At 41.3% G+C, this 72,089-nt stretch overlaps 1 protein-coding gene and 1 non-coding gene across 2 annotated transcripts; one reads left to right on the top strand and one right to left on the bottom strand.

Annotated features, from left to right (window-relative positions):
- The first annotated feature begins 19,025 nt into the window (after positions 1-19,025).
- On the top strand, positions 19,026-53,301 carry TNFSF11 (TNF superfamily member 11). Its single transcript, XM_030882117.2, has 5 exons — positions 19,026-19,259; positions 26,191-26,358; positions 47,232-47,277; positions 47,358-47,456; positions 52,880-53,301. The coding sequence occupies exons 1-5, from the start codon at positions 19,026-19,028 to the stop codon at positions 53,299-53,301; spliced, it is 969 nt and encodes a 322-aa protein (XP_030737977.1).
- Positions 53,302-62,820: 9,519 nt separating this feature from the next.
- LOC115866843 (U6 spliceosomal RNA) lies at positions 62,821-62,927 on the bottom strand. Its single transcript, XR_004044872.1, has one exon. It is a non-coding gene; the product is annotated as a U6 spliceosomal RNA (small nuclear RNA).
- Between the last annotated feature and the right edge of the window lie 9,162 nt (positions 62,928-72,089).

Below are 72,089 nucleotides of genomic sequence, written 5' to 3'. Positions count from 1 at the left end.
CTATCTGATACACAAATAATTTAAAATCAAAAGCTTAACGAGGGCTTCCCTGGTGGCACAGTGGTTGAGAGTCTGCCTCCCGATTCAAGGGACGCGGGTTCGTAACCCCGGTCCGGGAAGACCCCACATGCCGCGGAGCAGCTGGGCCCGAGAGCCATGGCCGCTGAGCCTGCGCGTCCGGAGCCTGTGCTCCACAACGGGAGAGGCCACAACAATGAGAGGCTCGCGTATCGCAAAAACAAACAAACAAAAAAAAGCTTAACGATTTGTTTTTAGTGTCACCAGATAACTGTAGATGTTAAACATGACAACCAAAAAAAAGGGTCATACCTTTACTTATTGAGGGTGATATTTATAAAGTGTATTTATTCATGAAGAGGAATACTTATAACAATATCAAGAAAAAAATCAGGACACACATGTGCATGTACAATGCAATTTAAATAATATAAACATATTTATATGAATATATAGGATAGTCACATGCTAAATTATTTACATGGATTTCACCAGTGAGAGATGATGAGTGATTACTTTCTTCTCAATATTTTAATGTATTTTTTCATATAGGTGCATATTGCTTTTTCAATTAAAATTTTATAATAAAAATATTAAAGTGACGGTGTATTGGATTGGGTTAACGACAAAGGAGAACATATTGATGGAAAATGTTTTTAAATACTTGAAATGAGATCCTCCAGGAAAATGTGTGGCTACTTTCTCCTTGAGAGTTATGGAGAAAGGATGACCACTCTTCTTCCGGAAGGGTTAGCGAATCTGAGGGGTGGGCAATCTAGACCACGGATACCTCTTGCGTTCTAAATATCTGTTAAATTATGGAGGCAAAGCAAGGATAGTTTAGTGCTGCAGCATGAAATGAGCATGTTTTTTCTCTTGACCATGGTCTTCTGGCAAGTGCTTTACCAGTGAGATGGCCCAAATATTTGTTCCAAGGGCCCAGTGCTGTTAATAAGTTCCTTATTGTTCACATTCAAGTCCCCTTTCAGTATAAGCCCCTATTATAGATGGTGGAACCCTTGAGGGCTGGAGTTCTTCTACTTCTCCCAAGGCCTCCTATACATTGTGCAGTATTAGGTGCTGGATTAGGTGATGGATTAGATGACAGCTTTAGATGACAAAGCCGGAGCACCCTAAGCTGAAATTTTCTCACCCCGAATTGCCATAACTTATTCGCTACATTTTGGATAAAGGTATCCAGGGGAGGAAAAATAGCTCCCATCTGGGGAGAAGAGTGCCTTGGTGTTTCTTCTGGCTGTGTGTTCAAGATAGTAAAGGAAGATAGAAGGTAACGAGATCATATCCGTACTAAGAAGTTTATGGCCCTACATAGAGCTGGAAGAGGTCCGTATTTATTTTCTGGGGCTGCCATAACAAGGTACCATAGACTAGGTGGCTTAAACAACAGAAATCCATTTTCTCACAGTTCCGGAGGCTAGAAGTCTGAGAGCAAGGTGTCAGTAGGGTTGCTTCCTTCTGAGGGCTGTGAGGGAAGGATCTGTTCCAGGCCTCTCTCCTTGGCTTATAGATGGCCATCTTCTCCCTGTGTCTTCACACCATCTTCCCTTTGTATGTATTTGTATCCAAACTTCCTCTTCCTATAAGGACCCCAGTCATATCAGATTAGGGCCCACCCTAACGATTTCATTTTAACTTAATTACCTCTTTAAAGACCTTATCTCCAAATGTGATCATATTTTGAGATACTGGGGGTTAGGACTTCAAAAAAATATGACTTTTGTGGGGTATACGATTCAACCATAACAAAGCCTGTTCGTTTCTGGCTATGGTAGCCTCTGGCATAGGAGTATTTCTCAATCTTTAGTGTCTATAGGTCTGGGGTCCTCCACTCTTTATACCAGTGGGAGAGGGGTGGAGAAAACCAACGAGGAAACACACTGCATGCAAGGCTCCCGTCTTACAGCAGGTACTGCATGAACCTCCCACTCAATCCTGGCCTAGATTGGACCTGCTCTCCTTCTAAATGGAGCAGATGCGGAAAAAGCAAAGTTGTATGGTGAATTCAAAATAGTCTGAAACTCTGAAGCTGGGCAGTTTGGCTGTGTGGTGGAGCCATTAATTATAGTGTGTCCTGATCCTGTTTATTTGTCTAAACTCTTCTCGGTGCTGCAGAACTGCCCGCTTGGACATTAAACAGCAAGAAATTGAGAGCCCATGTAGCGAGTGATAATCACCCGCCCTGTGGCTGCAGGTCTGTGGTGGGGAGGTGCAGGAAGGCACACTGCATCTCACTGGGCTGGGGCTCTGCACGACGTGAGTTCACCTGGGTCCCATGGAGAGAGAGGTTCCAGAGCACAGCTGTGGGATACCTGGCATGGCCTCCAGGACCAGCTGCCATCTTGTTTATCATCAGCCAAAGGCTTTGCAAGTTAGAGTGGTGGGTTGTGAGCAAGGGGGTTGGGTGACGAGGTGAAAGAAATACAAATCCTTTCCTAAATGCCTTTTGTCCCTGTCCCAGACTGTGGTAAAAGAGAGCAAGGACCAGCTGGCCAGCCTTGTTTGTTTAAGCTGTTGACTAATCTCTGAGTTCATGTGCTGAGCTGGCTCATGAAGTTCTTGAACTTTTATTGTCTTTGGACTTTTGGCACAGTAAAAATGAAATAAGAAACTGGTGCTTTCTTTTTGAAGCCTATGGGATGGGGTGAATTTAATGTTTGAATTAAGAGATTCAAGGAATTAAAAGAAAATGTGCATAATATTTTTGACAGATACTCTGTGCCAGGCACTGTGCTGGGATGTGGAATTGGAGTCAAGTTGAATTTTCTTCTCAGTCCCATCAAGAAGTCTACTCACTTGGGCTGGCTCTAGAATCATGGGGTCCTAGTGAACCTGAGTTTCTGTGAAATGATGTTTTAAATGCTAAATACTAATAAGCATTTGTAAATCAGAGATAAAGAAAAGTGAATATAGATCTGTGCTTTCCAATATGGTAGCCACCTGTCTCAGTGGCTGGTGAGGGGCTGAAGAAACTCATTTCCTCAGTTGCACTAGCTGCGTTTCAAATGCTCCATAGCTACACACGCCTAATGGCTACGGTACTGGACAGCACAAACCTAGAACATTCTCACTGTGGCAGAAGACTCTATTGGGCAGCACTGATGTAGATAATGAACAATGAAATATGGGTTCATATGGAATATTTTTCATTTCAACACATTCTACAAACTGCAGCCTATGACATCTGGAAGGGCCAGTTAAGATTTTGAATTTATATCTCAGGATTGGAAATAACCTTAAAGATTACCTAGATTAACTACCCATCTGATGACTAATCCACTCTATAACATCTCTACCAATTCTCTGTCTATTTTGGGCTCGAAAATTCTGAGAAATAGACATTCACTTTTTAAGGCAGTGGATTTTGCCAGTGAATTCCCCCTAGTCCAAAATGATTGGTGTAATTCAGTACAAGGCTCTTAGAATGCTAATTTTTTCTTCGAAAACCTTATGGAAGTCCATATTGTTATCAATCCCTTTACAGATGAGTCACAATTTCATTACAAATGTGTATAGGAAGAATAAATGTCAAATATGCAAATGTCAAAAATAAAATGAGGTTATGCAGTTGTCTGCCCTGTGTCTTGTGGTATGCTAATAATAATTTAAAAATTAGGTTTGGATGTATTAACACAGCCAAACAGATGACTTACTACTAATAGTGATCTTACACATTTCTAATGACCTTCTTTCTCAAATACATTTCACCATTGAAAAATGAGTGAATTTTCCAGATAAAAAATTAAGTTTGGGCTTCCCTGGTGGTGCAGTGGTTGAGAGTCTGCCTGCCGATGCAGGGGACATGGGTTCGTTCCCCGGTCCGGGAAGATCCCACATGCCACGGAGCGGCTGGGCCCGTGAGCCATGGCCGCTGAGCCTGTGCGTCCGGAGCCTGTGCCCCGCAACGGGAGAGGCCACAACAGTGAGAGGCCCGCGTACCGCAAAAAAAAAAACAAAACAAAGTTTACCTTTTACAATACCCACATCATGAGAATGAAAAAAATCAAGCATGATGGAAATATTTCCATAGAATGTCTCTGATTGAGTTAACAGGGCATATTGACACACCCAAATTTTTCTGAAGGTCTTGTACTCAGCCCTGGAGCACTGAGGCTGGTCACCGCACCACCAAGGCTCACTGGCTGTTGAACTCTGCAGTCACTCTGCTGTGCGTTCCTTACTTGTGAGTAATTCTTCCAAATCTTCCACTGCTCTCACCAATCATTTCTAACTGTGGTTGGCTATCCTTTACTATAGGGGAGGTCTTATTGCTTCAATTCTTCTGTTTCTTTTCATGCACACTGGATTTATGTTTAAAGATAAGAACTTGAAACAACTATTCTTCTAAGATTGCTAATTACTGCCACTAAATAAAGTGCATAGTACTTGGGACAGCTCTTTTTCTCAGTGCCCTTCCTCTCACTTCCAGTCCTGACTGATGATGACAGAAAATCTCACTGGCTGATAAATGATGCTGTGTAGCAGTCATAGTAATAATAACAAAAAGAAGAAGAAGAGGAGGAGGAGGGGGAGGGGGAAGAGGGGGGAGGGGAAAGAGGAGGAGAAGAAGAAGAATGTATACATAGAGCTGATTCACTTCACTGTACAGCAGAAACTAACACAACATTGTAAAGCAACTATACTCCAATTAAAAAATGAAAAAACAAAGAAAAACAGTAACCTGCATGTATTAAGCTCTCTTCTGAGGACTTTGGATAAGTTGACTCATATTGTATTCATAACAACTCCATAATGTAAATTTCGCATTCTATATTTTTCAAATAAGTTGACCAAGGCATAGAAACATAGGCTACCCTCCAGTAAGAGTCAGAGCCTGGATTTCATCACTGGACATATGGCCCCGGTGTTCCTGTTTTCAACCATTTAGTTTTAAGATAGATTTTTAAAGTTTTCACTCTGTAATAAAGTATGAATATATGTATATTAAGCAATCAGTTACTTTCATCCTCTTTTTTGAATTTTATTTTATTTTATTTTTATACAGCAGGTTCTTATTAGTTATCTATTTTATACATTAGTGTATATATGTCAATCCCAATCTCCCAATTCATCACACCACCACCCCGCCACTTTCCCCACTTAGTGTCCATACGTTTGTTCTCTACATCTGTGTCTCTGTTTCTGCTCTGCAAATCGGTTCATCTGTACCATTTTTCTAGTTTCCACATATATGCGTTAATATATGATATATGTTTTTCTCCTTCTGACTTACTTCACTCTGTATGACAGTCTCTAGATCCAACCATGTCTCTACAAATGACCCAGTTTCATTCCTTTTTATGGCTGAGTAATATTCCATCTTCTTTATCCATTCATCTGTCAATGGGCATTTAGGTTGCTTTTATGACCTGGCTATTGTAAATAGTGCTGCAGTGAACATTGGGGTGCATGTGTCTTTTTGAATTATGGTTTTCTCAGGGTATATGCCCAGTAGTGGGATTGCTGGGTCATATGGTAGTTCTATTTTTAGTTCTTTAAGGAACCTCCATACTGTTCTCCATAGTGGCTGTATCAATTTACATTCCCACCAACAGTGCAAGAGGGTCCCCTATTCTCCACACCCTCTCCAGGATTTGTTGTTTGTAGATTTTCGGATGATGCCCATTCTAACTGGTGTGAGGTGATACCTCATTGTAGTTTTGATTTGCATTTCTCTAATAATTAGTGATGTTGAGCAGCTTTTCAGGTGCTTCTTGGCCACCTGTATGTCTTCTTTGGAGAAATGTCTATTTAGGTCTTCTGCCCATTTTTGGATTGGGCTGTTTGTTTTTTAATATTGAGCTGTGTGAACTGTTTATATATTATGGAGATAAATCCTTTGTCCATTGATTCATTTGCAAATATTTTCTCCCATTCTGAGGGTTGTCTTTTCGTCTTGTTTGAGTTTCCTTTGCTTTGCAAAAGCTTTTAAGTTCATTAGGCCCCATTTGTTTACTTTTGCTTTCATTTCCATGACTCTAGGAGGTGGATCAAAAAAGATCTTGCTGTGATTTATGTCAAAGAGTGTTCTTCCTATGTTTTCCTCTAAGAGTTTTATAGTGTCCGGTCTTACATTTAGGTCTCTAATCCATTTTGAGTTTATTTTTGTATATGGTGTTAGGGAGTGTTCTAAAATCATTCTTTTACATGTAGCTGTCCAGTTTTCCCAGCACCACTTATTGAAGAGACTGTCTTTTCTCCATATTATATCCTTGCCTCCTTTGTCGTAACTAATTCATCCTCTATTTTGCATGAGGACCTTTGGTAAAACCCGTGTACTGTTTTACGAGAGGCAGCTTGGTATAAAAGAAAGAACATAAGATGTATAGTCCAACAGAAATGAGAGGACATTTGTTCAGGCATTCAGTACACAGTAGTTTGAACAAAGTCTCTTCAGTTTTTAGTCTTTTCTTCTACCTTTCCTAGAAGACTAACAGTGCCTTCTTTGTATATGAGTGTGTAATACATGTTTGTTGTGGTGGTTATGATATCTGCCATACTGGTCATTTCTGAAGCGTATTTGCTCAGAAACATCTTATCATACATAGTTTTGCATATGCATTTCTGTTTCAATATTTTAAGATTCAGGAGGACTCACTTTATTCAACAACCTGCTGTGTGCCGTGCATTTTGCTGGGTGATGAGGCTAAATAATGAATAATACAGATTCCGTGTCCTCAAGGTTCCTATAGTCTATGGGGGAAGTCACTCATATGGAGAAAGTCACTGTAATGAAGAAAGTGATAGGATAAGTGTGAGTAAGGGACAAGAGAGGAAGGGCTCTTAGAAAAATCTAGTGTTTAAATTAGGTGGAAAAGCCTAGGAGGAGTTATCACCTGCTCTGAGACTTAAAGGTTGAAGAGTCAACCAAATAAACAGAATTGGCAGGAAACGTCACAGGTGCACCTCAGCCCTTTAAGTGTAAGGTGGAGTGCATCCAACCCGGCCTTCTGCCAGGGTTCCTTCAGTGGATGGCAACACTCACTTGCAGAAGACAGAAACCTGTGGGTATCTTTGACTTAATCGTCTTCCTCTCCATCCACAGCCAGTCAGTCACCAAACCCAAGGCATTCCACTTCCTAAACGGCTCTGGAACCCATCACTTCTCTCTACCACTTTTGCCACCACCGTGGTCATTTCTTGCCTGTAGTTGGCAATGGTCTGGTAACAAGCTCCCAGCCGCCAGGCTTGCCCTATCTATCTTTTTCTACTACCCTCCCTCAAACTCATTCTCCACACTGTAGTCAAAGCACATTCTAAATATTATTCTAAATATTTCCTTGAGGGGAAAATAAAAATCGTTCGATTATTCTCCACTGTTCTTGGAATGAAATTCAAATTTTTATCATGACTGACAAAGGCTTGATGATTCAATGTTGCTTATTTTTCTAGTCTCTTTGTTTTATGGTATTATATCATATACATATGCAACTTACTTTTTTCTTTAACATTACCTTTTTAAAAATATTTTAAATTTATTTTTGGCTGTGTTGGGTCTTCATTGCTGCGCGCGGGCTTTCTCTAGTTGCGGTGAGCGGTGGCTGCTCTTCATTGAGGCGCGTGGGCTTCTCATTGTGGTGGCTTCTCTTGTTGCAGAGCAGGGGCTCTAGGGCGCGCAGGCTTTAGTAGTTGTGGCACGCGGGCTCAGTAGTTGTGGTGCGCGGGCTCAGTAGCTGCAGCACGCGGGCTCAGTCGTTGTATCACCTTTGCCTAACTCTTTCTCACACTCTGATCAAGCTATACTGAACTTCTTAAGTTCTTTGAATACATCTTATTTCGCTTCTAGGCCTCTACATGTGTGTTTTCCCTATAGTTTGGGATAACAATTACTCATCCCAAAAGTCTCATTTTAAATATGGCTTCCTCCAAAAAGTGTTTTCTGAACTCCCAGATCTAGGTGAGGAACTACTTATGTTCTCCCAGAACACATTTTACTAATTACACTATATGATAAGTGGTTATTTCCTTGTGTAACAGAATGATAAGGTGGGAATAAGATACTAGGTGGCAAAAATTCCCATATTTTAAAAAAAGTTACTTGCAGAAAAGGAATCTGGAAACCAGGTTAAGGATGTAAATGACTGAAGTTGAAGTAATCAAGAGGTACAATCTTCCAGTTACAAAATTAATAAGTCATGGGGGGACTTCCCTGGTGGCAAAGTGGTTAAGAATCCACCTGCCAATGCAGGGGACATGGGTTCGATCCCTGATCCAGGAAGATCCCACATGGAATGGAGCAACTAAGCCCATGCGCCACAACTACTGAGCCTGAGCTCTAGAGCCCATGAGCCACAACTACTGAGCCCGCAGGCCACAACTACTGAAGCCCGTGCGCCTAGAGCCCGTGCTCCACAACAAGAGAAGCCACCGCAATGAGAAGCCCGTGCACCACAATGAAGAGTAGCCCCTGCTCGCCACAACTAGGGAAAGCCCGTGGGCAGCAACAAAGACCCAACGCAGCCATAAATAAATAAATAAATAAATAAATTTATAAAAGAAAATAAGTCATGGAAGTGAAATATACAGTATGGTGACTATCGTTGACAATACTGTATTACACATTTAAAACTTGCTAAGACAGTAGATCTTAACAGTTCTCATCACAAGAAAAACTTTTTTGTAACTACATTTGGTGATAGATTTCAACTAGACTTATCGTGGTGATCATTTTGCAATATCTACAAATATTGAATCATTGTGTTGTACACCTGAAACTAATATCAGGTTATATGTCAAATATACTTCAATTAAAAATTAAAATAAATAAATTAAGGAGATAGTTTGTTTAGAGAAACTACAAGAAGGGCTTTGAAAGAACCAGTTAGGATGCTTGCTATTTGTTCTGAAGCTTGAGATGACAAAGAGACCAGGATTTGGCCTATGTCTAAGAAGACCAAAGGGAAGTGGTATGTCTAAAGCTGCCTGTCTGGTGGCAGGGCTAAGATGAAGCTGCACTGGGAGCAAAATATGCTTTCACGGACAAAAGGGCAGAACTGTGTACCCAGGGACATGATGTGGGCAACCAAGGGGGAGACAATCTGAGGATAATATTTAACGGGACTCCAACCAAAAGGGCTTCTAGCCAGAGACAGGTTACAGAAACCGAGGCGGGAATTATAAATAATTAGCCAGAGGACAGGGCAATTCAGTCAGAAGTTTTTGGTGGGAAAGTCTTCATGGGAACATGAAAATGCCCCAGGAAAAGATTAGCTCTGACCATTGACCCACCAAGCACAAAGAGCACCAATCCAGGCTATAACTGTGCCCCTTCCTTGGCCACTCTTTACTCCACCCAACCCACAGCTGCACCCTTGCTGTAAATTTTCCAGACTCATTTTTCTAAACTGTGGGCGGAAAGAGAATTTAACTTTAAATGAATCAACGTTGTTATTATTAAACTGAATTCCTCCTTTTAATGACTAAACCAAGGGTATTCTCATGACTAAAAGCGTCCAGAAGACATTTTATTATTTAAGTGTGAACAAAAAAATTCTGAGACTTGCCTGAGATTTCCAACTAAAAGGAAAAGAAAAAATATGAGTTATTGTTTCTACGAATATAGATGTTAGCAGTGTGATTATGGTGTGTCTAGGTGTGAATTTCTTTGTATCTGCCTGTTTGGGGGTTCCTGGCTTTCTGAATCCATGGGTTGATGTTTTTAATCAGTTTGGAAAATTCTCACAATAATCTCATTATATGTTGCTCCTTCCCTATCCTTTCCTTTCTTTCTGGAACTCTAATTACACATGTTAGATCATTTGATAATGTTCCACATATTTCTAATGATATATTCTGTTATTTTCTAATTAGTTTCCTCTGTGTGCCTCAGTTTGGAACTTTTCTGTTGAACTGCCTTTGAATTCACTGATCCCATTTTGTATTCAGTCTGCTATTACAAAAATCTAATGAATTCTTAATTCCAGGTGTCTTATTTTTATTTTATCTTCTAGAATATCCATTTGATTATTTTTAAACCATTCCATTTCTCTGCTGAAATAGTCTATCTTTTCATTTATTTTCCTTATCTTTTCTTCTATGTTCCTTATTATACTTATAATAGTTTTCTGTTTTTTTTTTTTTCCGTAGGCGGGCCTCTCACTGCTGCGGCCTCTCCCGTTGCGGAGCACAGGCTCCGGACGCGCAGGCTCAGCAGCCATGGCCCACGGGCCCAGCCGCTCCGCGGCATGTGGGATCTTCCCGGACCGGGGCACGAACCCGTGTCTCCTGCATCGGCAGGCGGACTCTCAACCACTGCGCCACCAGGGAAGCCCTATAATAGTTATTTTTTAATCCTTGCCTACTATTTCTAATATTTGGGTCATCTGCTGATCTGCCTCTATTGGATGTATTTTTTCCTCATGATTATGAACCAGACATTTAACTTCCTATCATATCATGTAATTTTAAAATCTGCACACCAGACACTGTGTACTAAAGAACTGACGTAGATATCATTTTGCAGCTAAGGTGAGGAAGACTTCAATCCAATCAGAAATTGAGCTAGGCTGTAGCTTTAATTAGTTTCAGCACAACTCTTGTTTCAAATATCTTGGAGGCTATATTTGCTTAGTGCTTATTGTAAACCTTTCTCTCCAGTAATATTCTCTCACATACACTGTGAGACTTTTGGGAGGTCCCTCTCTACCGTCTCAATCTAGTCCCCCAGGCTTGTAAGCTGCCCAGTACTCAGAAAAAGTCCTGTGAAGGAGAAAACAAGTAGCTGGAGAAAACTACCTAGGCATTCGGAGTTCCTCCAGATTTTAATGTGTCATGTCTTTTCCGGTAGAATCTCTCTGCCTGTAGCAAACTTGACCCTACACTTGCATGTGTTTGCTTGGAAAATGTTCTCGGGGAGGAAAGTGGCTAGTGATATTTTCTCCCCTAGGAAAGATTTTTCATATAGAATTCAGTCCCTTTAAGTTTCCCTGCATCATTTTCATCTCTGCAGCTTGTTGATATCTTTTTTAAAGATAATTTTTATAAAGTTTATCTGGCTTTGTCTAGTTGGTTATGGTTATGATGCCAGCAATGGCCTGAGATCTTCTACCTAATAAATAAATAAAAGCAGAGTTTACTGAATGGTTTTAAAGTCCCATTGCAGGGACAGGAAATAGTGCACATCGTTTTCTTTTTGCATTTATTAGGTTTTTGTTCTTTCAGTGTAAGTGCAACATTCATCTTAGAGTGTAAGCTCTGTGGTGACAACCTATGTACCTTACTCAGCATCATACCTCCTATGCTCATCACGGTGCCAGACTCGTGGTTGGTGTTCAGTAAATGTTTGTTGCATGAATAATTGTCAACATGAACAAAGACATAGGGGTTTGAAATAAATAGCACAGAGTATAGGGAAATTATAAATTATTCTTTATGTTCTAAAACTAGAACTTTAAGTACAAGGAGCGAGTGATGGAAGATGAGGCTAAAGATACAGATGGGAAAAAATTAAGAAGGGGTTTGCAGCTCGGATTTTATTTTAAGTAATCACAGGCCACTGATCAGTTTCAAATGGGAAAATGATACAGCCAGCTGCACATGATACATAGATTCTTCTAGAAACAGGTTTAAGTAGGAGGAGGTTGGTGGCAAAAAGGACAAGAGGGAAGCTGTTTCAGTACTATAGGCAAGAAATGATGAAAGGCTGATTTAGAGGCAAAGAGGAGGGAACAAGCATTTTGGGAAGCTGGCATCAAATACCTTTGTCACCCTCTCGCTCCCATCTCAAAGAATAAAGTATGTAGTATGTGGGGATGGGAGGTTTACCTGAGGCTTCACGTCCTGAGGATTCAGTAGAGAAATAGAAAAGCACAGGCTAATTTCTGGACAAAATTACTGATAGCAGCGAGTAGACCTAAGCATTAACAGACTCTGGAAAATCTGAAAAAACAATCCCATAGCTTCCTGAGAGGCTCTGGACAGGTGATCCGCATGCATCCTGAGAGACACTGGGAATTACTTGAAATTCCCAGGCCTGGGAGAATCCCACTGGCCCTCCTTAAGCCAGCCACCTGGTAAGGTGAGGAAACACCTTCCTTATCGGTCACTTCCTGTGTGTCCACCATTGCCGAAGACACCTCCAGTAACCTGATATACACAGGTCAAAAGGTCAAATGTCACTGAAAGGATCTCAGAAGCTTGAAAGAGGAACCTAGCCCAAGTAAACAAATCAGCTGCCTGTCAGAGGAGGTTGAGTAAAGGAGTAGAGGTGAATTTAAAAATGATGGTAAGGAGAATTCTTAAGGAGACACCAGAAAGTATTGCAAAAGATCAATCAGAGAGGAAAAACACAGATTTCTTAAAATAAAATTTAATTCTGCATTTAAAAATCCAACAGATGGGGCTTCCCTGGTGGCGCAGTGGTTGAGAGTCCGCCTGCCAATGCGGGGGATGCGGGTTCATGCCCCTGTCCGGGAAGATCCCACATGCTGCGGAGCGGCTGGGCCCGTGAACCATGGCCGCTGAGCCTGCGCGTCCGGAGCCTGTGCTCCGTAGCGGGAGAGGCCACAACAGTGAGAGGCCCACGTATCGCAAAAAAAAAAAAAAAAATCCAACAGATGACCTGAAGAATGGAATTGAAACTGCTGAGAAAGGAAATAAAGATCTAGAATATCAAATAAAAGAATATATTCGTGATGAAAAGCAAAAATAAAATAGATGGAAATTACAAGTTAAACTAGGGATCATGAGAGACACATCGGAGAGACCCAATATAATGAAAACAGGAATTTCAAAGCAGGGGAAAGAAGAAGAAAGAAGAAATAATAATTATTTCCTGAGCAAAACTGAAGAGGAAAAAGATTCAGAAAACATTTAGGAGATAAAGACAGTAAGGCTCTTTAATATCATGAATCCCATTTGATTATGTTTTTAGAAACAACTACAATCTCTCTGATTAATTTCTGTATTTCCCAAAAGTTTATTTAAAAGGTCTAATACTTCAGATGATTTCATTTTAAGAATAACTCTGAGATAATGTTAATGAATTAAAAAAACCTATCAAACACAAACAACAAGGTCCTACTGTATAGCACAGGGAACTATATTCAATATTTTGTGACAAACTATAATGGAAAAGAATATGAAAAAGAATATATATATATAAAAAACTCAGTCACTTTGATGTACAGAAGAAATTAGCACATTATAAAGCAACTATACTTCAATTAAAAAAAGAACCTATCAAACACAGTTGCTTCCTAGAAAGCTGGAGGTTAAAATTACTTTAGATAGTTCCAGCATTGCGCACAGAAGAGACATACAGCTGTGCTTCCTTCAAACATGATCAAGATTTTTTTTCACCTCCACCTCCCATTCAGGATTCCCTGGAGTCTCAGGGAATAGAGACTCCTTTAGGGATAAGGCAGTATATTTCATGATGACTGCAAACGTAAAGCCTTAATTCAACTGTCTATTGACACAGGTCAATGTTAAGTTGATTAGTTAATTTGTTAGCACAAGGGAATGTGATGAGAACAGGTTGCTTATAAAAGGTAATGGAAATGGTGGGTTAGACTTTTAGGGAGCTCAGACCCAGATGGGAGATTTCAATGGGTCCTCAGTGAACATAAACAGCTTGGACCTGAGATCAGAAGAGGCAGGGACACCCAGGGTAGGAAGAGCATGTCCAAAATAAAACTCATTGTTCTTTGCCCCCAATCTACCTACACCTGATTTCTCTCTTGTGTTCTCTCTCTATAAGATCCACAGTGACTTGGGAGTTCCCTGGTTGCCTAGTGGTTAGGATTCTGGGCTTTCACCACCATGGCCCAGGTTTAATTCCTGGTCCATGCGGCACAGCAAACAACAACAACAAAAAGATTCACAATGACTGCATCCTCTGTAGCATCACTAAAACTTTGTGTATTCTTTATCTAGATTCACAACACCATCATCTACCCTGTCAACCAAGCCAGTACTCCCGCGAGCCACCTCTCATGTCCAGTCATCAAGGTCTATCTGTTTTATCTCTTAACCTATTTAAAAATGTCTCCAAGACCTTTTGACCAAGTGTTTGCCACATCTAACAGAACTAGGCTGGACTATGCAGAGTGTGCCAACATATGCCTCTGTCCAACAGATCAGTGGTTCTCAAAGTGTTGTCCTCAGACCTCTGAGGTCCCTGAGACCCATTCAGGGGATCCTCAAGATCTGAGCTACCTTTATAGTAATACTAAGATCATAACTTGCTTTTCTACTTTGTTGGCATTTGCACTAATGTATAAAATGCTGGAGCCATAGCATAGATCAGTACAGTTGACATGAAAACTGTGTTAGTAGTCATGTATTCTTCACTGCTACGCACTTCAGAGTTCTTTTTAAAAAAATATCTTTGATGGAGTAAAAACTATTACTTTTATTAAGTCTTAATACTGGAATATACATTTTTTATATTACATGGGACAAAATGGGATGTATGCATTGAAGCACTTCTGCTACATAACTAAGAAGGATTGTCATGAGAAAAAGCATTCAAGTCATTGTTCAAGTTGCAAAGATGAATTAATGACAAACATTTATGCTTTTCAGACTTGGGTATTTGTTCATTTGAAAAATGAACAAAGTGAGTCTGTCAGTTCAAGAAAAGCAATTGGCAGTATTTGTTGCCAATACAATTCAAGTTTTCAAGGACAAATTAGAACTTTGAAAAACTCCTATTTGCCTCTGTGAACTTAACAGCTTCCCAATACTAAAGACTTTCCTGATAAAATCAGTGGTGATATTAGTGAATGTAGGTTTTTGATATTGTATAATGAAATATGTCAACACTTAGAAAATCTGTGGAACTCAGTGAATGAATATTTTCCAAATGACCAGTGTTACAAATCATCTGTGGGTAAGAGAACCATTCAAATAAAAATATAGATCAATGGATATTATTGTAACAGAGGAGGAAAACTCCACGGATGGTTTTAGATTCCATCGTGCAAATAATGGCTAAGAAGTGACCACTTGTTGAGTTCTGGTGTAGTAGAAAAGGAAAACACCACAATTATCAGAAAAGGCAATTAAAATATTCTTCCTTTTTCTAACTATATGTTGGTGTGAGGCTGTATTTTCTTCATACACTTTGAGAAAAATAATGTATCACATCAGAGTGAGTACAGAAGCAGACAGAAGAATACAGCTGTCTTTTGTTAAAGAGATTTGCAAAGATAAACAATGCAATCCTATTCACTTATATTTTTATTTTTAAAATGATCTATGTTTCATAAATAATGTTAATGTTGTTACCACAAATGAGCAAACGTTTCTCTGTTTGAATTTTTAATATGGTAAGTCTTGACAGCTACAACTCACATTAAAAAAAAGCTTTTGGAAGTTTCCATTGTAAGAGAGTAAACAGATTCTGAGGCTAAAAAGTTTCAGAGCTGCTAGTGTTCAGATAATTACATAAAATCTGAAAGTCACTCAGGTTCAAATTAAGTTCTATAAGCTTGATAATAAAATTCTACAATATTAGCCTTAAAAAATACATATATCTATTTCTCCTTATTGTCTGGGCATGTTATGCCCTTAAGTTTGCTGTATGTTTTCCTAGTCAGATTAGGTTATCAGTATAATTAGAGAGTGATGTTATTTGGGGTAATTTTCTATTTAACACTCAGTGTTCTCCCCAGTTCAGCCCTCTGTTATTGGAATGTCAGAGATGTTTATTTTCTTTTTCTTTTTACTTACTCATTCATTTTACAGAGCTTCATGAAGCACTGTGTTAAGGTAGTAGGAATACAAAGGTCATGACTTCCCTCAGGGAGCTTACAGTCTAGTAGGTGAGACACAGAAGCAAAGTAAAGATCATAAAAAGAAGTTTCAGAACTATGGTGAACATATGCACATCATGTAATAAAGAATCAGATAGAAATAGTGGGGCGTGACAGACAGCCTGGGGGTGGTGGGCTATCAGGAAAAGCTTCCTAAGGACAAAGGACCTTAACTGAATGTTTGAAGATAAGGCAATCATCAGGTGAAAAAGGGTGATCAATCCTGGTAGAAGACACTGAATGACCAAAGGTATAAAGGCAAGAAATGGGAGGGTGCAAACAGTCCTGTGTTGCTGGGGCATAAAGTGTAAGGCTGCAGGGGGAAAAAGTGAGGCAATGAAGCAACAGGAACCAGAAGTTGATCTGAAACATGGTAAGGAGCTTGAGAGTCACCTGCTGGGCCAGTGGTGTTTAAGAGGGGCTCCATGAAGCCCTGGCGAGGACAGAAAACTGCAGGTCTGTGGAAATGCTTTGGCTGTCCAGCATGGTGCTTTAAAATGGATCTGTACTGTATAGCACAGGGAACCCTGCTCAGTACTCTGTGATAACCTAAATGGGAAAAGAATTTGAAAAAGAATAGATACACGGATATGTATAACAGAATCACTCTGCTGTGCACCTGAAACTAACACAACATGGTTCATCAACGATACTCCAATATAAGATAAAAATTAAAAAAATAAAAATTAAATAAAATGGATCTGAGTGCTTTTTTCCAATCTGACAGTCTTCAGTATCCTCTATGGTCCTGTTCTGGTCTCTGCTCTTCCTGTTCATTCAGTCCTTGTAGGTTCCCCGGGCTACTGGCTGTTTTACTGACATTCAGGCCATTTGTACTGCACTGTCCATTCGTGTTCTACAGATGTTTCTCATCTGGTTTTTACCAAATTTTGTTTCTTAAACCCTTGATATGTGAACCTCCCATCCCCTCAAAAAAAAAAAAAAAGATGAAAACTTTTTGAAAAACAGAGAATACCAAACCCCTTTTCTGGAGATGTACAAAATACATTTGTACATTCATGTCACTGATACGATCCGCATTCAACAAAAAACAACTAATTTTGTTTAACGCAGGATTTTCCAAGCGAAGCCGACCACGGGACCACCCCTTTTATTAAGCGAATGTCGAGTTACTTAGGGAGTGAAATGTTGACAAATTAATTAATTAATTAATAGGCCAGAAAGTTTCATTACCTTTGAAGAAGCAACAAGTGGACTGACAGTGGAGTTTCCAATCCAGCCTGTGGATGCGGGAACACAGAGGGATGACACCTTTAGGATAGGAAAGGAAAATAACTGCCTTGCAGGAGGAAGGTCGCATGAAGAACTCTGTAGGAATGTAATAGACGGTCCTATCCATGAAGCGACTAGGTCAAACACAACTGAACAGATTCATTGATTTGAGGCAACTTCTTCTAAAGGAATAAGTTGCCAAGGAATAAAAGACATGTATAAAACATTGAAAAAGAATGGAAAGGGCTATACAGTAAAGTAACTGTGGGTTTAGTTGTTATAACACATTTTTAAAAATCTTTGATTCTAGTAGAGATTTATAAAAAGGATGAAATATAGAATTGTTTCCCAAAAGAAGAAAAAGGAGAAGGAAGAGAAAGAGAGGGAAAACAACCATTACTTCCCTAAGTTAACCAACAAAAAGGAAGAAGAGGCCCAGACTGCATGGAATAGAAGATCAACATTTGTTGTTTCTCTATTGGAGTTTGAAAATTGTTTTTTTCCCTCTTTCCTCATCAGACTTGAGATACACACACAAATGAATGCTAAAAGCATCTTTGAATTTGAACAAATCATTTCATTTGGGTGTTTAGTTTTTACCCATCCTAGTTGCCCTTCCTCAACACGTGCTGAGTTCTAAGTGGTTAATTGCGAACACGAGTTTTAGTAACTCAGAGATGTACCATTTGTGAAAAAATCTTCCCTAGGAAATGCCCTTTCGAGAACTATGCAGAAAGAGGACACAAAATTCAAACGTAGTAACAAAAAGTGAAAACATCCTAAGTTTTTATAGGTGTTTCAATTGGCCAGTACCTCTGTTCTTTCCTGCTGAAGCTGTATCAGAATCTGTGAGCAATCTTCGTATTCTCATTTTCTTACCAAGGGGCACAATTCTGAAGACAGACTTTTAAAAAAAGTTGTCCTTAGCGAGGAAACCAACATTTAATTACACCTCAGCTTTGTGTAACATCTTTCTTTCCTGACTGACAGCTGGATGAGTGCTCCTGGGTGGCCCGCCTCTGGGTGTGTACCTCTCTTATTTTTAGGACACTGAAGGAGAGGAACTACCAAGCAGTAGGAATGGCATGTGACTCAACTCTCTTCATATATATGGTCCTATACGTAAAGTTACTGGGTCCTACCCCTCTCTCTGTACCAAATTTCTTTTTTTAAGTCACAGTTGGTGCCTATCGGCTCTCTGCTGCCACATTCAAAATCTGCCTCATTTAAAGCCACTTTGAGGGTGCAGAAACAGGGGTTTGGGAAGTGGGTTCTGGTTTCCTAAGCCTGCCAAAATACATATTTCGGAACCTATCTTTGGAAACATGCTAGAGGCTGCACCCTCAGGATCTCTGAGGGTGTTCCTTGCTAAAAAAAAAAAAAAAAAAAAAAAAAAAAAAAATGTGAGGGGGGTGGTGGGAGGAGGAGAGGCAAATAGGAAGGGCCTTCAGACATCACCAAGTCCAATTTTCTAAATCCTATAGGGGAAACTGAGGCTCGGGGATGCCAACTGCCCCAGGAATGTCTGCGATGTCACCTTTGTCCTTGACCAAGGCATTCATCTGCATCTCCCCCAGCCCACCTCTTGGACCTCCAGAAAGGCCGCTGAGGATGGGCAAGTGGCCTCTGGAACCGCTAGAACAACCCACAGCCTCCTCCTCCGAGGGCCCCGATGGGGAGGGAGGAGGCCTTTCAGGGAGAGAGTAAGGGAGGGAGGGCGAAAGGAAGGAAGGGGAGCCAGGGGTGGGAGTGGAAGAGGCAGGCTCGGCCGGGGCTGATTGGCTCCCGGGGCCAGCCCTCCCGAAGCGGTTTATAAGAGTTGGGGCGGCCGGCACCCTCCTCGCTCGCCCGCGCGCCCCAGGAGCAGCGCCCGGCTCTGAGCGCCCCTACGTCGAGGCCCGCCTGGCCGCGCGCCGGCTCTGCGCTGCCTTTGCACTTGGCCGCCGGCAGAACAGCCCCGGAGGGAGGCGAGCGCCGGAGCGAGGCGGGCCGAGCGCCATGCGCCGCGCCAGCCGAGACTACACCAAGTACCTGCGCGCCTCCGAGGAGATGGGCAGCGGCGGCTCCGGCGCCCCGCACGAGGGCGCCCTGCACGCCCCGCCGCCGCCGCCCGCGCAGCCCGCCCCGCACCATTCCGCCGCCGCCTCCCGCTCCACGTTCGTGGCCCTGCTGGGGCTGGGGCTGGGCCAGGTCGCGTGCAGCGTCGCCCTGTTCCTTTACTTCCGAGCGCAGGTGAGTGCTCGCCTCCCAGGGGCGCGCGGGCGGGGCGCACCCGCCTTCATCCTCCAGCACTTTGCAGGCGATGGAGTCTAGTCCCCCGGCTTGACTCCTCAGAGCTTGCATATCTGGGGAGGGGAAAGTGACCCTAAAAAGGGAGCGTCCGGCTGGGGGACAGCCAGGCGCGGGGCCCGGCGCGCTGGCTTCTGGTCCTCGCGCCGAAGCTGAGCTCGCCCGGCCTGGTGCGTTTGAATTTCCCCCGGCGAGACCGCATTGGCCGCTCACCTCTTCGGGAAACGACTGCACACTTTTCTCTGCTTCCACCTCCCACTTGAAGCAAAGAATGAACTTAGGTCCACTCAGGAAAAACAATTGAGCGCCTACCGTTGGGAATCGACCCTTTCCTTCCCACCCACCCCCGGGAGGATTTGGGGTCCTGGGGTTGGTTGGTTTTGCACCGCGCAGTGCGTGCGCTGCCGGCAGCCGCTGGAGCCCCGGGGGGCGATGCCCAAGTCGCCAGATGGACCGAAAGACATAGCGCGGCCAGAGAAGTCTGGTCTTAGGACCCGGGCTCCGCTCGCGCGGAGTGAGAGAAGAAAGAAGGGCCCTCGTGCCTTCCCACTAAGTGGGCGGAGGAAGGAAGCAAAGTGTGTGTGGAGGTGTTCTGTCCCCCGGCACAGCCTAGCGACAATCTAGCAAGTAACCACATTTTCAAAGGTGAGGAAGCCGGTTAGGAACGGCAGAGAGATAGTAGAAGGGAAGGGGTAAATCTGTAACCCTATGCTTACTGGTGGTTTATGCTCTTGTGTTTTCTTGGAAATTGCAGTGCAGTTGGTTGGATTCATTCAAGTATTCTTGTCTGGTGCTGTGAACTCTTTCTCAAAGGAAGTGGGGGGCTGACTGTGCATTTTTTTTTTTTATGGGAAAAGAGACTTGGGTTTGGACTTCATTGGTTTTCAGATTCAAAGGTGATTACTAAACCAAATTGAACGCATCAGAACAAGGCATTGCCTGGGCTGTATGGGATTTGGACGTGTGCCAGGGTCTTGAACTCCATTACTTGTAATCATAGGCTTTTTGTTAAATATTCAGTATCCACTAATTTGCATTTTATAGAACTAGTTTATCTACTAAAAGGTAGACATACTACGTGCAGTGCTTTAGAAAATTTGTATTTGTATGTTAATAAAAATAATCTTTTCCTATTGAGAGGAAGTTTTTCTAAAAATACAACTTTCAAGTGGTTTACTTGCAATATAGATTACACAAATCTATATGAAAGTGATGAAACATTTTTCTTTCATTGGAGTATGCTGTAGCGAAGAATGAGTGATTTATCCATTTTCTCATCCAGCATGTGGTCCTGTCCCCCTCCTCCCCCTGCCCCGCCCCACCATTTAATGTCTGTATATTGAGTGCCTGCACTGCACATGACACTCTTAAATGGTATGGAATATGAATTAAGAATCGTTTATTCAACATACAATGTCCACATACTGTGTGCATTGCATGATGCCAGGTAATGAAGGGGCCTATAAGCAAAAGACTTTAAATTCTTAGTCCAGTAAGAGAGAAGCATTCAGAAAAGGGAGAGAGGATTCAGTCGTTCTCTTTTATCTTTTCTAACAATTTGCGGTTATGGCATTTTCATAGCAGTGGTAGTGAAGTGAGTATTCAGCACTGAAAGAGCAGTAGGGAATGAATGAGTTCTAGGGACCAGAAACAGCTTAGATTGGCAGGAACCATGGAAATCGGCGTGACCATTTAGGAAAGAATGACCTGTTGGGCTGTTGAAGAAAGTGTTCAGCTTCTTTGTAGGGATTCTCAATATTAATGGCCTGGTGGGCTGAGGATTCTAGCTTTCTGATGATCATCTAGCAATCTTGATGTCACATGGATAGAAAATTTTCAGATGGAGAATTTAATGTCATCGAATTTCTGGGTACAGTTTTCCTAAATGGCATGAAGATTGGGCTTCTCCAAGACTTAGGCAAATATATATTAACCATTACTCTGAACCCAACTGTGTATTACATTTTTAAAAGGTCATCTCCTTCAGTTAAGAAGTAATATTAGGAGGAATGTTTTCATAGGAGGATACTCCACTAGATGTGGTTACGTTTTGCTGAGTACGGTATCTACAGTTAATACTGAAAGGGGTCCTAATCATTTAGAGATACATTCGGAAGTAGTTACAAATGAAATAAGATGTTTGGAATTCGTTGCAAAATAATAGGTGGGGAGCCTGGGGAACAGGGAAGTGGTTGCTTATAGATGAAACAAGATTGGCCATGCACTGGTAATTGCTGAAGCTCAGTGATGGGTACCTGGAGGTTCTACAAGTCTAAAATTCTTTCCACTTTTACATATGCTGGAAGCCTTCTTTCAAAGTTCTAGTTGAGAGAGTAGATTCAGTTTGACCTGATACTGATTTAACATTTTCACTTATATCAGCTTCCTTGGATTAGAACTTGGTACCAAATAGATAGTTTTTTGATTTCCACTAAATTTGTGGGTCAACTACTTGGGGCTTCTGAATGTGTTTGAACTAGAATGAAATCATCTAATATCAGGTAATATGTTTGCAGTTAACAGTTAAAAAAAAAAAAAAAGAAAAGAAAAGGAGCCAGTTTTATTGTTTTTGTTTAAAGATGGGAGGGGAGAGCCACGCAAATCCTCATGCATTTAGAAAAATGCCCCCAAATAATGTAAAAATTATAGTGACAAAAAATTTTCCCCTGCTCCACTCATGTTTGAATAGCTAAATGTGAATCAGTCTCCTGAATGTTTGTAGATTGCTTGTGCCTAGATTAAGAAAAAAAAAAAAAGTACTAGATCCAGTGTAGATTAGCTTTTCCCCTACCAACCTTGCCAAAGAAAAAATAGCATATGGCTTGTGCTATATATTTACCACATAGTATTCATACTTTGGTTTACAAAGAAAAAGAAAAACCTTACAAAAAGTTGCTTTTAAAATTTATGTGCCCTTTTTTTTTTAAGCGTCCATATAACCATATTCAGAGTTTAGAGCTTCGCTACAAGATAAGCTTTTCAGGAAACTCAATATCTGTCCCCTTTTAACCCCTTCCGCCAAACCCCCAATATGCACACCAACCTCCCTGGGCTGTTTGTTACCCAAACAGGAGAACCGGAAATCTGATGTGGAGGTGTGTAGGCTGCCTGCTTGAAAAAAACAGAAAACAAAGTAGCACAAATGTCTAGCATCCTGCCTCATTTAACCCTACAGATGATTAAGTTTCAAGGAAGTTTGTTTTTTTTAAAGATTGAGTTCCTTTCACATGAACTACATTGTCTGATCACTGTATTTTTGAAGTCCAGTTTAAATCAGATATTCAAGATTCACTTAATATTTTCAGTCATTTCTAGGTACAATGAATTCATTTACTGTTTACTGTGGTTTTTTTTTTTTTTTTTTTTACTGTGAATTTTGGATGAGTTTCTTCATTCCTCTGTCAAGTGTAAGTTCCTTGAAGGTCAGGACTGCCCATTTTGCTCACTACCTTCTTTACAGCATCCAGCCTAGGGCTTTGCATGTTGAATTTACTGAAAACGCTTTTCAAATGATTTGCAGCACTAGAAATATACCTTCTTCTAATTTTTAATGTGTAAATGATCTCGTTAGTAGCTAAAATAGACTAAAAAGTGCAATTTTTCCATCATATAAATTTTCTATCCAGACTGCTGTGTCAGGGGATGGGTTGTTAGGGGAGAGGTTACATTTGTCCAGCCGCTCGGTGAGTAATGTGGACGGTCCACTCAGTCCGACGCCCTGCCCCGCAGCTCCTGCAGTGCTGAGACCACAGGAGCAGAGGCCATCATTTGCCTGTGTGTGTTGCTGGCCCTGCACCCCTGCACCTCTACGCCACCCTTTCTCCTGGTCTCCATCTTCAGGAAAGGAGAGCTGCAAGGGCACTGGAATAAGAAAGACATTTGCTTGCAGGTTAAAAATAAATTTCTAAGACACATGCAACCCTATGTTCATAGCAGCACTATTCACATTAGCCAAGACATGGAAACAACCTAAATGTCCATTGACAGATGAATGGATAAAGAAGATGTGGTACATATACACGGTGGAATATTACTCAGCCATAAAAAAGAATGAAATAATGCTATTTGCAGTAACATGGATGGACCTAGAGATTATCATACTAAGTGAAGTGAGTCAGAGAAAAAAATACCATATGATATCACTTATATGTGGAATCTAAAATATGACACAGATGAACTTATTTATGAAACAGAAATAGACTCAGACATAGAGAACAGACTTGTGGTTGCCAAGAGGGTGGACAGAGTTGGAGAGGGATGGAGTGGGAGTTTGGGATTAGCAGATGCAAACTGTTATATATATGTATAACTGAATCACTTTTCTGTACACCAGAAACTAATACAACATTGTAAATCAACTATACTTCAATAAAATAAATTTTTAAAAGTAATAAAAATAAAATTCTAACATATGACCCTTAAATAAACAAAATAAGTGAGTATATCAAAATTAATTATTCCATACTTTCATTTTGGAAAACAATTGGTGACATTTTATATATGTTTTAGCGCTAATGTGACTTCCTGAAACAGTGGTTCTCACCTGCACATTAGAAACACTTGGGGAGAGGGACTCAGTTGACCCCTCCCCTTAGGGATATTGATTAAATTGGCCAAGGGTGGGACCTGGGCATGGACATATTTTTAAGAGAGAAGAGACAAAAATCTTTGCATTATATTTCTTTGCATTAAACCCTTAGCCATTATGGACCATTTCAGTAATTTTGTATTAATACTAATTGGTATTACTTGTGAAAAACTTTTAAAATTGGTGTCCAAAGAAATTTGGAGACATTTTAATAGCAGACAATCGATATTTGTATCTTTGGTATTTGAAAGCATTACTTCTCAAACTTTAACGTGCATCAGAATCACCTGGGATCCAGTTAGAATGCAGATTCACAGGCACTGCCTGGGGTGGCGCCTGAGCATCTGCCTTTCTAACAAATTCTGGGTGAGCCTGTAACGCTGCAAGTGATTGGACTCTAGTTTCCATAGCAAGGGTCGCCAGTACTGCTGCTTCTGTTGATGACACTTAGCCTGTCAGCGGGACTGGAGCTTAACCGATGTTAGGGTACCCAGGCATTTCCCCACTAATATCACACTGTTCCTTTAGCTCAGTGACTTGCTGGTGGTGAGCCAGCTGAGGCCTTTTGCAGGATTCTTCTTTCTTGAGGTCTGAACCCAACGACTCTTCGTATCAGTTGTCCAGGCTTCTCTGGTTTTTTGTGAAACTTATTGGTATAAGTGAGCTTTTTAAAAAAAGTATGGAATTGAACACTTGCCTTATATAAAATCTCAGGTATTCTGATTCATACTAATTATTTTAAAGAAATAAAAAGTAAACTTGGATTGCAAATAGTTTTGCTTCCCGAGTCACACCGTGCAAAAGTGGAATGATAAAATTTGTATTAGCGGGTGCACGTTTGTTGAAAGGCTGTTATTTCATTTTGAGAATCTCAGGTATGGATAGGGTACTTTCTTAGCTTCCTCTGACAGCTGGTTAATAAACCTGCACATCTTCTGATGACTTTCAAAAAGATGATTAAACCAGGGAACGAGAGACTTGATACTAATTGACTGGGCTTTGGTTATTGGAAACTTACATAATTGTCCCTTTTTTTCATCTAGCCTGTACCTAGTCATAAGCAAATGCACATGAAGCACCTTGAATTTTTTGAAAGAAGAGGACAATAAATTAAACCACTTAAAAATTAAACCAATTAAAACAGTCAGGTAGCTAATTACCTCTACTATGTACTTGGCAGTTACAACCACTACAAAGGCTTGTAGGAGCCCCAGGAGGAGCTGGCAGACAATTTTAAGAAAAGAGTAATACTTGAAGAAATGCTTACGTTGGCACCTGTTTTAACCAGGGGACCAGCTAATAACGTAATGGGGATATTTTGGGTGGGACTATCTAGTACACTACAAGAATTTTAGCATCCCCTCAGCATGGGTCCATAGAGCTTGCTCACACCATGAGCCCTCCTCATCCCAGCTCACACCAAATACCACCACACACATTCTCAGGCCCCCTCTGACAGACGTACCACTCCAGGTTAAGAAAACTGATGAGAGGTTCAACGAAAAGGGAAATAATGCTTCTGGCTTCAGATTTTCTTTGGGGCTAGGAAATGGATTTCTCCCTCCCCTCTTCAGCTGATTAAAACACACATTGGGGCTTCCCTGGTGGCGCAGTGGTTGAGAGTCCGCCTGCTGATGCAGGGGACACGGGTTCGTGCCCCGATCCGGGAAGATCCCACATGCCGTGGAGCGGCTAGGCCCATGAGCCATGGCCGCTGAGCCTGCGCGTCCGGAGCCTGTGCTCCGCAACGGGAGAGGCCACAGCAGTGAGAGGCCCGCGTACCACAAAACAAACCCCAAAAAACCCACACATTGATTAAGGGAAAAGGCCAGGCAAACGTGGCAGCTGAACATGATGTTCATTTCACGTGATTTATATAGGTTTCATGCTTTGGACATCCAAGTGGGCTTCATAATCCCACATAGCGTGCTGCATGGGGTGGGGGGGGACTTAAAGATAAAAGGCTGTCTCTGCCTGTACTGAACGCATGTAATTTCTTTGATTCCCCTCCCCTCAGTGAGCACTTTTACAATGTCAGACGATTTTGATAATTTCCCCATGAATCACATGTGTACAGGTGTGTTGTGGATGGTAGTCAGCTACTCATAAAAATGAATTAGAAGTCAATTTTGTCACCAACTCGATGGTAATTGTATTAACTATTAGTTGTTGGGGACATAATGACTCTTGCAAGAATGAATTCTTTTGTCCTTAAGTCACACTTTATTAGATAACAGAATGATCAGTGATAACCACGCTGACGTCCTCACATTTTCCCCCCCTCAGATGGATCCTAATAGAATATCAGAAGATGACACTCACTGCATTAATAGAATTTTCAAACTCCACGAAAACACGGATTTGCAAGACACAACTCTGGAGAGCCAAGACTCAAAATTAGTACCTGATTCGTGTAAGAGAATTAAACAGGCCTTTCAAGCAGCTGTGCAAAAGGTGAGTCCACACTGAGATAAGTCAAGGGCCCTCACTGACTCTCCTAATATTGAAAATTAAAACTGGCTAAGTGCTGTTGACTTTGTTCTTTTTTATTTTAATAATTTGTAAAAGAGCTAAAGAGAATTTTTTGCGGGATTAGCAGAATTCTTTTGAAGTTGGTAGTGGTTAGTTTTGGTGACCAGCAACATTCATGCAAATATTCTTTTCTTGCCTTCCTTTCTCTCTCTTTCTTTCTTCCTTCCTTCCTTCCTTTTCTTCCTTTCTTTCTTTCCTTCTTTCTTTTTCTTTCTTCCTTCCTTCCTTCCTCCCTCCCTCCCTCTCTCTCCCTTTCTTTCTTTGTTTCTTTCTTTCTTCCATCCTTCCTTTCTTTCTTTCTTTCTTTCTTACTTTCTTTTCTTTCTTTCTTTCTTTCTTTCTTTCTTTCTTTCTTTCTTTCTTTCTTTCTTTCTTTCTTTCTTTTCTTTCTTTCTTTTCTTCTCTTATTTTGGAGGAGGGATTTACATTCACACTTGGAAAGAGGACAAACATGGTTTGTGGTAGTCATTGGGTCAGTTTGCTAGTTTGAATTCCCAGCCTTAGAAGACATTCCTTTAGCTCACAGGATTCTCTGCTGGCTACTTCCTTTATATCTGGTTTTGCAATGGTAGGAACCTCTATTCCACATCTGTGGATCCAGGTCTCTGTTGAGAATAACTATAGCTGGTCCACTGTTGTCATCCGAAGTGAGGGGGTAAAGCGCATAGAGCAAGAATTGGTGTGGTGGGTGAGATGGAAATTCTCTGTCCATTTTTCATTCTCTGGGAGAGCTGGGTGAGAAGGGAGGAGATGGGGACAGAGAAGACGGAGGACTTCTCTACACCGACAGCCTCAACTGAGAAACCCTGTAATAACTGCCTGTTTTACTTTCCTGGATAAAGTCACTTGAGAATTCTGCAGCCTCGCAATTATTTTACTTTTCCCCAAGAACCGGGTAGAATCCCGTGACTCCAGTGCATGCACATCTGTATACATTGCATACTTGCGTGCACATCTGCATGGATTCTTGCATCCACTCATACATCCCAACGTCTAGTTTGCAACTCCCTGGGCTATCTCTGATCATCTTAGAGTAAATACTAAAGTTCGCAAATGCCTTAAAACTAAACTAAAATTGAATTAGTTTCTTTTTTAAAGTTTCACAAATAGTAATAGCATTTTTTAAAAACAGGATATGTATTGGACATAGAAGTAGGGCGATAAAGCTGTTTTGTATAACCCTTAAAACTGATATATGCTATATTTCAACAAATCTAAGATACCACGAATTTTCAGCTTACTTTATGTCGTGCATCACAAAGAAAGAAAAAAATTTTAACTGGAGAATTAAACATGATCATTATAGATTCTTGTTGCATCAGTTTCAGAGATTCTGAAATATAAAAAAAATACATCATAGAATCAAGGAAGTACATATCGTTCTAATATCTATAAGAGCTATTGCTTAAAAATATTACATTTTCGTTATAGTGTGTAAGTGCTTAGCTTTACGAAGTAGATGCATATTTTAAAATGTGCATTTAAATTGGATCTTTTTATCTTACTTTGTAACTTTTGAGCTATAGCAACAGCAATTCCACTAGTCTAATTCATTTTTTAAAGTTCTATAACATTTTCTTTTTCTGATTTTGCAAAAAATTAAACTACTAAAAATAAGAGAAAAATGAGTAACTTCTGATTTTTTACTATGGAAAGAAATTGGAAATTGAATGGCTACTATACTGTATTTACCTCTGCTCACATCATCTTAATTCATATATATTTTGTGGGAAAAATCGTGGCATGTGAAGTCAGATAGACTTATGATTAAATAAATGTGATCTTGGAAAATACTTAACATTTCTTCGCTTTGGCTTCCTTATCTTTAAAAAGTGGAGCTCACAATCCCTCTGTAGCAGGACTGTGGCTCATTTGAAATAAAAGACGTAAAGGACCTAAGCACAGTACTGGAAATATAGTATGCACTCATTAAATGTTTGTATATTACTTTTATCACCATTATTACTAATTCATTGTCATTGTTGATGATTTAATCAAAGACATATTTTAAAAGTTTAGATAGAGCAGGTTTGATCATTTTTCTGAACATGCAATAGGACAAAACAATAGAACACTGAAGCAAGTTGCAGAAAACCACTGTGACATTTTTATCACCATCAGCAATAAACATGTTGATTATATACTATCCTTAGGAAACTTCTAGGTCTATTTAAGATGTATAATTAATTAATTTAATTAATACAGTAAGAAATTAAACAGCCTATTCTTAAGGCATTTTAAGCTATATGTTGAAGGATCGTGTATTAGTGGAGGAGAGAAAGACATAACATTTTCAAGACCCTCAATTTAAAATTATCGTCAAAAATCCTGACCTACATTGGGAAAAAGAGGATCTACTGAGCTATATATTGTGAAATCTAATACTCAATTTGCTATTCTTTTCTTATTGAAGTATAGTTGATTTACAATATTGTGTTAGTTTCAGGTATACAGCAAAGTGATTCAGTTTTTTTTCAGATTATATTCCATTATAGGTTATTACAAAATGTTGGATATAATTCCCTGGGCTGTACAGTAAATCCTTGTTGCTTATTCTATTTTATGTATAGTAGTTTGTATCTGTTAATCCCATACTCCTAATTTGTCCCTCCTTCCCTCCCTCTCTCCCTCTGGTAACCACAAGTTTGTTTTCTGTCTGTGAGTCTGTTTCTGTTTTTGCATATACATTCTTCTGTATTGTTTTTTAGATTTCACATGTAAGTGATATATTAAAAAAACGAATGAAATATTGCCATTTGCAGCAACGCGGATGGACCTAAAGAATATTATACTTAGTGAAGTTAAGTCAGACAGAGAAAGACAAATTCTAATTCATTTTTTATTGTTTTTGTTTTATGTTTCATTTTCAGTAGTCAGTTTTTTATCTCACCTCCTAAATACTGAGTGGTCTATCTATAAACATTGACATGTACCAGAGGTAATCTGTTAGTTCAAAGCTGAACCTCTAATTAAGGTAATTCTGGTTAGGCAAATGATTGTCTCCTAATTTTCTGTTTAAATCAACCCATATTGTATATCCTTACAATGAAAAAGAGATAAACTTTTAATTTCAATGGTGTTCTGGTTCTTAAAAATTATACTTTGGGTTTCCTCTGGAAGAATAAGTATGCAAGATTAGCCAAGATAATTTGGAAAATAAGTAATATTAAGAAGAACAGGGGCTTCCCTGGTGGCGCAGTGGTTGAGAGTCTGCCTGCCAATGCAGGGACACGGGTTCGTGCCCCGGTCTGGGAAGATCCCACATGCCGCGGAGTGGCTGGGCCCGTGAGCCATGGCCACTGAGCCTGCGCGTCCGGAGCCTGTGCTCCGCAACGGGAGAGGCCACAACAGTGAGAGGCCTGCGTACCGCAAAAAAAAAAAAAAAAAAAAAAAAAAGAAGAGATACCATTAACATTTACCTATGAGAATGCAAGGATGGTTCATCTTCACAGGTCAAAGGAGAAAAATGTTATCATCTCATGGACACTGAGAAGTGACTGACAAAATTTTGCAGTTATTTCTGATGTTTAAAATCCATTAGAAAACAGAACAGGATGGATTCTTGATGTTATCCTAAATAGCTCAAACTAAAAGTTAGCTAATGATGAAAAACAGGAGCATTTCTCTTAATATCGGGAATACACCAAAGATGCCCACTGTCCCCATGTCATTTAACATTGTTCAGAATGTGCCAGCAGGTGTAATTACACATGAGAATGAAATAAAATATATAGAAGGTAGAATCTGCACGTGATATGATTGTGTACTTGGGAAAATTCAAAAGAACTAAAAAGCTACAAGCAAAGTAAATCAGTTTGTAAAAGTTAATAGGTAGGGACTTCCCTAGTGGCACAGTGGTTAAGAACCCGCCTGCCAGTGTAGGGGACACGGGTCCGGGAAGGTCCCTCATGCCGCAGAGCAACTAAGCCTATGCTCCACAACTACTGAGCCCGTGAGCCACAACTACTGAAGCCCGCGCACCTAGAGCCCGTGCTCTGCAACAAGAGAAGCCACTGCAATGAGACGCCCATGCACAGCGACGAAGAGTAGCCCCAGCTCGCCGCAACTAGAGGAAGCCCGTGCGCAGCAACAAAGACCCAACGCAGCCAAAAATAAATAAATAAATTTATTTATTTATTTAAAAAAATAGTTAATAGGTAATAATCACTAGCTGCCCCCATTTCAAACAATAATTAGAAAACATGAATGAAAGATTTCATTCATAATTTTTTAAAAGCCTGAAAAATTAGCTTAACAAGGAACGTACAAAGCTAGAAAACTGTATAGAGGCATTTAAAATAGGATTGGGTAATGTAAAGACGGAACTATGCAAAGCCGTACTCCATGAACGAGAACATACACCTTGGAGTAGACCTCATTTTATGTGTGTGAATGTATGTGTGTGTATAATTTAATATAATAGAAAATTATTTTGAATGAGTGAGTGTAATTTGGGTTATTCAAAAATGGGACTAGGACAGTTTGTTTGCTGTTTTTTTTTAAAGTGATAGCCTTATCTCACGTCCTAAGTGAAAACAAATGCCAGATGGAGAGACATGGCCAATAGCTGCTCCCTGGCAGTCCTACACTTCTGTTCCCTCGGTGAACTTTCCGCTGCTAACTCCCCCATCAGAACTTACTTGTTCATTGTCCCATTTCCTTTGAGCTTTCTGACTGTCTAGAGGGTACGATAAGCCAATTTGTACTTAAAGATGTTGATGAACAATAATGAAAGAATTTTCACTATTTTAGGAGCTTGTGGACAGGGTGCCTCATTCCACATGAGTAACACTAAGTATGAGAGATTCAGTGCCTGGGAAGCCAGAAGGAGAAAGATTTGTGGGCAGACAAGAACAGTCAACTGCTCTTATTCAAGACACACAGTTGGTTTTTTTATTTTAGATTTTTTGATGTGGACCATTTTTCAAGTCTTTACTGAGTTTGTTACAATGTTGTTCTGTTTTATGTTTTGGTTTTTTGGCCGTGAGGCATGTGGGATCTTAGCTCCTCGACCAGGGAATGAACCCGCACCATCTGCACTGGAAGGCGAAGTCTTAAACACTGGACCACCAGGGAATTCCCAAGACACACAGCTTTAATTATACTAACAGACTAGTGTGACTCACAGGATGAGTAGAACTTTATTTCATTAATTTAATATTTGCTTTTGTTGTGCTATACGATTGTTACTCATGGGTAACAATATTACACACAGGTAATTCTTTTTAAGGAATAAGAAGTTGTCATAATATACCATTGTGTGTTTGGAGGTAGAAGATGCCATTTCTTCCCCCAGACAAGAGACTCTTTAGGAAGGAGACACACGTTATTCATCTTATCATTAGACTCAAGCAGTTTTATTCAGTGCACACACTGTGCTAGGCACTTTGCTATAACTTGTCCTTTAACCAAGGACTTACCCTTCTCTTACCTTGGCCAAATAATGATTTGCCAAATGTGTTATCCTTTGATGAGGATTATTCGTTAAGGTGACAGTCTACACATCTTGTCAAAAGAATCAAATTTCTCATTTCTCTTGCTGATGCTAAAAATAGGATGGATGTATCAGGCATTCATAAGTAGGTTTGTATCTTAGCTTCAGTTCTAATATAGATATTGGGTGAACCCGTAAAACACAATCACTTTTGTGGCTGCAATCATTACTGAGAGATCTCCGCATCCCATGGTAACAAATGCTAGACATAAGCACAGTATCACATTCTGTGTGTGCAAAAAGTGCTGTTTACCCAGCCTGTCTTTGGTCAGACAAGTAATGCTGTTCTTTCTGCCTTTTTTGTTTGTGGCTGGGTTTTCTTGGCTTTTTTTCCCTTCAGCACAGAACTCTGAAAGCCTCTTAGTGATCCAACCCTACCAACCACAATTTACAAAGTCTCTCATAACAGTCTATGACAATAAAGAAAACACTAGTACAAATATGGTGTCCGATTTATAAAGCAATTCTTGCTCCAGCTTTGGCCGCCTCTCTGGCCTCTGCCAGCCTGAGGAGCAGTGCGGGGGGCTCAGGCCTGAGTAGCACTTGGTCTTCAGACCTCCCGACCAGTCTCAGTGGAAAGCCATCTGTTTATACATATTTATACATCCTGAGCCCTGGGATGTGACTCTGCTTGATGTTAGGATGCCTGCTTGTTGATTTCACATTGGGTACCTGTTTGTGAAAGACTTCCTGAAACTTACTTTGAAATGTATCTGAAAGGGTGATACGGAGGAGAGAGATCAATATACAAATCACACCAATCCCCTTGCTCTCCAACGTGGGGTGTTCAGTGCCTTCAAGGGGACCTCCCTAGGATGCTGGAAGGAAGCAAGGTGATTTACATGTATCTGTATATTTTAATATTGGCTTCAAAATATTTTTGTGAATATTTTATAAGGTAGCTACTATACAGGAACGTTTTTATTTAATACTTAGATAAATAAATATGTGCGTTTGGGAGCATTAAAAATTTTTCCCTGAAGAAGCTGCACAATCAGAAATGCCTAGAGATCTTGGAACGAACCTGCGGTTAGTTCCATCAGGACGGGAACTGCAGCCACTTTGCTCACATCTGAATATATCACAGCTAATTTAGACCCAAGATTGAAGGAAAAGAACAAGTAAATGACTGATGACTTCTTGAACTCTGTAAACTCATATTTTTAAATAAACATGAGTCATTGACCAACTCACAAAGCCACTCAGAATGTTATAAGCCCGGTTCACATCTACTGGATGTCTCACCAATGTTATAATTGATAATTATTAATATTACAGCCTGAAGCAATAATGCCTCCATATCATCATACTACAGGTTAATTTTTGTTGAAATTTCTGTTCATCTGGACTTCTTGCCTTAATCATGTTTTCCCCAGGTCTATTTGCCTCTTCATAGCTTATAAACTATATAGAGGCAGGTTTACAATGTGAACCAAAAACACAGCTCTGGCTTCTTATATGTTTTTGTAAAACTCTCTTATTTCATCCCAGACTATGAAAAGCCAATGGTGATGATGACTACCAGGAAGCTATGTTGTTAGCATATTCTTGACTAACCATTTCCTGGAGTCAGTAAGTCTCTGAGCCTCCAAAGATTTACTGGAAAATGGGGAGTAAGACCAGAGCCATAATCACTGAACCGTTAATTCTTACCTGGAATTCTTATTTTATTCCCTGGGAATCAGTGCCTAGTAGGCCTTAATTCCTGCAGGATTCCCAATATACATGAAACTATCTCCTGGTACTAAGAATGATGTACCCAAGATTCACAGCCCTTTGATCCTCAGTCATATATTCACTGTTATTTCATATAGTCTGTGCTGCCCTAACAAAGAGACTCATCACTCATTGGACAAAATAAGATAGAAGGTTTTTCTCTCGTGTGCAATAATCTGGAGGTGGCAGTTCAGGGCTGGCAGGAAGGCACCTCCATCCTCAACAGGTACCTTCCATCTCTGGATCCACATTGGTTTCTCCATACATTGTCATCTCCAGACAGAGGAAAGGGAGAAAGAAAAAGTCAAGGCGGTACCTGGAAGTTGAGGCGTCAGTCATTTCTAGTAGCATCTTATTGGCTGGAACTTATTCATAAAATGACACATGGACGTCATGTCAAAGTAGGCTACACGTTGTAGTCTCTAGCGGGGCAACCATTTGCACCAAAGCTTGAGGAAAGGGGTTGCCTATAACTAACTGGAGAGAGGAGAGGATGGATTCTAGGGGGACAATAAGTGGTCTCCAGTACTCATTAAACCCTATTAAGGCAGGAAAGTGCGTTCACTATATGAACAAGAGGTAATTCTGTATATATACACGTCTATGAAAAATTGGAACAGTCAAGATTTTATTTTCTAAAAGTTAAAGTACTTTAAGATTATTTAGATTCCAGAAGAGAGAGAAATTTGAAGGTAGGTTTAATAGCATGCATCTTTCTGATGAACTTTCAAAGGTTCATTTAGTCATATGCATCTGTGATCTGTGAATAGACCTTGATTCTCACTTGTCCAGTTTTTAGTAGGTTTTGTGGATTCAAGAACATTAATTTAAAACCAGAAAGTTCATCAGATTGAGTGGTTGTTTTTTTCATCTGTAAAGCTGATTCCTTAGAATTCCAATGTCAATTATTACAGGAAGCCTATTCCCATTTTTAAAACTAAAGTACATAAGAAATCAATTAAAAGTTGAGTAGATCTTAACTGTTTATGAAATTGTAATCACTGGAGTTGTAACATAGCCATTATTTCTCATTTGCTTTTTAGTTAATACACACACAGCAGAAACAAGGGGAAAAATTAAACCCCGTTCATTATCTCTTTGCTTTTGTATATAAGAGTATGTGTCCCAAGAAAGTTTCTTGTAAACCCACAAGGCAACTTGGGGTTTGGGGGCACTGATGTTCCCAAATCAAGATGTTAGTCATGTAGTGGTTTTCCAATGGGATTTCATCTCTGCCATAACAGTTTTGGGAACTGCAATTCAATCAACCCCAATCATATCTAGCATTTATAAAAGCTGCCTTCATGGGAAAGCCAAAGTATGACCCACAGAATTTTCCTGCAAAACCAAGGCCACCTACTGCCTTTTGCCCAACAACGGGCCATTGGCCATGATGCGCTCAATCTCAGGGGAGACCCAGGGCAAAAGGTAGGAGGGTCTGCACGAGGGAAATAACCAGGGAGTGATGTTGTGAGAGGTGGGCTTATCTTCGTGCTAGAAGTACTCCAGGGTGGAAGGAAAGATATTCTGGCTTGACATTTTTAAAGAAACAGAGAAGAAGAAGGACGTTCCTGAAAGAGGAGCATCTCGTTATGTGGCATGAGGATCTTGAGCTAAGATTTGAGCTAAGATCTGAGCTCAGAAGTCAGTAAGACTGAGGGTCCTCAGTTGGAGGGGACTTGGTAAAGGATGGTTGGATTGCTCCACCAGGAGTGGCTCGTCCTAGGAGAAGTACAGCCTGTGGAACTGGAGAGAATGGCGTGCCCTAGAGCAGCGTTTTCCAAACCTGCTTGACCTTAAGAATCACTTGGGGACCTTATTTACAAAAGAAAGAAAAAGGTTCCCAGATCTGTTACGAAGATTCTGATTTGGTTGTTTAGGAGTAGACTTTGTGACGTGGGAAATCCTTTTTTAGAAGGGCTGAGGGCTGGCCCATCTTTACAAGAAGGCTTCAGGGTGGATACTGACCAAAGAGGTGTTCTAAGCATCCTAAGAAGAGTTGAGGGCCACTGGAGGACAGGGGAGCCATTGATGAATGAATGACTATATTTAAGAGGTAGGATTCAGCCTGTGTTGTGTGGAGAAGACGGGTCTTGGAAGTTGCAGAGAACAGTCTGTATCTGAGATGACCTGACAATAAATGTTTGCTTGAACTTTCTGAGATTCAGGGTCTGGAGAGGTCCATTCTCTCGTAGCTTCCTCATCACGAGGGTGCTACCCCAGTCCTTAGTCATTGCCCTTTGAGAACACTAGGTGGGAATAGCAGCAGTAGCAGCAGTAAAAAATAATCTTGATAATTATAAACTGTAAGGCTTATCTTCATCAGAAAGTTGAGGTGAACTCAGAATCTCTTCTCCTCGGTGCCTGTACCTGCTTCTCATCTGATCTACCCTTTTGTGGTGAATTACTATGATATTATCTCCATCACCCCGAATCAGAAGCCAGAAGATGGTCTTAGACACTTACTCATTGGCTTTTCACCTCACCCCCGTCCTGGGAATTCTACCTCCTTACTAAACCTTCACATACTTTACTCTGTGTCACTGCTGTTGTCACCTGAACACAGGTGTCACCGTCACCATTGTCATTTTGCATCTGGACCACTGCAAGTGGTCCTACTGAGTAGGTCCTACCCCATCCTACTCACATTACCTCCAGTCCATCCTCTCCACAGCTGAGTGACTTCTCAAATTCAGATCTTACTTTTCTACTTAAGGAAATCCTTTGGTGGACCCCCTATAGTCATCAGGATAAAGTCTGAGCTGCCGAACACATAACACAAAGCCTTTAGTGTTCTGGAACTCGCCTTCCAACGCCAGCCTCTCCAGGCTCATTACCTTGTGGTTCCATCTCCTCACCCCACCTCAGCTTGTGCTCAGTGGACCCACCTCAGGAAGGTGCTAGAAGTTCCCTAACCTGGCTGTGCCCTTCCCCACCCCACCCCCGCCCCCCTGCTACAGCCATAAACACAGTGAAGGCAGAGAGGATATCCGTCCAGGACACGCAGCATCTTAGCATCCTGCAGAGCATCTGGCCCTAGCAGCCATCAGTGAGCTTTGTGGGATGGATGGATGGATGAAACGGATGGATGAATTATGGGTCTTTGCGCATGTTCTTTATGTGCCATTCCAGGCTCTTCTTTGTGTACAGTTTTCTAATTGTCTTTCAAAATTTAGCTCAGGCATTACTTCCCAAAGAGTCCCCCGATGATGCCCACCTGCCCACCTTTGGGGTTAGGGGCCCCTTTTGTGCACACCTAGGGCTTCTTGTATTCACCCCATCATAGCATTGACCCCAGGAGCCGGGTGTGGGTCTGACTCACCCAGATGTGAGCTTTCCAAGGACAGAGACTATGTGATGTTCGGTTTCTCTAGCCAATGACAGGTACAGTGAGTAGGCGCTCAGTTAACGTTTAAAGAACACGTTTAATGAACACATGAGTGATCTGTGCTCATCCCTGCTCTTGGTGTCATCAGTTGGCTGGTTGTTTAATATTGTCGGAAGCTATAGCCACATTACCAGTGCCTGGAAGATTCTCATCAAGGGGTGGAGGTCGCTCCCAAGTGTGGTGTTTTTCCTGCTTCTTGAAGAGGGAGCGTCTTCCCTCTTTGGGGCATGAACACCATATAGGGACTTTGAGTCTGGAGGACCTTCACGGCCATCCTGCCCCTTCCCTCCCTGGCCTCACTGGTCCACGGTGGCTGGCCTGGTACCTCTGTTCCCCTTTATCCATTTGTAGCAGTCAGAAATACTGGGGAAGAGTCGATGTGAGAGTCAGCTTTGTACAGAGGAGATAGGGCTTTGTGAATGTCAGAAGTTCTGCCAACGTGAGGTGGCATAATTATGTTTCAAGTGGCAGAAGAGAGCAGAGACGTGGTAAATAGCACGGTTAGCCCAAGATTCCCCACTGCAGTTACCCTGCCAAGCCCTTAGATGAAACTTCATAAATGAGTACCCTAGCTCAGAACACTGTAAAATCGGGCTCTTTATGAAGACTAATATTGCTGTCATCGGGCTGCTTTATGAAAACCCGAAGGGACCTTTACCTAGAGCAGAAACTTCCTCATTTAAACCATGAAGGTTAAACAATAAAAACTAATTTTCTATTCCCAGCATAGCCATCGCCCTGCCGGGAAAGCATCACTCTGCTTTAGGAAAACAAGGGCACCGTATTCTTTAGCCCTTCGGTGGGTAGAGTACATGACGTGTGTGCAAAGACATGTCTTTTCCAATCAGCAGACTTCTTTCTGGTAGAAATGAGCCCTCGCTGACTGTACTTGGGGTGGAAGGAGGAGGCCAGTCCACATTTTTCTTGGTAAAGCTCTTTCTTGAGAATTTCCAGAGATGGTCGTGGGTTGGTGGCTGATTCAGTGAGGAGACAAAGAGATGAGGGGGCTCAGAGTGGGGTGCATGAGGGCGGGGGAGATAGAATCCTGTGGAGAAGACTTTGGCTTTGAGAGAATTTTTTAAATCAGTAGTTCATAGTAAGAAATAAAGAATTTTAGGGACGAGAGGGCAAAGTTACAAATTCAAGTCTCTCACCTTCAGGATTAGGGGGGCTTATGCCTTATCTACTGTCTCCCCAGCCCCGACACTTGCTGGACCCTGGGCCCCTCCTAGCTCCCCCTCCCCTCCCCTCCCCCTCCCCTGTGGGGATTGGCCGGGAGCTGCCCTTGCCCCTTCCCAATGCTCCTGCCCTCTCCCTGCTGGTGCCCGGTGCCCTGTAGGGCTCTGCTCCGGGGGATCTGGGCTGAGAAGCACAGGCTCCACGCTAGCTGAATGACATGTATTTAGGCGACAGAACCTTAATGTCTCCTGCTCTTAAAGTTCTTTGCTTTGAGGTGTTTTCGAACTGTCACCATTGACTCTTCATGACAAGCTGGGGGGGCCTCCAGCTCCATCCAGGTGCATACAAAGTGTTCCCGCATGTCCCGTGGACTGGAAGTTCCACGTGAGCTTTCGGAGAGCAGGCAAGCGAAGCTAAGGCATCAGTTCTAATCCTGTCTCTTTAGTTGCTCCACAACACCTGGTGGCTATTGTTTCGGTGCCTTGTGAGCCAAGAATGCCAAGGGAAAAAAAAATCTTTACAATTAAAGATGAGCTATCGATAAGACAGCAAGACATTTCTCCAGGGGAGCAGTTGTACGCCAAGTCTGCATGGATGGGAGGGCAGGAGACCTGCAGACAGAAATAACTCTAAGTAGTTCTGTGTGGCTTGAGTGTCCAGAGTGTCCTCAGGGGTGATGGAGTTTGGGGGTGCAGGGGAGGAATAGCTGGAGAGTCTGGAATGGTAACCAGCCTGGTCGTGCAGGGCCTTATAAGCCCAGGTAAGGAACGTAGACTTGTTCCTGAAGTCTGCAGGCAGCCCCTGGAGGGTTTTCAGAAGAGAAGGGACTTCACTGACAGAGGAATGGATAAAGGAGATGTGGTATATATACACAGTGGAATATTACTCAGCCATAAAAAAGAATGAAATAATGCCATTTGCAGAACATGGATGGACCTAGAGATTGTCATACTAAGTAGTATTTGTAGTATTGTCATACTACAAATGAACTTATTTACGAAACAGAAATAGACTCACAGACATGGAAAACAAACGTACGGTTACCAAAGGGGAAGTAGGGGGAGGGATAAATTAGGAGTTTGGGATTAAAATATACATACTACTATATATAAAATAGATAACCAACAAGGCCTTACCGTATAGCAGAGGGAACTATATTCAATATCTTATAATAACCTATAATGGAAAAGAATCTTAAAAAGAATCTATCATCTATCTATCTATATAATTGAATCACTTTGCTGAGTGCCTGAAACTAACACAACATTGTAAATCAACTATATTTCAATAAGAATTTTTAAAAACCTTTCAAAAAAGAAGAGAAGGGGCTTGCTCGCATGCGGACTTTCTGATGCTCACTCTAGCAGCAATGGACCAGTTGGAGGATATCAGGAGATCAGGAGAGGAGGTAGGAGGTTATTATTGGAATCCTAATGAGAAATGATGAAAGCTTGAAGGAAGGCAGTGGTCCTCTGGCTGGAGAGGAGAGGATGGATTTCTGAGCTATTTACAAGGTGGAAGTCTGCAGGATTTCTCTGCAAGATTAGGAAACTGCCTATTCATTTTCAGAAGCAACCCACATGTGGCATTTATGTGCTAACTCAGCTGATGAAAACACTATTCTTGTAACTAGGTTGGAGAAGAATTACAGGAAGGGTATCATTCAGATGTTAAAATGAATGCATTACATATGTTAACAGTGTATGAACCCTGTATTATATCTGGCAAACGGGGTGTTAAATCCTTGTTCAACCAGCCAGATGTCCCTGCAGCTGCTACTGGGATTGCAGGGGGAGCCAGCCACCTGAGACCCCAGGTAGGAGCTGGTGCCAGTGGTTTCTGGAAGCATCTGGCTAGACAAATTGTTTCTCCTGTGCTGATTGACAGGTCCCACACGGATCACACAATTCACATCACAATGAACAGGTGGGATTTTCAGTCTGATAAGGCCAGACTCCAGGAACTTGACCTTTTTGCAGGGAATCTTTACAGCTGAGAGTGTCCTCAGTGCAAATTTAAATCTATTTATACATATGATTTTGTAAGACCAAAAAAAAAAACACTTCAGTCAAACAAACTGAGGCCAATTTAATAACATTCGCTCTTGAATTGCTATGCTGTCAAAGTCTTGTTTGGGGCAGTTATCCAGCTGAGTTTGCAAAGGCTGGCTTAAGCGTTTGCTGTAAATGTTTATTTTTTATTTTTTTGGCGGTACGCGGGCCTCTCACTGTTGTGGCCTCTCCCGTTGCGGAGCACAGGCTCCGGATGCGCAGGCTCAGTGGCCATGGCTCACGGGCCCTGCCGCTCCGCGGCATGTGGGATCTTCCCGGACCGGGGCACGAACCCGCGTCCCCTGCATCGGCAGGCGGACTCTCAACCACTGCGCCACCAGGGAAGCCCTGCTGTAAATGTTTAAATTAACCTGGAGCAAAATTCCCATAATTACTCAAAAGAAGTTGAAAGTACTGATAGGTGTTTATATTTAATCTTACGGAGTACAGTCTCTCCTAAGTGGCTTTGATATATCAAGACTGAGCCAGTTCTGGGATGTCTCCCTCCTCCTTCTTTTGAAAAAAGTTCCCAGAATATATATATATATATATATATATATATATATATATATATATATATTTTTTTAAATGTTGAGCCTTCTTTTAATTTATTTATTTTTATTTTTGGCCGTGTTGGGTCTTCGTTTCTGTGCGAGGGCTTTCTCTAGTTGTGGCAAGCGGGGGCCACTCTTCATCGCGGTACGCGGGCCTCTCACTGTCGTGGCCTCTCTTGTTGCGGAGCACAGGCTCCAGACGCGCAGGCTCAGTAGTTGTGGCTCACGGGCCTAGTTGCTCCGCGGCATGTGGGATCTTCCCAGACCAGGGCTCGAACCCGTGTCCCCTGCATTAGCAGGCAGATTCTCAACCACTGCGCCACCAGGGAAGCCCCAAAAATATTTTTTAAAGATGTCCAAGGGAGCCTGTGCCAGCAGTCTCCCTGTCACACTCCTGGGAATCGTACTTCTGGGATGCTGAATTCAGGAGAAGTTAAAGAGAAGCAGTCCTAGAGACCACAGTTACACAATCATATTGATCTTTTGTGTACTTTCTTTCTTGGAGGAGAAATTGTGAAATCCCAACATTTTTTCTATGAGTGAAATAAGTCGAAATTAAAAAAAAAAAAAGGAAAGAAAAATCATACCGGTTGTTTTCTTGTCTGTTCAGATGTACTCGGACAGCAAAGACGAAAAGTCAGTGCAGTCTAAATAGGAAGATACCACAAGGAGCAGATTTTCAAATGTTGTGAAACTTCCGCATCTGTCTTGTTTTTAGACTTTGGAGTTGGGGGCAAAACGGCAGTTTCAAATCTGCGAGGTCTGCCTGTGGGAGCCCAGGCTTGGCAATGTTAGACAGTGTCCACTAGGTGGCAGTATGTCAGAGGATTTCTTCTATCCTTGAACTGGCAGCGATTGCTTTGGCTGTCTACCAGTAGGTCGGTTTTCCTTTTTGTCCTGTTTTGAAGGGTTAAATGAAGCTCTCATAATTTAGGCGCAAATTATGCTTATTTAAGAAATGCATAAATTCGCTGAAAAGCCTACTTGTTACAGTGTGACCATAAATAAGTTCCTTCATTCATGGGATTTTTCTTAGTAACTTACAGGTGATCCTAATGGTCATGAGTAGGTTTTGGGAATCAGGGGGTGGTTCTCTTTGTCCTTGCATGTGACAGATGCTAAACATGCTTTATTCTGAGAAGGTAGATCGCTGATCTTCCTGGGGAGCAGGGCATTGGGTTCTCTTTAGTAGCTTTCAGCCAAGAGCATATCGCACAGAGGGCTGTCCGCCCAGCTTTCTCACCCTGGAAACTGTTTCTGGCTTCTGTTGGAGGCTCTTTGCTGGGAGGTGTATCAGAACGCCTATACTTCTTTATGCAAAGCTGTGGGCATTCTGAGAGTGTAGACAACATAAGAGTGCACTGAACGTGCATCCAGAGAGTTAACTTTTTTTTTTCTAATTTACAGCTGGATATAAAATAAGATGAAACACATATAACATTTTTTAAAAGATCTCTTTCATGTGAATAATTTGTTCAGAGGAAAGGAGTTAGGATGTTCTTTGTAGTGTCTTCCCCAAATTATTAATAGATGAATCAGAACTTTCTGCATTCAAAGAAACCAGAAGCAATGTCTGAATGATTCAATTTGGGACTAAAGAACTCTGCAAATTTTAAAACACTCTAATTAATGGGACAAAAGAAGAGGACTACTGTGGATGAAAATAAACGTAAGTGCAAAGCTTAGGAAGTAAATGGAATTGTCTGTTGGGGTGAAGTTTGGGTACTCCTTTAGAAGACTTTCTTATAATTTTGAAAATTAAAAATATTAGGGGGCCATTCAAGAGAAAACTGTGCTTGGTGTATACATAGCAAAGTATCTGAGCTTTGAGAAAAATGACCAAACAGAGTGGCCCTGCTCTGTGGAGTGGCCTTGCTGGAGTCACATTTGGAGACGTGAGGCCCCCACGTCCAGGGCCCTCATGGCTTACCAGTCATGGCAGGTTCTGAGCCTGCTGTTTTCTGAAGCCCCCTCCCCAAGAATTCTGAGACCATATTTCCTGATGTTGAGGTTCCTTTTTGTCAGATCCCTGGTCAAGGTGGGTCTCCTTTCAGAGTTTCTACTTCAGGGAGGGGACCACCCTCTAAGAATTTCCTGACAGGTATAGAGAGGGAAAAAAAATTCCTTCCCTCTCCCCACTTAGGTTCACCAGTCGGGACCCTGTAAATTAGACTGACAAGAGATAAATTATAGAAGAAAAGCATACCAATTTATTTAATGTGAGTTTTATGTGACGCAGGAAATGCGTCATTAGGAAATGAAGACCCGCAGGAATAGTTAAGCTGAGTGGTTTCTATACCCAGTTTGGTGAAGGGTGGTAAGGTGTAGAAAAATGAGACAGGACAGGGCAGGACAGGGTCTGAGCTCAGGATGGTAAACTGGGGGAAACGGAGCAAGGCCTGTTGCTTCAGATTCCTCTAGGCGTCCTCCCGTCTTAAGAGATGAAGAGGCTCCTTTCTTCCCAGTGGTAAGGCACTTCTCCCGTGAGGGTCTGTGACCTGCTTCAGGGGAGAAGGACAAAGCCAGGTAGTCCTTCCTGCCTCTGCCATTTCCCAGAATCCTTTAGCTTAAAGTATTCCACTTGCCAAAGCACCATATTTGGGGGTAGCATGTCCTGAACCCCATCCCAGGCCACTGATACTTTCCTGCCAGCTTCCAGGAGTAGACTCGTTGACCACATCTTGTGAAGGGGGGTGGGCTGATAGCTCTAGACGAGGACTGGGAAGGTGTAGGCTCAAGCCCCAGAGCTATTAGGGGCATCCTTATTCTCCCTCGGCCTCCATTTTCCAGTCTGAAAAGTGAGCTTAGTACTAGTTACCCAGCCTCTGATTCTAACGTGAATCCAACGGGGTAACACAAGGGGAGATAGTTGGCTTTTTGCTGGCTGCACATGTAAGGGATGATTTAATTTTCAACACTTGGAATATATATAAATCGTGAGGATATAATAAATCTAGGACTAAATAGAGCTGTCGCCAAGCAACCATTCACGGAAATGCTCAATTAGTAATAATGTTTCTCAATGCCTGCTGCATATTAGAATCACCTGGGGAGGTTCTTGTACAAAGCTACCAAGTCAATATCAGACTAATTGAGTTAGACTGGCTGGAGTTGGGCCAGGGTACCCTAAAACTGTAGTCTTCGAAGAATGTTATGTTCCTGGTTGATATCTGTGCACATAAATAACAATGATCTTGAGTTCAAAAGATTGGGGTGGGGTAGGGATATAAGAACAGATACTGAGACTACATTTTTTGTAGCCTGAGCTATAGACACATCACGTACTTTGTTTTTCATGTGGAAACTTCCCTATAGGGTTTCATGAGAGGAATTGCAATTCTTGGATACCCAACAATATATAACATGAAAGCAGCATTACCTCATCGGCCTTTAGCTCAAGTTTTAATTCATCTTGGGTCATGACACACTTTTTTTTTTTTAAGCAGACATTGAAAGTGTTTCTGAATGGCACTGGTTATTGAATTTTCTTGAAAAGTTTCCGTGACAGCTCTGACCTAGCACCTGCTGATTAAGTGGGCAGGAGAAGTTCATTCCCAGGTAGGAGAGAACAAACTCTCCCTGCCCACTTAATCAGTGACTTTTGTCTGCTGCTCCTTTGGCCTGGTCTCAAGCTTCAAGAAAATCTCAGATTTGCTCATCTCTGAAATCTTTTGGGATGTGAGAGGGATTGCTCTTCTCAAATGGAGGCCCCAGGTCAGCAACACCAGCTCGTCTGTTAGAAATGCAAATTCTCAGGTCCCGCCCCAGACCAAGCAGATCAGAAACACTGTGTTTCAACAAGCCCTCTGGGAGATTGTGCTGCATGTTCAAGGTTGAGAACCACGGAGCTAGCAAAATGGATCTTACCTTGTCTTTCTCAATAATGTGTGCTTTTCTCAATAGAAAAGCACCAAGCAGGCATTTGTAGGCATATGTCATACTTTGCTTTGCTTCCTTCTTCCCTCTCCCCTCTTCCTTCTGAGGATGAGGCAGATCGGGGCTAGAGGGAAAATGAGGGGTAGCTTTAAATCTCTGAAATACTGTCATCCAGGTACCTATTTTTGTTTTTTTTGCGGTACGCGGGCCTCTCACTGTTGTGGCCTCTCCCGCCGCGGAGCACAGGCTCCAGACGCGCAGGCTCAGCAGCCATGGCCCATGGGCCCAGCCGCTCCGCGGCATGTGGGATCTTCCCGGACAGGGGCACGAACCCATGTCCCCTGCATTGGCAGGCAGACTCTCAACCACTGCACCACCAGGGAAGCCCCAGGTTCCTATTTGTTCCAATCTTTAAAGAGATAGTAATCAGATAAAGTTACATTATATATACATATATAAGTATATAAAGAGATATACAATGTCTAAAGATATATTGTATCATAAATGTATAAAGCTATATACAATGTTTAGTAAACATTGTGTGTATATATCTCCCTTATAAATGTAAAAAGATATATACAATCAATATACACTATATATATATTATATATGTAATGTATTATGTATTTATAAAGGTAAAAGATACACTGTGTATATATAAATGTATAAAGGTATACACAATGTATAATAGGTACATTGTGCATATATAAATCCCTGTTGTGAATGCAGGGAAGACTAAACTAGGAAATTCCAGAAATCAGGGTACCATTGGGAATCCAAAGATCATGAGAAAAGACTTGGGAGATTGGCAGTCAGCAGGGGAGAGAAATAAATCTTGGATGGAGTGGGGAGAGGAACAAAGCCTGGTAAGGGCCACTGCACTGCACAACCTAAAAGAGCCAGCCATCATTTGCCTGGAATTTCCTGCAGAGATGCTCCCAGGGCTGTGCAGGGCAGTGCCCTGGGTCAAAGGCAAGGGCAGGAAGTAGCCTTGGATGAGGCTGTAAAGTTTCCTTCTAAAAGTCAGTCATGCTGTGACTTCTTTAGGATGTTAGAATAGGTAACTGAAGACAGCTGTGCTATCCTCCAAGGGTCTTTAAAAATAGAATTGAGGGGCTTCCCTGGTGGCGCAGTGGTTAACGGGGCTTCCCTGGTGGCGCAGTGGTTCAGAGTCCGCCTGCCGATGCAGGGGACACGGGTTCGTGCCCCGGTCTGGGAGGATCCCACATGCCGCGGAGCGGCTGGGCCCGTGAGCCATGGCCGCTGAGCCTGCGCGTCCGGAGCCTGTGCTCCGCAACAGGAAAGGCCACAACAGTGAGAGGCCCGCGTACCGCAAAAGGAAAAAAAAAAAAAAATAGAATTGATTCTCTTCTCTCTTGGGGGTCTTGAAGGCAGAGAGAAGAATCAATGTAATTTTACCACTAGAACCCTTCCAAGTGTTAACAGTTAAGTTTTGTTATAGCCTCTACCTATCTAACTATCAGCTATCTCAAAGCCCTTCTCTCCAGACATTCCAAGAACTTAAGCTATCTGGCTTATCTCTCAAACATCATGAGGGGGTGGGGTAGTTAGCATGGATGGTCACCCCAATAACAGAGAAATGAGGAATCTCTCCAGAGTGTTTCTAGTAGTATTTAGATGTATGGAGTTACCATACATCTGCTGAGTGCCTACATGCATCGTCTCATTGAGTCTTCACAGCCACCGATGATAAAGGTGCTGTTAACATCCTCAGTATTTGTAGGTGACTGAGAAGGGGTTTGAACTGAAGTCAAAGCCTGAAGTTCCCTCCACATCACTTTACTATTTAATGGTAGCTAAGGTCTTGATTCAGGTGGGCCTGCAGTTACTTATTGGACCCTTCATTGTCAGGGCTCAAATTGAGGTATGCAATTACCTACGTTCTTTATGTACTTGAGTTCTTTCTTTTACTGGCTTGCACTTCTAAACCTCTATTTGTGGCAATATTTTAAGCTAATGATTGGTAATCTAAAAAGCTCTTAGACTTCCATGTGGTACTTTAAATACACTGTGACTTTTTAAAATAAAAGACTAACCACTGGAAACCAAGCATCTTTCTCTTTCTTATGGGCTGAGCTTCAACATTTAACAGGAATTCACTAATGAAACAGACATAAAAAGAGACTCTCTAAAAATTTAAGAGGGTCATATATTCTGTGGTAATTGTTATGTTCCTAGTTAACTTCATCTCCATTTGTGTACCTGCTACAAATGTTTAACTATGTTCAGTGATTCCGTGTTTTATAATTTACATTGTCTTTTATTTCCTCTTATTGTCCAAAGTATTTTATTGGATGGTATGTGTGTAAGTCTACTTTTTAAGCACATCAACATAATTCTTTGGGGTGAACTTCCCTTTATAGCTACTTAGAACATCAAGAAATTTTACTGCCTGTGTACTTCCGGCATATTTTGAAGGAAAGAGGATTAATTTATTGTATGTCCGACAGTCCTGAATTCTTAACTGCTTTATCAAAAGAGTGTATAAATAAGATTCTTTTTTCTTTTTATTGCAGGAAATGCAACATATTGTTAAATCACAACACATCAGAGCAGAAAAAGGTAAGCATGGATCTGTATAAATATTTGAAAACCCCTAGGGGGACTCCTCTTTGAGCTAACATGGCTTCTCTCATCTCCAGCCATGGTGGAAGGTTCATGGTTAGATCTGGCCAGAAGGAACAAGCCTGAGACTCAGCCCTTTGCCCATCTCACGATTAATGCCATTGACATCCCATCAGGTAAGTTCCATTTATATCCAGCCTGAAAAATATTTCAAGAGTAAGGCAGAAAGAGAAAAACAAATACCGTATGCTAACACTATATATATGGAATTAAAAAAAAAAATAGTTCCGATGAACCTAGGGGCAGGACAAGAATAAACACGCAGACATAGAGAATGGACTTGAGGACACAGGGAGGGGGAAGGGTAAGCTGCGACGAAGTGAGAGAGTGGCATGGGCATATATACACTACCAAATGTAAAATAGATAGCTAGCGGGAAGCAGCTGCATCGCATAGGGAGATCAGCTCCGTGCTTTGTGTCCACCTAGAGGGGTGGGATAGGAGGGGTGGGAGGGAGGGAGACACAAGAGGGAGGGGATATGGGGATATATGTATACATATAGCTGATCCACTTTGTTATACAGCAGAAACTAACACAACATTGTAAAGCAATTATACTCTAATAAAGATGTTTTAAAAAAGTCATTTATCAGCCCATCTGAATACTCAGACCTATTCTTAGCCTGTTAGCAAAATTTTGAGAGCCCTTAACTTCTAGACCAGAAGAAAGATCATCTATTTCCACATCATGGAAACAGTGATTCTCGATCGTGCCGGAATGGACATCATCACTATATTCATTTTCAGATCATCAGAATGAGTTTATTTTAAAAGACTGCTAGTTGAGGTTGCATAACTGGGAAGGATAATCCCATGTTATACTCATCTCTATTTTTCCAAGCAAAAGTTGACACATCCCCATTGCTGGCCTGTGAGGTGCATGAATTCCTGCAGGTAGTCATATCCTCAGCCATCTCCTGCAGAGTTCCAGGCAGGAGCTCAACAGAGTGATATTTAAGAGGCAATAGCCCTCTAGAAAATGAGACGTACTCGTTCTCCAGGGACTTATCGTTTTTTTCTGGCTAAGAATTTAGCTCAATAGACTGGAGACCTCATTATCTTTTGGAAATGAGGAAACCCAGAGCTCTATGTCTACATCTACCTAATGTACCAGTGATTACCATCATATAATCCCCACTGGTTACTTCACATCGGGTTAGGTGAGCATCAGAAAGGTCACAAAGAACATTCTGATGGAGTGACAATGGAATATTATTGTTATTATTCTTACACCATTTATACACACACTTTGTATCAGGCATTTTGCTCTGTATTCATTATCTCTAAACCTTACTACAACCCTGCAAGGTAGTGATTATCATTCAGATTTTGCAAACAGGGAAACCATGGTCCACCTAGTGTTAAGTTATCTGACCGAGGTTACAACGTGGCAGGATTAGAAGTTGAATTCCACTCTAGCTGATTCGCAAGTCCATGCTTTTTATACTATAGGTTATTACATAAGTATCTTGTGGCCTGTTGCCTTTGTCAGAGGGGAATAAATTCAGAGCGCTTGTGTACCTCTTTTCATGAAAGAAGTAGATTAATGTGGTTTTAATAGCAGGGCGTCTCAAGTCTGCCGGCCTGGGTTTGAGGTCCCACCGTACTACCTGGCTGGGTGACCTTGTGCAAATTATTGGAATCCTTTGTGTGTCAGCTTCTTCATGGGGATGGTAACAGTTTGTACATCATGGGGCAGCTATAAAGATTTAATGAGGTTATATACTAAAATGCTTATATGGAAGTGGGCCTATAGTAAGAACTTAGTGAATGTAATTTGTCATTATTTAAAGTTTAATTAAATCATTTTATATATTCTATTTCTTGTTTTACAAAAATGATTCAAGGCAAGTTCTTCTTAGAGTTAAAAAAAATCCAAGTTTTAATAAGCAGCTTTGAAGCTACTAATATAGTATGGGCCACAAAGGAATTTTTCCTGACTACAGACATAGAAAGGAGAAACCAACTCTTTGATTTTTAGATTTTCCTAAACTATCTATACTGTCCCAGATATTTGCTTCGTAAACAAATTCTCCTCTCTCTCTCTCTCTCTCTCTCTGTGTGTGTGTGTGTATGTGTGTGCCTTATGGTGGAACTACACTAATTTTCTGAGTGGAAAACTATTTTGCATGTTAGCAGAGGCAATCAAATTAATACTGATCTGTCAGCTGTGTGTGCGGTAGTCTGCATTTATCTTTTCAGTTCATTTTAAATGGCATATGATAAATACGGCATTAGACCGTGTGCCAAAGTCTATTTGGCAATAGCAAGCATGCTTTAGTTACATAGCTCTCCCTCCAGGCACCTTGCATCAAATCATTGCCAAAAAGAAGGCAAAACTCCTGGTTATTTTATGATGGTTATTGAGCTTGAGACAGAGTGAAATGAGTGAGTGTATGCTTCTGTTTAAGAAAATAGAATTTGCTCCTCTGGCTTGACCAATGACTCCTTGAGTCCATTTATCTCCCAGTCTGGATACTTCAGAGGAAGACGGCTTTAATTTTGCATGTTCATTCGGGGCCTCTGTTCCATATTTATTTGTACTTATTTACACACAAGAAAGAAATCAGAATCTGCCTTATACTGACTGTATTTCAAAGCTTCTCGAATAAAATGCGTTGGGGAGTATTTTGTGAGGTCAGGATTCATGGCTTTCTTAAGGGCAGCTCAGGCTAAGTATCTGGAGAGACTTCTCTAATGTCTAATAGCAGTGACCCTAGGGGCTGGGGCAGCTGAAGGTCGTCTAGTGATGGAAGCCCAGGCTTGCTGTGTGAGGTCCTCCAACCTGATAGGGGGGCTGTTCTCATCTTTTCTCCCACTATCGCTATTCATGAGCTCTCCAGTTCACACGGACGGCTCTTCTCCCTTTTCCTCTGCGTGCTGTGTGCATTCCGTTCTTTGCTCGAACAGTTTCCCTCGATCACAATCCTCTCCCTTTTCTCAGCCCGTCCACATTTGACCCAAGCCCTCCCTGCCCTCTGTCACTGGGCTGAGTTCACGTGGTCGCCACTAATTTCTGCAGCTTCCACTTGGCAGGTGCTTTAACTGAACTTCAGCCATGGGCTGTGTGACCTGCAGAAATGAAAATGTTATAGTTTTCATTTGGTGTGCCCATTTCTTCTTTTCTCCTCTACAAAGTGCCTTGAGGGTATACTGCTTGATGCATTTCTTAACTGTGGATAGAGTGAATGCCCGTAGAAAGCACCATTCAGATATCTACTAAATGACGAAATTGATCAGCGAATGGATAAATATAGGCATGTTTAGAAGGATATAAGGACACTCCTTCCACTTGACTTGAGCTAACAACAGGAGTGGTATGCGGTCAGGGTTTCTGTGTTCTCCTCTCTCTTTCATATCCTTCCCTGCCTTTCCTGGACTGTATCTCTGAGCCCTTCGTCTAACGCTAGCTGATCACCTGTCGAGAGGGTAGACGTCACCTTAGTCTTTCTGCTGCTATCTGTTAAGGGCCGTCATAGGAGATAAACTATAAGACCGATAATTGATTGCATAAAGGATTGAATACAAGAGTAGGGGAAGAAGGAGGTAACCATGGGATGGTTTGAGATAGGAAACACCTTGAGTTTTTTGTAGCTCTGTCAATGGTCTAGGTGGCTGTTTACCAGCCTGGAGAAGTTACTTTGCTAGTGTTCATGAGGATGTGATGCATAGAGTCTTATAGTCTCATTTTGACTCACTTGGGACCATGGAATGATATTTACATTTGGGATGCTTTAATTTAGGACCATCTGAGGTAGGACCTCAGATGAAAAAGGGCAGGGCGCTGTGCTGGGTTCTGGAGGCAGCAGTGCCTGTGATGGCTTCTCAGCCGCGATGGGGCGCCCTCTTGTGGATACGATATGCAGTTCAGGAAATCTGTCCTGTCCCTGAGCACGGGGATTGAAACCATTGGCTTCTTTGCCTTTGCAGGCATGTCTAAGGATGGGGGGTTGCCCCACCATAGCTTGGACCCCGCTGCATTTTTTTTTCTTCCACTTACCCTACCATCTAGTTGGTTCTGGAACAGCCTGGTATTAAGGTCCCCAGACCATAGCCCAGCTGCCCAGTAGCCCTCCAGGGACAATAGAACATTATCCTATTTGTGGCTCTCCAGAGTAAGATGCAGGTGTTCAAGTTTCCCCAGGATTCAGGCCAGTCTTGAAAGTTAGCCAGTGTGGGTTTCTGGTTCTACAAAGATCTCCCAAGGACCCACTCTAGCCAAAGTGTTGTCAGCTCTGATGGATCCGTGGAATCCAGTTTAAGTCTAAATTCCGTGGGGGATTTCTCTTGGGTGACAGGCGGCAAAGAACTTCTCCCTGGCTGCAGAAACTACTCCCCACCCCATTCTGAGACTCCTCAGCTCTGTTTTGCCTTGTTGAAATCCTAGCAGATGACAAACTTAACTTAGCATAAGTGTTTACAAAATCCTCTGGAGGAAAACTCTGGACTTTCCACAGTATAACAGCTTTTTTCCCACTAGCTGACATCTTTTCCAGTTGGCTAATAGGTATCCGTATAAATATAAATATTTGATTACTGAGGTTTATCATGGAGGTAGTCCCAATTTTTAAAGACCTAGTAAAGTACACTAAAGACCTGAAATATTCAAAGCGTTGGACACTTTGCTGACTTAGAAGATTTTCTAGAAACTTCTGCTCCAGAAACAGTGACATGAAGATCGCTTGTCACATTTCAGGTGTGAGAAGGAGCTAAAGGAGAGTTCTGGTCTAATAATAGAAGAGGTTTTACCATCCTTTGGGCACAAAGGATTGCATGAAGTTGTGAAGCTGGGGAGTACAATGCCAAGGATATGTTCTTTGTGAACTTCTCTGGGGGTAGCTTTTCAGTCGTGTGACCTTGGGAGGCATTTGGGCTATTGGAGGAGGGGAAAATCAATGGTGATGAGAATATAGAGTTTAAGAGTTTGACTTTTTGGTCCAAGTTGCTGTGACCCAGATTTTCAGCTCCTTCTATATACCTCTCTCCGTGAATTAAAAGAGAAAGTGGGGTCACGTGGAGTGTGGATATTCTCTTCCTGTACTTGTTTCTTGCTTTCTTGTTTCAACTGCCGCTGGCTGATTCTCTTCCTTCAACCTTGAATGACCTTTATGTTTCTGTTGGCTGAATTCCTCCTTTAAGTTATCAGGCTCAGTAGCACAGCAAAATCGTTCTTGAGCCCTCTGGGAGGAAGTAATCTCTTTCCTTTGAATTCCCATTGCAATATCCACACCTTTCTTATCAGGGCCCGAGCCTTGCTTCCCGTCTGAATGTATATCATACTTATCCCTTGTGTACTATAGGCTCCTTGAGGGCAGGAAAAGTGAGATTTTGTATTTGTCCCCTCTCAGGTGCCTAGCAGAGAGCACAAGTACTTCTTAATGTACTGGTACTCCCCTTTTAGAAAATAAATTCTGAGAAATTATTCTCCCATTGGAACAATGACTGTTACAGTAGGTCTTTCTCCAACCTCATAGAATTGTGAGGATGTCCTTCTCCTTGAAGGGGTGGGTTTTACATCACATGCCTCTCTTTTCCTCAGGTTCCCATAAAGTGAGTCTGTCCTGCTGGTACCATGACCGAGGTTGGGCCAAGATCTCCAACATGACTTTCAGCAATGGAAAACTAATAGTTAACCAAGATGGCTTTTATTACCTGTATGCCAACATCTGCTTTCGACATCATGAAACTTCGGGAAACCTCACTGCGAATTATCTTCAGCTAATGGTGTACGTCACCAAGACGAGCATCAAAATCCCGAGTTCTCATACCCTCATGAAAGGAGGAAGCACCAAATACTGGTCGGGGAACTCTGAATTCCATTTCTACTCCATAAACGTTGGGGGATTTTTTAAGCTACGGTCTGGTGAGGAAATAAGCATTGAGGTATCCAACCCTTCACTACTGGATCCAGATCAAGATGCAACGTACTTTGGGGCTTTTAAAGTTCGAGATATAGATTGAGCCCCATTTGATGAAGCGTTTTCACGTGTTTCCTAGGATGTATAGAAAACTTTACAAACAAGCCAAGAAAGATATATGTAGGTGTGTGAGACTACTAAGAGCTATGACCCACAGGGTACAAGAAGACCCATGCCTTTGACTCTGTAGGGAGCGAATGTATTTACAGCCAATGGGAGATGTTGGACTCAAGGTGTGTTACGATCTAAGGGTTTTCTTACACAGTGGTTTTTAAATTTTGTAATGAATTCCTAGAATTAAAGCAGATTGGAGCAATTATGGTTGCCTTTTTGAAAAACTGCCTTTGGGCTATGGGAGGGGTTAATTCTCTGTCTCTAATCCGTGGTTAGGTGCCACGATGCAGCTGAAGTGGAAAGGGGGTCATCTAATTGCAAACTGATGACCATCTGAAGGGTTAAATTCTTTTGAATTGTTACATCATGCTGGAACCTGCAAATAAATACTTTTTTCTGATGAGGAGAAAAAAATATATGTATTTTTATATAATATCTAAAGTTATATTTCAGATGTAATGTTTTCTGTGCAAAGTATTGTAAATTATATTTGTGCTATAGTATTTGATTCAAAATATTTAAAAATGTCTTGCTGTTGACATATTTAATGTTTTAAATGTACAGACGTATTTAACTGGTGCACTTTGTAAATCCCCTGGGGAAAACTTGCAGCTAAGGGGAAAAATGTTGTTTGCTAATATCAACTGTATGATACTTCTTCATTCTTTTTAACTTAATAGATTTTTCAGACTTCTCAAGTCTATTTCCAAAAAATTAAAATGGATGCCTTGAATAATAAGCAGAATGTTGGCCACCAGGTACCTTTCAAATTTGGAAGCTAATTGACTTTAGAAAGTTGGCATTGCCAAAAAGGATACATAATGGGCTACTGGGATCTGTCAACAGTATTTATATAATTATTGAACAGGTGTTTTTTTCTACAGGTGCTGCAAATTGTAAATTTTTTTCATGGAAAAGTTATCAGTGGCTTATAGCAAAAAAAAAATTCCATTTTTAATTTAGTGGAAGTTATTTTATACTATACAATAAAAACATTGCCTTAGAATGTTATTTTTTTTTTTGGTATGAAAATAAATTTATAGGAAAACCTGCCTTGTGATTTTGTGCTTCTCTTTTATGTCTGTCTTGCTCTGTGATCCTTTCTCTCCAGTATGGTAATGTGGCTTCTATCTTTCCAAAGGTTACCGGGAGAAATGCAGATTTAATTAAAAATTAGGAACCGATTCAATTAAATTGCTGAACCTTGGAATTTGAAAAATAATTTACAAGGGATTTGTATGCAAGAATGTAGCTGATAGAACACAGAGGCTTCACCACTCAAAAAAGAAAAGTTTGTTATGCCTATATCGTGAGAAAAAATAGTGCTTTGCACAAGTTCATAAGGCCCTGCAGAACAATCATTTGACCTGGAGGAAACCCTGAACGTTGTATCTCTTACTAGTGAAGAAGCATTAATAGTGGCTGGACGCTTGTCCTCATGGAAATCTATGTGAGGGAGCCATCTAGCCCATGTTGATTACTCCACACGAGACAGAAGGAAATGAACAGCTTGGGAAGACACAGGAAGCTATAATTCAAGACACTTGCCACTTGTGGATAAATGTTTCTTGATGGTTGGAACAGGATTAAAGGAGAAAAATGGCAGAGGTTACAAAGAAAAAAATGGTCAATTCTTTTTGGGGGTGGGACTTGATCATTTACCAAAATACACCTGTTGTTTTCAAACTATCAGTAAATCTGAGGTGGATTCGTACAAAATGTCTGCTACATATCCCAATTGCTGGTCCCAAATATTCTTTGTTTAAGGAAAAATTAACTTTGAGGGGCCACTGGAGAATTTCTCTACTCTCCACTGACACAAAATCTTGTTACATAGAGAGCCTTATTAGCTACCCTGGCTTCTAGAATATGACTCTATCATTTCCAAAGGTGAATAACATTCATTCATTCATTTGCTTGTTTGCTGCACATTATTTATTGAGTATCAACTATGTGCTAGGCACTGTACCAGGCACTGGGGATACTACGGCACTCCTCTTGCCCTGCAGGAAACTTCATTTCAGTGAGGAGCCAGCCTAGTCAGAGTGTGGTCATCTCCAAGTCTTGGGCATCTACAGAATGCTGTAGGAACAGAAAGGAGGCCATTGAACCCAATAATGGGGATCACAGAAGGTCTAGAAATGAAATCAAAACTGGATGGGAGGTGGGCTGAATATCCCTTTCCACGTTTAACTCAGAGGCAACTAACTTGCAGTCTCTCAAAAATGAGCTAAAACACAAGGCCTAGGGATGGAAAAAACCTGGAATCTAGTAAGAAAATATCTGGTGGTACTTCGTTGCTGAGCACAGGGTTTCTCTAGTTGCAGCGAATGGGGGCTACTCTTCATTGCAGTGCGTGGGCTTCTCATTGCGGTGGCTCCTCTTGTGCCTGAGCACAGGCTCTAGGCACATGGGCTTCAATAGTTGTGGCACATGGGCTCAGTTGCTCTGTGACATGTGAGATCTTCCTGGACCAGGGATCGAACCCATGTCCCCTGCATTGTCAGGTAGATTCTTAACCACTGTGCCACCAGGGAAGTCCCAGAAAACCTTTCTTATCTGTGCTTCACAATAAAATCCTTTGAAATTTGTTGTGCACTGTCAATATCATAGCCTTTAAATTATTTTTAAAAAGCCATAATATGACATAATCTTGTTTCTATAGGGGGCTTAGGGAGATTTCTGTGGTTATTGGTACCCCTGGAAGGAATGAGTCATTTAATATCCTGGGTCTACCAGAATACAGGTCCTGACCCAGAAGTGGTAGACCAATTTAGTCCACTTAAATAAATCTTGAACAGATATTTTAAAATATTATTTTTAAGAGAGAAGAGTGATGAATATGTAAAGGCAGAGAAGGGAGCTGCTGGTGGCAATATTAAGCCTCCTTTTGGCTGTCCTGAACAGTTCAGATCTGGCCCAAACTTGCATATCACTCAGTAAAAGGACTCCTGAAGTTCATCAGAACCCCCGTAAATAGCACAGCAGCTCTCTTTCATTAGAGGAAGACACCCCTTAGGAGCCAGATCTCTACGGATGCCCCAGGGGACAAACATGAATTCCTTCCTGGCACACAGAGCAGTAAATATACTCTTTTCATCTCTATCTTCTTACATTTCAAGTGCCCCAGCCATGAGCCCCTCCAGCCCACCCAATTTGGCTCTGTAAAATGTACACTGCAGTCACCAGTCTTTCAAAAAAAAAAAAAAATTCCCTTCTTATCCCAGAAAAGGGCTTATGAACTATAGTACATCCAGTTGTCAAAAATCAAGTCTATTCATGCATTTTCATGCACTTTTCTTTGCCTTGATCAATGATTAAGAAATACCTGCATTTGTTTCTTCTCTTTTACCAAATCCATGCCAGCATTAGTCCCATGGTTAAAAATTGCGAATCGGGCAGTAGTAAGACATGCTGCTTTTCAGGTTTTGAGAGCCTCCTACATATTGAACACTATGCTAGGCTATTTTCATACATAACATATTATAATCCTCACTACAATTCAATGTAATGACTGTTATGATCCCATTTTATAGACTCGTAAATAATAAGTGACATCTGGAGTGCGCGTGTGTGTGTGTGTCTGGGATTTGAATGTGAAAATGTAGTAGGCTTTTTTTGGCACTCCTGCAGTCACAGACAATGTGACTGCTGTCATTCCTTCTACCTGAAATGTCCTGCCACTTCTCCCCTGACCAGATTCTCACCATCCTTCAAGACCTTGTGTAAGCCCCACATTCCCCATGAATCCATCAGTCATCTTTTCCTTGTGAATTCCTATTGTTCTCTGTGGTTGTGTGTGCATGTGTGTGTGTGTGTGTGGTATGTGTGTCTATTCTAGTGATTCTGCTTCTCTCCTTTAACCTTGACTGATATACATACTCTCCAAGTCAACTAACGTGAGTATCCAGTCTAATAATTCATTCATTTAACCTAGAGTTATTTAGCACTGTTCTTTGTGTTTTAACCAAATCTAAGACTCAGTTGTCTCTTGTCTCCTACCACTTTTGATTGTCCCTTAAGTCGTGGTCATGCCTTCCAAGAGGGGTGTGAGCTGCTTCAGTACCAGGGAGGCTGTTGTCTGTGCTTCTCTTGTACTCCCAAATGTGCCAAGCAGATAAGGGAGGGGGGCAGGTGAAAAGAACTTGATACAGGCTTGTTGAGTACATGACTGATGAATTCGCCTGTATCCTCTGTCAATCGTAAGCGTCCACAGCCCAACTTGTGTGTGTAGCTCTTAACAGCCCCTTGAATTTTGGCCCCAATTTCCTGCTGAGGCTACACAGAATGGGGTGAGTGGTGGGAGGGGGAATAGAACCAATGGGGCCACGTTTATGCGTTTTTTTCAGGTGTAGTGCCTTACATCAAATTCCATGGCAAGGAGATACAACAGAGTGGAAAGCAGAGCAAATTTCATGTTTTGAGATCAGAGAGCTGGTCTTGTCCCTGCAATAACTGTCTCAAATTTTGGATCAGACACTTAATCTTTCTGTAGCTTACCTTCTATATTCACAAGATTAAAATATTTGGGTTGGCCAAAAAGTGCCTTAGGTTTTTTAGTAAAAATAAAAGACACATTTTTCATTTTCACCAAGAACTTTATTGAACAACATATTCACCCTTTTGTTCCACTACCTTCTGCCATTTTTCAGACAACTTCATAATCCCATCTTCCCAAAACTTTTTATCTTTTTGAGCAAAGAACTGTTCCAGATGCCTTTTACAGTCTTCCAGGGAATTGACATTTTTTCCACTAAGAGAATTTTGTAAAGACCGAAACAAATGGAAATCCGATGGTGCAATGTCTGGTGAATACAGCGGATGAATGAAGACTTCCCAGCCAAGCTCTAACAGTGTTTGCCTGGTCATCAGAGAAACGTGCGGTCTTGCGTTATCCTGGTGGAAGGTTACGTGTTTTCTGTTGACTAATTCTGGATGCTTTTCATCAAGTGCTGCTTTCAGTTGGTCTGACCGGGAGCAGTACTTGTTGGAATTAATCGTTTGGTTTTCTGGAAGGAGCTCATATTGAGGACTCCCTTCCAATCCCACCATATACACCACATCACCTTCTTTGGATGAAGACTGGCCTTTGATGTGATTGGTGGTGGTTCATTTCGCTTGCCCCATGATCTCTTCCGTTCCACATTATTGTACAGTATCCAGTTTTCATCGCGTGTCACCATTTGTTTTAAAAACGGAACGTTTTCATTACGTTTAAGTAGAGAATCGCATGAGGAAATATGGTCAAGAAGGTTTTCTTTGCTTAACTTATGTGGAACCCAAACATCAAAGCGAATGACATAACCAAGCTGGTGCAAATGATTTTTCACGCTCGATTTGGATATTTTGAGTATGTCAGCTATCTCCCGCGTGGTATAACATTGACTGCTCTCAATTAATGTCTCAATTTGACCTCTATCAACTTCAACTGGTCTACCCGACCGTAGAGCATCGTCCAGCGAGAAATCTCCAGCACAAAATTTAGCAAACCACTTTGACACATTCAATCAGTCACAGCACTTTCTCCATACACTGCACAAATCTTTTTGTGCGTTTCAGTTGCGTTTTTACCTTTCTTGAAGTAATAAACCATAATATGCTGAAAATGTTGTTTTTTTCTTTCATCTTCAATATTAAAAAGGCTACACAGATTTCACCAATTTTGATGTCTTTTTTAAAATGCATGCTGATATGACAGCTGTCACATACCATCTAACAAAATTGTTTCAAATTAAGTTAAAAATAACTAAGTGCTTCTAGAGCCATCTTACAGAACAAACCGAAACAACCTTTTGGCCAACGAATAATAATAGCCACTTCACCTGCCTTGCATTTTTGAGAGTTCAAGTAAAACAAATGTGCAAACGTGTTAAAGGGAATAAATTATACTATGGGCTGAATCGTGTCATAATCCTTGAAGGCAGTCTGACCAGTTACTCAGTTGGACCTGATTGGCATCTAGGAGCTGTCCTGAAGTCCAGCTCATTCTCACCCCCTTTGGTACCATCTCCCAACCAGAAATCATTTCTGGGGAAGATTTTAGGGGTCCATGGGATCAATTCATGTGCTGGTCTCTATGTTGACCCGGATCTTCAAATGAATTCTATTCTGATTTGACATTTCAAGTGGTTTTTCTCCTGTTGAGCTCTGGTTTCACACTCCAGAGGCTGAGCTCATCTCTTTCCAACTTTCCTTTTTCTAAAGGAAAGAAGAGAAAGGAGGAAAGGCAGAAAGGGAGTGCATTTTCATCACAGTTACAATGGATCACTTTCTCTTTCCTGCAGGCGAAGTAAAAATGTCCTTGAAGTAGCAATGAATCAGAGTCTCAGGACCAAATCCATCTTCTTCTCCCCGTCCACCGAGCCCTTCTATACTTCTCGCTCTCAGCCTGGGAGAGCTGATCAGCCTTGTGGTAAAAATGAGGGGAGTCCATGGAGATGGCATCTGAGATAATTCTTCATTTCTTAAAAAAATGATTCTTTAGGGACCTCCCTGGCAGTCCAGTGGTTAAGACTCTGTGCTTCCACTGCAGGGGGTGCAGGTTCAATCCCTGGTCATGGAACTAAGATCCTGCATGGTGTGCGTGGCATGGACAAATTAAAAAAAAAAAATAGAGCATTTAAAGACCACCTCCATCTAAAATCCTCATAGCCTAGAGTGTCTAGCACTTAATAAGGACTCAGTAAAATACAGAACAAAATTTGAGCCAATTTTTAGAAAAATAAAAAGTCTTAGAGAGGATCTCCGAGAGATATGTGTGTTACAGTAGAAGGAAAATTCCCCAATAAAAAGAATGGCTCATAAGGAGAAGCATTTCAGACAGCAAAGTTGGTTAGAAAAGAGATATTTTGGGGGGTGTGCATATGTGTGTTGCGTCCACGTGTATTTGGAAAGTATAACTCAGGATGCTTTTATCTGTAAGTAAGAGAGTCACCCTCAAAGTGACTTAAACAAACAATGGGGGAATTAGGAAATTTTTTTTTTTGCATAACAAGAAATCCAGCGGACGATCAGGCTACAGGTGTAATATGTCAAGGCCCCAGGTCTGCTTCTTACTGTTCCCTTTGATCTGTTCTCCTTCACGTGTTGGCTTCACCCTCTTGGTATTAGCAAAATAGTCGCAGCAGTTCCAGGCATCAAATCCGGATACAACAATGTTCAGAGGAAAAAATAATAAGCACGGCTAGCCCAGTCTCAGCCAGTGCCCTTGAGGGGCTCCCAGCAGTGAAGGGAGTAAGTTTTGCAATTCCCACAAACCGGTTTCTAGCTAGAAGCCAGATGAGAGCCGAGGAAGCTGTATGCACAGCTTCTGGAAAGCCATATTGATAAGGATTTTTTATACCACTTCTGTGTACAGAAGGCAAACTGGAGGATTTCTCTGCAGCAAAACCCCATTGAGCACTAATCCACTCACAGCTGTGTGACCTTCACCTGAACCTTTCCCTCCATGCTCACTCGGCTTAAAAGTAATGCTTTGGGGTTGGATTTCCAGCACGCACACATTTTTTCTGAAATCTGAAATACCCCTTAAATGTCCTGCTCTAGCCAATACACGAAGGATGTAATATGGAAGCTTGCTGTTCTTTTAACGTGAGCCCTTCCTGGCTTGCTAGAGGCTGGTTGTTCCAAACTTGTTTGGCTGCTCAGAACATGAGATCAGTAGTCATTCTGAGTTCTGAGATGACTGAACAATTGCTTTGGATCAACTGCACGACTGGCCCAAATGACTGCAAAAATTGGTCGTTCAGATGATGGAGAAACATGTTTCAGCTGAACAACAGTGGAATTTGTGTCAGCCAGCTGATGCGGCCAAAGCCCAGTCTGCTCTTCCTACCCGACCCCCACCTCTGCTGGCTCCCAACCCCCCTTCACAGTCCTCTCTTGACAGGATGATTTTCTAAAACACAGTCACAGTCATGACACTCACTGGAGCCGTACATCATTTCTCAATGCCAACAGACTAAGTGCAAAACGTCTACTGGCATCAACCTCTTTTTTGCAAGCTTTTCTCCTGAAATCTCTGTCCCCTGGCCTCTATGGGCTATGCTCCAGTCACACCAAAATACCACCTGTTGGGAATTCCCTGGCGGTCCAGTGGTTAGGACTCTGCGCTCTCACTGCTGAGGGCTCGTGTTCGATTCCTGGTCGGGGAACTAAGATCCCACAAGCTGCGTGGTGTGGCCAAGAAACAAAAAAACCAAAAAGACGAAATACCACCTATTACCTCATTGGCCACACATGCCCTTCACACCTCTGAGACTGCGCCCGCTGCTCTGGGTGGCCTTTCCCCCTCTCTGCCTCATATCCGTCCCTTATCCTTGAATGTACAGCTCCAACATCACCTTCTGCATGAAACTTTCTTTATTCTCATGACCGTCAGCCAGCCAGTTGATCCTTTCTCTGGGCCCCTGTGGTGCTTTGGTTTAGTGCTCAAAGGTTAAATTGTAACTATTTACTTACTGTTTGTTCCCCTCGCTAGAGCAGGGACTTTTTTTTTTTTTTTTCATCTTTGTGGGCATGGTACTCAGCCCGATGACCAGAAACTAGGGGCTGCCCAAGGAATATTTAATGAGGAAAGGAAGGGAGGGAGGAAGGAAGGAAGGAAAGGAGCGAGGGAGGGAGGAAGTAAGGGAGGGAGGAAAGGAGGAAGGAAAGGAGGGAGGGAGGGAGGAAGTAAGGGAAGGAGGGAGGGAGGAAGGAAGGGAGAGAGGGAGGGAGGGAGGGAGGAAGTAAGGGAGGGAGGGAGGGAGGAAGGAAAGGAGGGAGGGAGGGAGGAAGGAAGGGAGGGAGCAGGAATGAAGGAAGCTGGTCAACCTGCTGTCCTAAATCCTAGTACTCCTCATCCCCCTCTCAAGTCTTATCTCTGGCCAAGAATACACATGAAGACTGAAGGTAATGAAAAGATCTGAAGGTAGCATCTGGAGGGTGTCTAGCTGCCCCAGGCAGCTCTTCAATAGCCAGCCTAAACAGCGCGAGCAACAGCCTTCTCTGTGGAACAGATGCTCCTCACTCAGCAAATGTTATACTGAGAGTCTTTTCTGTGCCAGTCATGTGCCAAGTGCCATTAAGAAAAGAAAAGAATTAGACATGGCCTTCAGTGGCCTACAATTTAGTTATTTCAGTCTTCTCTTCTGGGTACCTCAGATTTCATCATCCTCTTGTCTCACCTCATAAACTTTCCCTGCTCTTTAGTTCCCTGTTGTTTCTAAACCTTGGATGTCATGCACAAGGTCCCGAGAATGCCCCTATTTTCACATCTCACTGAACCTGAATGCAGAAGTCAGATGATGAGCCTCTTTTTTTTTCTCTGGGCTTTCCTTTGCAAATCTGCTTTTCACAGTATTCTCTCTCTCCTCTCTTTCTACGACTCCAATTTCATGTATATTAGACCTTTCACTCTTTCCATGTGCATCCCACACTCTCTTCTTCACTTTCCATCATTTTTTAAAAAAATATGGAACACTTCATGAATTTGCGTGTCATCCTCGCACAGGGGCCATGCTAATCTTCTCTGTACCATTCCAATTTTAGTATATGTGCTGCCGAAGTGAGCACACTTTCCATCATTTTTGATCTCCATGCTTCAGTCTGGGTATTTTCTACTGATCTGTTTTCCAGCTCACTAATCCTAGCCTTTACTGTGTCTTATTGCTGCTAATTCCTTTTAATGTATAGATTTTAATTATTGTATTCTTTAGTTCTAGAATTTCTATTTTTATATAAATTTATTTTATTTTATTTATTTTTGGCTGTGTTGGGTCTTCGTTGCTGCGTGTGGGCTTTCTCTAGTTGCTGTGAGCGGGGGCTACTCTTCATTGTGGTGCGTGGGCTTCTGATTGCGGTGGCTTCTCTTGTTGCAGAGTGCGGGCTCAAGGCGAGTGGGCCTCAGTAATTGCAGCGTGTGGGCTCAGTAGTTGCAGAATGCGGGCTCTAGAGCGCAGGCTCAGTAGTTGTTGTGCACGGGCTTAGTTGCTCCACAGCATGTGGGATCTTCCTGGACCAGGGCTCGAACCCGTGTCCCCTGCATTGGCAGGCAGATTTTTAACCACTGCGCCACCAGGGAAGTCCCAGTTCTAGAATTTCTATTTGATTTTTTTCATAAGCAGTTTTTCGCTGAACTTCTCCCCTTTGTCATCTACTTTTAAACTGATTAATCTGTGTTTGATATGTTTGATAACTTCAATATTTGTGTCATTGTTCTAATTATTATCGCTACATAACAAACCACCCCAAAACTTAATGGCTGCATAAAGCAACCATTTGGCTGGAATCATTTAGAGACGTCTTCCCTCAGGGCTGGCAGCGGATGCTGTTGGCTAGAGGTGCTTCCTCCCACGGCTGCCTCAGGGTGGTTGAATTTCCTACATGGTGTCACTTTAGAAGCTAAATAGAGATTATGGGGACGAGGGGGTGGGAAAGTAAGAGTGTGGGGAGAACTGTCAGAAGGTTATTGCTGCAGGGTCAGATTTCAGCCTCCAAAATACTGATGTTCAAAGATGGTAAGGACACATGGGCACACACCTCATTCCACCCCCATGCCAAGCTGCCAAAAAAAAGTGAAAGATTGTATTGTAACAATAATTACATATTATCACATTATGATAGTTAACATTTATTGAGAGATTACCAGGTACCGTCAAGCCTAACATCCCCACAAAATAATTGTCACCAACAGATGAATGGATAAAGAAGATGTGGCACATGTATACAATGGAATATTACTCAGCCATAAAAAGAAACGAAATTGAGTTATTTGTAGTGATGAGGTGGATGGACCTAGGGTCTGTCTTACAGAGTGAAGTAAGTCAGAAAGAGAAAAACAAATACTGTATGCTAACACATATATATAATATATATATTGCACACATATATATGGAATCTAAAAATAAACAAACAAAAATGGTCATGAAGAACCTAGGGGCAAGACGGGAATAAAGACGCAGACGTACTAGAGAATGGACTTGAGGATATGGGGAGGGGGAAGGGTAAGCTGTGACAAAGTGAAAGAGTGGCATGGACATGTATACACTACCAAACGTAAAATAGATAGCTAGTGGGAAGCAGGCGCATAGCACAGGGAGATCAGCTCGGTGCTTTGTGACCACCTAGAGGGGTGGGATAGGGAGGGTGGGAGGGAGACTCAAGAGGGAGGGGATATGGGGATATATGTATAACTGATTCACTTTGTTATAAAGCAGAAATTAACACACCATTGTAAAGCAATTATACTCCAATAAAGATGTTAAAAAATTGCTATTATTATCCTCACTGTATAGATTTGGAAATGAGGCAAGAAAGGTCACCAACTTGGCCAAGGGCACACAGTAAGTGGCAGAGCCCAACTTCAAATCCAGGCAGTTATATTCCATAGGCCACTAGGCAACATGGTATTCTACACAATACAATGGGCCAGGTACACACTGTCTTCCATTTTCTATCCACATCCTTTCTAAACACCAGGCAACAGCAGTTACTGAGAGCTCAGTGCAGCCATTACCTTTAGACCGGAGAGGTCAGGCAGGAGTTGGGCTTCACCATCGTTTATTAGGTCCTCTAATCAAGGCCCCCAGTGACCACAGTGGGGGGAGGCTGGATCTGGAATTTGGATTTAGTCACAAGATCCAGCTCTAGTCTAGGCTCTGCCGTTTGCTAGTTCTGTGACCCTGAACAAGCCATGTGACCTCTCAGTGTAAAGTTTCCTCATTACTAAGATGAAGATACTAAGGCTGTAAATGATGACTATTATCTTCATGACTATGGAATTGGAGGAGAGAAAGAAAGAGTGAACAGGCACACCCCCACTGCTGGGAGAGGCGCAGAGAGTGGCAGCAACCAGCCAGAGGAAGGCAGCATTCAGACATAGACCCCTGTGAGCACAATACTGAATTAGTAAGCAATGCGGTGGAGTGTGTGAGAAGAAGGTGCACGAGGGGACAGGACACAATGACAATGGGGAAGTTAATCTCCTCTCTCCCTTCCCTGTGTTTGCTGGGGGCAGAGGCCAAGGGCTGAGAGTGAGCTTCTCCTCCTCCCAATACCCCCCTGACCTGGTCGCCATAGGATGGGAGTACAGTTGTCTCTGGGGAGGATGGAGAGCAGTTGGGAGTGGGGAGGGGATGGGAACAGGGACGGGACAGGCCGTGGCAGGTGGGACTGCCAGCGAGCTGACACTCCAAGATCCCAGCTCATGCTCCATTGTTCTATCAGACTTCAGTTGTAAAGCAAGTAATTAAAAGATAAAATTACTAAGAACTTTAAGCCAGTGCTGGCAGAGTCTTAAACCCCTAGGTTGCAGGGCCGTGAAGACCACACTGGTCTTGGGCTCTGCGCAGCCGCACTTGGGTTCTAGACTCTGCAGCAAAGCCAGGTGGGCTTGGCGGAGGAGGTGGGGTCGGTTCTGCCTGGAGGTCTTCTAAAGGCAACGTCAAATCACAAGTGTGAAAACACAAAGGGTTGTTTTATTAGGTTCCCTGCCTCAGATATACAGGCTCAGCCTCCTCCGTCCTCCTTTTAGGGAGACCAAGGATGGTCTTTGTTTGCCTTAGTTTTTGCTGACTACCATCTATTGGGAGGAGGGTTTGGACACTGATGTTCTAGGGCTGAAGTGGTTATACTAAGTGAAAATAAACACTAATAAATCCTGCCTTCCGCACGGGGGTCACATGCTGGCTTTAGGGAGCCATTTACATCCATCTATTTTTTTCTTACCGAGGCTTACAGTGGAGAAGTAACATTATTCACATGTCACAGTTTGACATGCATTTTATTAGACGTAGGACCGCTGTAAAACATCACCCTTCAGCTAGCTTTAACTCCTCTGCTGCCACACAGTTGCCGCTAACTTCACCTTCAGGGAGTGCCTTGTTTAGACAGGGCCACTTTTTTTGGGGGAACTGATTCATTGTTAAAAATGACTCCTCAAAATAAATTGCTATAGAAATGGGTTGCAATATTTCCAGATATAAGAATCAACTTATATCTGACTATAAGATGCAGCCAATGATATATAATAAGAACACAGATATATTGCATCTTGCATAAAACCCCATGGCTGTCTGTAATAGAAGCATTCCTCATATAGTTTAAATTTTATAAACATTGCCTAAGAGTGGGCTTCCCTAGTGGCGCAGTGGTTGAGAATCTGCCTGCCGACGCAGGGGACGCGGGTTCGTGCCCCGGTCCGGGAAGATCCCACATGCCGTGGAGCGGCTGGGTCCGTGAGCCATGGCCGCTGAGCCTGTGCTCCGCAACGGGAGAGGCCACAACAGTGAGATGCCCGCGTACCATAAAAAAAAAAAAAAAAAAAAAAACATTGCCTAAGAGTGCGTTCCTTATGCATTGTATATTTTATCTAAAATTAATGTTGGCTCTGGGACATGTTAAATTCTTAATAAATTATTAGAATTTGAGGAGGTGTCATTTTATTTTATTATTTCCAGGTTTATTGAGATGTTGTCATAACATGTAAGCTTAACGTGTACAAGATAATGATTTCACACATGTATATATTGCAAAATTATTACTAGAATTTTTAAAATTAGTATTATTCTTTGGATGATTCAAATTTCTTAAAAATACCCTAGAGAAACCAGAATGGGAAGGACACATATATGTAAAAAGATGTTAACCAAAGAAATATTCTTTACAACTGCAAAATACAGAAAATTACTTAGTTATCTAACATAAGAATGATTACATAAATGATGGTTTCAGAAAAACAGTATAGTCTCAACATTACGAATGGACTTTGCAGTCGGCCAGGACTGAGTTTGAAACACAGCTCTTTGACTTACTAACTCTGTGAGCCAGAGCAAATTAGTTTTTTCACCTAATGTATTAATTAGTTATTGCTAAATTAAAAACTGCCCCCAAGCTCAGTGGCTTAAGACAACAATCATTAATTATCGTAGCTTCCACATGTGCAGGTTGGCTGGGGTTGGCCTGATGGAGGCTGGGCTGGGCACCTCAGCTCCCCGCAGGTCAGTGTGTCTTGTGGACGCCCTGCTCCATGTGTCCTACATCCTTCTCTCTGATCCTAGTGGGATTGACAAGCATGCTCTTCACGTGGTGCTAGAAGAGCCACAAGAAGAAAACGCGAAGAGGCGTAAGACAATGTCACCTCGTTCTACTGGCGAAAGCAAGTCATGTAGACCAAACCTCAAGTCAAGTAGTAAAAAAAATCACACAGTGAAGGTTATGACTCCATGGCAGGAATTCTCAACCTTGGCACTCTTGGCCTTTGGGATCAGATGATCCTTCCTTGTGGGGGGCTGTCCTATGAATCAGTTAATGTTCAGCAGCATCCCTGGCCTCTACACACTAGAAGCCCCTTCAAAATTACAATCAAAATGTCTCCAGACATCAACAAATGTTCCCTAGAGGGCAAAATTGGTCCTGGCTGAGAACCATTAGTCTGTAGGGAGAGGTGAAGAGTTAGGTACAGTAATGAGATCTGCTCCTGTGAGGATTATAATATTATTGAACTTATACTGATTTCAGAGCATTAAATTCAACTGCTGCTCACTATTCACAATGGCCAAGACATGGAAACTACCTAAATGTCCACTGACAGATGAATGGATAAAGAAGATGTGTAGATGGAATACTACTTGGCCGTAAAAAAGAATGAAATAATGCCATTTGCAGCAACATGGATGGACCTAGAGATCATCATACTAAGTAAAGTAAGAAAGAGAAAGACAAATACCATGTGATATCACTTATATGTGGAATCTAAAATATGACACAAATGAACTTATCTATGAAACAGAAACAGATTCACAGACATATAGAACAGACTTGTGGTTGCCAAGGGGAAGGGGGAAGCAGGGGAGGGTTGGATTGGGAATTTGGGACTAGCGGATGTAAACTATTATATATAGAATGGGTAAACAACAAGGTCCTACTGTATAGCACAGGGAACTATATTCAGTATCTTGTGATAAACCATAATGGAAAAGAATACAAAAAAGAATGTATATATGTATGTAACTGAATCACTTTGCTGTACAGCAGAAATTAACACAACACTGTAAGTCAACTATACTTCAATAAAATAAATTTTTAAAAAAAGAAATAAAAAACAAAATCAAATGATCCATCCACAAGGCCCAACATCCTAGTAGAAGGAATTCCTTATGAGAAAAAATTCAATTGCTGCTATTTTAGTATGTTGAATAAATGCTGTCTTCTATTATGTAGCCATAGCATAATATAATAGCTATATAATATATAATTAAATATAGCCATATAACATAGTCATTATAAAATGTAGCCACTAAAAATTAGATTTTTGAAGGATTTCTAATATCATGGGAAAATGTGCAAATATGTTTTTAAATGAACAAAAAAAGATGTGAAATTATATATAAATTAAGAGAACAAATTTGTAAATAATATAAAGATAAATGGAAATATAAGTAGTTAGAAAAAGAATAGGTAAATATACAATAAACTGTTAAAAGGTGCTTTTCTATTGTGGTGTAATTAGGGGTGACTCTCATTTTCTTTACATTTTTCTGTTTTTTCCCCCAGTACCTCCCAATGAGATCGTATTAATTTTTTAAATTAGAAAATGAGTTTTATAAAGCAAACACACATAGTTTAAAACTTGTTTAAGGTGCTCCAACCTGACTCTTCTCTCCTCCCTAAATATACTGCTAAAACACAAAGGGACCTTTAAAAAATCATTCTATTTACCTTGTTTCTTCAGCAAATGTATTGTTATATGTGGTCAGTAAATATTTGTGGTTGATGATTTCATTTCTTGCAGTAAAAACCACTTCTAAAGGCAAGAATATATCAAATTGGGGGAGGTTTTTCTCAGCTTCGTTATTTTTTTTCAATTGAATTATAATTGACTTCAATTGAAGTATAATATTATATTAATTTCAAGTATACAAAATAAATGACTCAACATTTATATACATTTTGAGATGATCACCACGATAAGTCTAGTTACCATCTGTCACCATTTAAAGTTATTATAACATTATTATGTTCCCTATTCTTTATATTACATCATCATGACTTATTTATTTTATAAATGGAAGTTTGTGCCTCTTAATCCTCATCACCTATTTCACCCATCCCCCACTCCCCTCCTGTCTGGCAACCACGAATTTGTTCTATGTATTTATGAAGCTGTTTCTGTTTTGTTTTGTTTGTTTGTTTTGTTTTTTAGATTCCACATATAAATGAAATTATATGGCATTTGTCTTTCTTTCTCTGGTTTATTTCATTTAGCATAATACCCTTTAGGTCCATCCATGTTGTTGCAAATGGCAAGATCTCATTGATTTTTATGGCTGAGTAATATTCCATTGCACATATATATACCACATCTTTTTTTTTTTAAGTTTTTTTTGACGTGGACCATTTTTAAAGTCTTTATTGAATTTATTACAATATTTATTCTGTTTTATGTTTTGGTTTTTTGGCCATGAGGCATATGGGGTCCTAGATCCCCGACCAGGGATCAAACCCACACCAACTGCATTAGAAGGTGAAGTATTATCCACTGGACTACGAGGGAAGTCCACATACTGCATCTTCTTTATCCATTCATCTATTAATGAACACTTCTGTTACTTTCATGTATTGGCTATTGTAAATAATGCTTCAATGAACAAAGGAGTGCATATATCTTTTTGAATTAGTGTTTTTGGTTTTTTTGGGGGGGGTAGTCAGAAGTGGAATTGCTGGATTGTATGGTAGTTCGATTTTTAATTTTTTGACAATCTCCTGTTTTCCTTAGTGGCTGCACCAATTTACATTCCCACCAACAGTTCATGAGGGTTCCCTTTTCTCCATATCCTCACCAACACTCGCTATTTGTTGTCTTTTTGATAATAGCCATTCTGACAGGTGTAAGATGATATCTCATTGTGGTTTTGATATTAAGTTGTATGAGTTCTTTATATATTTTGGATATTAACCCCTTATTGGTTATATGATTCGTAAATATCTTCTCCCATTCAGTATGTTGTCTTTTTATTTTGTTGCTGGTTTCCTTTGCTGTGCAAAACTTTTACGTTTGATTTAATCCTGTTTGTTTATTTTTGCTTTTCTTGTCCTTGCCTGAAGAGACAGATCTGAAAAAGTATCACTAAGACAGATGTCCAAGAGTGTACTGCCTATGTTTTCTTCTAGGAGTTTTACATTCAAGTCTTTAATCCATTTTGAGTTTATTTTTGCATGTGGTATAAGATAATGGTCCAGATCCATTCTTTTGTATGTAGCTGTCCAGTTTCCCAACAGCATTTATTGAAGAGACTGTCTTTTCCCCATTGTATATTCTTGCCTCCTTTGTATAGATTATTTAACCATATGTGTGTGGATTCATTTCTGGGCTCTCTATTCTTTTCCACTGACCTCTGTGTCTGTTTTTGTGTCAGTACCATACTGTTTTGAATACTATAGCTTTGTAGTATAGTTTGAACTCAGGAAGCATGATACCTTCAGTTTTGTTCTTCTTGTCTTTAGCTCTGAAGTGAGCATATACATGGGTCCTGGGTTTTTTTTTTTTTTTTTCTTTTAATACATTCAGCCACCCTATGTCTCTTGATTGGAACATTTAGTCCATTTACATTTAAAGTATTATTGATCGGTGTGTACTTATTGCCAATTTGTTCATTGTTTTCTGCTTGTTTTTGTAGTTCTTTTCTGTCCTTTCTTCTTCTCTTGCTCTCTTCCTTTGTGATTTGATGACTTTAGTGTTATGTTTGGAGTCCTTTTTCTTTATTTTTCACGTATCTATTATAGGTTTTGGTTTGTGGTTACCATGAGGTTCAAGTGTAGCAATATGTATATAATCATTTATTTTAAGTTGATGGTCACTTAAGTTTGAGTGCACTTCAAAAGCACTATATTTTTACTCACCTCTCCACATTTTACGTATTTGATGTCATATTTTACATCTTTTTATTTTATACTATTTATAGCTAGTATCCCTTGACTAGTTATTGTAGTTGAAATTGATTTTACTATTTTTGTTATTTAACCTTTATAGTAGCTTTGTAAGTGGTTGATCCATTACCTTTACTATATGGTTTATTTTACGAGGGAGATTTTTTCCTTTCATATGTTTTCTTATTTCTAGTTATGATCTTTTCTTTTCCAGTTTAAGAAGTCCATTTAATATTTCTTGTACAGCCTGTTCAGTGGTGATGAACTCCTTTAGCTTTTGCTTTTCTGGGAAACTCTTTATCTCTCCTTCAATTCTGAATGATAACCTTGCTGGGCAGAATAGTTTTGGTTGTAAGATTTTTCCTTTCAGCATTTTAAATATATAATACCACTCCCTTCTGGCTTGAAAGCTTCTGCAGAAAAATCAGCTGACAGCCTTTGGGGGCTCCTTTGTACATAGCTAGTTATTTTTCTCTTGCTGCCTTTAAGATTTTTCTCTTTCTCTTTAACTTTTGACATTTTAATTATAATGTGTGTTGGTGTGAACCTCTTTGGATTTATCTTGTTTAGGTCTCTGTGCTTCCTGGACTTGGATATCTGTTTCCTTTGCTAAGTTAGGGAACTTTTCAGCCATGATTTCTTCAAGTAGACTTTCTGTCCTTTTCTCTCTCTCTCTTCTCCTTCTGGGACCCTATAATGCAAATAGTACTATACTTGATATTGTCCCAGAGATCCCTTAAACTATCCTCATTCTTTAAAAATTCTTTTTTTCTTTTTGCTCTTCTAATTGGGTGATTTCCACTACCCTGA

The sequence above is a fragment of the Globicephala melas genome, chromosome 18 (genome assembly GCF_963455315.2).
Source record: "Globicephala melas chromosome 18, mGloMel1.2, whole genome shotgun sequence".
Classification (NCBI taxonomy): Eukaryota; Metazoa; Chordata; class Mammalia; order Artiodactyla; family Delphinidae; genus Globicephala; species Globicephala melas.
The sequence above is the reverse complement of the archived record's forward strand: the minus strand, read 5'-3'. Positions and strand labels throughout refer to the sequence as shown.

What these genes read in the sequence shown, in the direction of transcription:
- TNFSF11 (XM_030882117.2), top strand. Translation starts at nt 19,026, where the DNA reads ATGCGCCGCGCCAGCCGAGACTACACCAAGTACCTGCGCGCCTCCGAG. An exon ending in ACACATCAGAGCAGAAAAAG is followed by an intron (nt 47,278 to 47,357) that starts GTAAGCATGGAT and finishes TCTCATCTCCAG; the next exon opens with CCATGGTGGAAGGTTCATGG. An exon ending in TGCCATTGACATCCCATCAG is followed by an intron (nt 47,457 to 52,879) that starts GTAAGTTCCATT and finishes TCTTTTCCTCAG; the next exon opens with GTTCCCATAAAGTGAGTCTG.